The following is a 72,089-nucleotide window of genomic DNA, read 5'->3' on the forward strand; positions in this document are numbered from 1 at the left end:
TTGATTTCTCCTTTTTTGAACAAGGTTCAATGTTTCTTTTTTTTCTCTTTTACTTTTTTTAATGTTTATTTTTGAGAGACACAGAGAGAGAGAGAGCGAGAGAGAGACAGAGCCTGAACAGAGGAGTGGCATACAGAGAGGAAGACACAGAATCCAGAGCAGGCTCCAGGCTCTGAGCTGTCAGCATAGAGCCCGACGCAGGGCTCACAAGTCGTGAGATCATGACCTAAGCAGAAGTCGGACACTTAATCAATTGAGCCACCCAGGTGCCCCAAGTCTCAATGTTTCTTTCTTTTTTAAAAAATTTTTTAACATTTTTATTTATTTTTGAGAGACAGAGAGAGACAGAGCTCAAGCAGGGGAGGGGCAGAGAGAGGGAGACACAGAATCTGAAGCAGGCTCCAGGCTCTGAGCTCCCCGACACAGGCACCATGAACCACAAACCATGAGACCACTACCTGAGCTGAAGTCAGACGCTCAACTGCCTGAGCCACCCAGGTACCCCTCAATGTTTCGTAATGAATAACTTCTCTTGCTCATTCTATCTATCACTGTGCTGGAGCTGCTTGTGGTGTTTCAAGAAGGCAGTTATTTGATGTGCATTACACACGAAAGAAAGAACACTGCTTACAGAACAGAATTCAGAAACACATTTAGATACGTTCTCTATCAAAGATTCACACTGGCCTATGCTCAAGAGATTTCAGCTAGATTGACCCACATCAGGCTGTGCTACATCAGCATTTCTTAGAATGGAGTCCACATTAGGCAGGATAGATATTCAGCCCTTAGGTAAAGTAAGTGACTCAAGAAAGTTAATACATATATGAACACACCAGTGTGGCATATTTCATTTCACATAGCCTTAAAACAACTTAAAATTGCTCAAGTTCTCACTACTTTCTTTCACAACATACCCACTCAGTGGGCAAGCTGTAATAGTTGTATCCTAGAGAAACTTTAAAAATTTTTATTTACATAAAGTATGGAACAATTCATTACAAGAAAAGAAATCCACTTTTAACACAAAGTCCATTTTATGCCCATATGGTTTTCCTTTTCTTTAAGTTTGAGGATTCCACCCACCAGTAAGCGTATATATCATTTGTTACTTACTTTCTCTGACGCATGTAAAAGTTACAGGGTAAATTTAGAGAGGCGTTTTGCCCACCTGGCAATCTGTAAGCAAATGTGATTGTGAGCAATTCCATTCAAATCCTAGCATGCTCCTTGAGAAGACTGGGATTGTCTTTGGCTTCTGGACATCCTGGACACTGCTTCTATGCCATGAACAAAATTGAGGAAATAATATAGGTAATTACATTACCATGATTACCACTCTCTTTTCTAATTCTTTTTTTTTAATTATTTTTATTTATTTATTTATTTATTTTGGAGAGAGAGAGAGAGAGAGAGAGAGAGAGTGAGGGAAGGGCAGAGCGAGAAAGAGAAAGAGAATCTTAAGCAGGTTTGCACCACCAGCGCAGAGGCCAACATGGGCTCAAACTCATGAACCATGAGATCATTAGCCAAAATCAAGAGTTGGACGCTTACCTAACTGAGACAACCAGGTGCCTCTATTTTCAAATTCTTGACTATGGTTGACAAGGATAATATATTGGAGAATAAATAAATGCCAGTATTACTATTTAGAAACTTCTTTAATGATTTAAAGTCAAATATGGTCTCTAAGACAATAACAGACACAAGAGAAAAAGAAACTGTAGTCAACAAAATAAAGGAGAAGTATGCAGCAATAATTGCATTTTCAATCATACTTTGAGAAATAATACATTAGTAACTCATATGGCAAGGCAATAGAGAATAGTTTCCTGGTATGCCTGTAATGGAGGGATTTTCCAGGATATGGGACTTTAATAAAACTGGGATGTGTTAATGTGCTAGGCAAACTAGGTTTGTGAGAGAGATAATATTAGGAATTTGGCTTATCATAAGGGATGGGTGGGTAAGATGCTGTCACACTCTCTTTAGTCAAACCATGTGTCTTATAAATATAACCTATTGGACATTGCAGGGTCTCTAATAGAGATTTGTTTGCTAGAAATGAGTAAGCAAGAAGCATAATTAACGAAGACTGACATCAGACATTGCATTGACTCTAATACTATAGTTTCTTAATATACAACTAAGAGTATTAATTAATTTCCTTCAATTACCTGAAAGAATTATTCCATTTTGGAATCCTGACAGCCTAAGGCACCATCTTCAGACAGCTCCCAGTTATCTCTGCAATAGTTGCTTTGTCTTGGAGACATTTTTCTCCTTCAGGCAGTCCCTGTCATTTCTACTGACCAGATGGGTCCAATTCTTCTTTTGCAAAACATGTCCTCTTTTCCAGGTCATCCTTTGGTACCCCTGACGGTGGTAGAAAAAAAATTTCAGAAATTTGTTTCTTTCAATTCACTCATTCATTCATTCTATTTAACAAATACTTATTAAACATCCATTATGTGCCAGACTGTGTGTGAGGTGCTGAGGATACAACCATGTACTGTATAGCATAGTCTCCACTGTCATTGAATTTTCAGTCTAAAGAAGGATATAAACAATAAAAATGCTTAACTTAAATGACCCCAGTGTTAGCCTGTGTGTATGAATGTGATTGCATTAACATTAAATGATGAGATTTTCCATTGCCTCTGCAGACCCACGCTTCATCTTTGTCCATCCTGCTCTCCATCCTGGAGACTGAAAGGTTTGGAGTAACAGTTTCCATGCCTTCTGCCTCTGCTTTTCTTATGCTTACATCTTTGTAAATACTACCTTTGTAAATAAACCCTCCATGAATTCTCCCATTTGAGTATGCCATCTGTTTCTTGTTGGGACACTGATGATTCTACAACATAACCCTTTTCTATTTCTAGGGTCCATAAGAGATCATCTCACATGCCTTCAAGAACATATTCATACCCTTTGGGCTACTATTGTCCTACCAGGTTCCGTTTGGCATCTCTAGTGTCCACCATCTATTTGGAGACTCTGCTTTCTCTCATTGATATCTCAGCGCTACTTTAGCCACTACTCCATCCAGAGTATCTAAGAGCTGCAAAATATTGTAGTTCTCAAGCTAATTTTGAAAGAAAGTAAAGGATTTTTGTGGGGCTGTGAAGGAAAAAAAAATAACTTTTAGGATGAAAAAAATAATTATATAATATTAATATATTTGTCTTTATGCCAACTCACCCCAACTTATTTCTCTCTCTCTCTCTTTCTCTCTCTCTCTCTCTCTCTCTCTCTCTCTCTCTCTCTCTCTGTGTGTGTGTGTGTGTGTGTGTGTGTGTAGGAAGGGGCTCATTGAGACAAAAATAACTAGAGCCCTCAAAAGTCATCATGAGACCCTGCCTTCAGTCTTCAAGGCATGCATAAATCCTGTAGGATGCTGTAATGCCCCCCCTTAATTTCCTACTCTTATTCAAACATTTATGTACCCTCCTTTTTTCATTCTTCAGCAGAAAATCACTCATGCTCAACTCATACATAAAGATGTTTTACAGAGCTAACAATGATGTTACTTCATCCGATTTATCCAGCCAAATCAAGCCAAGACTACCTTTATTACACAGCAACTGAATACTATATGAAAAGAACTGTACTATTGAGGAAATTAATAGGTGTTCTGACATAAACTGACTCAGAGCCTGGTGATCAAAATCTGGCAGAGGTGGTGTCCAAGTAAAGACCTGAAATACGGGCAGGAAAGAGATCTAGGAAGAGAGAGAGAGGGACAGGCACATTTAAAGCCTCAATAAGTGAGAGCTAGGTCAGTTGGGAATCTGTGGTGGAAAGAGTGGAGAGATGGGGTGGAATGAATAGGGTTGACTCATTAAAGGCGTTGGAATTCGTTTGGAGGGCAGCCTGAGTACAAATTGGGGAGCCAGTTAGTTTTGCTCTTTAGAGAGGTAACTCTGGATACATTAGAGGGAACTAGAGAACCAATAAGAATAGGGCCAACCATGACCATGGGGAAAGCTGATTAGAGATGGTGGCAAAAGAAGCTTAGTTGGTTGTCTAAACTCAGTAGTGGCAAAAGAATTACTTGATGCTAAGTAGAGAAAATCAGTATAAATTGTTAATAGTTGAAAAGGAAAATTAAGTGAAAGGTGAGTTATAATTTCTTACAGACCTACAAGGTCTTAGACTGTGGGTCAGAAGCAGTTTTACAGGTTAGTGAAGTAGAGAGTGAGGAAGACGGTCACTTCATCCAGACAACAATTTTATATCCTGGGGCAAGAACTTCCTCATTTTTGAGTGCCTACTCAAATGGATATTTTTGAGTACTTACTATATACTAGGTATTGAGGATGTAGTAAGGAATTTAGGCAGATAAGACTCCTGCTCTTTGGAGCTTACAGTAGAGCAGGAGAGAGAAAACTTAATCAGATGTACAACATCCACTATTGTGAGGGCTACACAAGGTGGGTGTGTGGCTCTATGATGTAGTGTTATAGGGATATTTGCAATAGTTAAGGAGGTGAGGAATTCCGTTGGTAAGGCAATGGTTGAGCTGACCTATGAAGAACATATTTGTGTTCGTAGCATAGAGGGTGCATAAGTCTTTTCAAGCAGATGGAACATTGCATATCAAGGTCCCTGGAAAGTTAGAGCATGATGTCCTCATGAAACTGAAAGGCATCCAGTATGGCAGGCTCATAGAGTGTAGGGGAAACATAACACAGGATTAAGCTAGAGAAGAATACAGAAACAAGCATAGGCAGAATCTAGACCAGTTAGTTAGAGCATCCAAAGTCACAGTAAGGAGTTTTGTTCTTCCAAGTTTACCTTAAACACTGCCAGTGGTGGGGACATGCCAATTTGTATTTCTCAAGCTCTCTCGGACTGCTGGATAAAGAACAAACTTAAGGGCTGAGTAATTGACAGGGAATATCCATTAGTAGGCTGTTATAGGTCCAGGCAAGAGATGATAATAGCTTGAACTGTGTGGTGATAGTGGAGATGCAGGATTTTGACAAATTTGAGGGATGGCTAGGAAGTAAAATAAGCAGGACTTGGTGATGGATTGGTTCTGGGTGGTGAGAGACAGGAAAGTATCGGTGCTGATATCTAGGATTGATAGAGGTGCCAGGCATTGAGATAAGAACACTGGGAGGGCCCAGATGGACACAGGTGGTGATGGGAGGGTGGGAGACAAGGATGGGTAGGTTCTGTGGTAGGCAGATTGAGCTTGAGGTGACTTTGAGAATCCAAGTGAAGGTGTCTAGTGTGCTGCTAGTTATGTTCTTGTTATGCGGCGCTGTGGCCTGGTCCTTAATCAGCGCATCACTCCTCTGAGGGCACATTCCATGTTTTTCTCAGTCATAAGGGAGTGATCTCATAACATTTCAAACAGTTGAAACTGTAGCTGTTGGAGACAAATAGAGTGGGCTTCCCTGAAGGGAACTGTCAATAATTCTAGTCTGTAAGGATGAGTGACAAACTTTTCCTCCTCTGGGCTCTCCACTAGCATTAACTCAATTAATCTCTCATCCAGGGTCCCCTAAGAAGAAAGCTTCTTGTTACTCCAAAGGTAATGTGCCGTCTGTTCCTGGAACTTTCTTTCAACATTCATTAACCCTTTGATGGCTTCCCAATGCACGTCCAATAAAACCCAAAGTCTCTGTCATTTGGTCTTGCCTGTCCCTCAGGCCTTTCCACATTTTACTCCCCTTGCTCATTCCATTTTTAGCTGTGCTGACCTATTTACAATTTCTTTCACAAGCTTGTTCCCATTATGAGACCTTCACACATGCTTTTTCTCACTCTTTTCTTGACTACTTTCTACCCACCCTGCAGATCCCAATTTAAATGCCACACTCTCAGAGATTTTTTTACCCTCTCCCTCCCCCCATCTAAATTAGCTCTTCCAACCATTCTTTTTTTTTTATGTTCTTTTCTATCAAAGCATATATCAGAAACACTAATTGTATATTCATTTGTGTATTTGTCTAGTGTCTCTCTCCCTAAATAAATTATAATCCATGAAATCAGGAGCCATGCATGTTTAATAGTTTTGCAATACTACACCCACAACAACACCATGTATATTCGATGAATGTATGAATGAATGAATGAATGAGTGAATGAATGAAGTTCTTTCTCTGGGCCAGGCACTAATCTAGATAGAAAGACATATGAGATACAACTTCCATGCTTGGTGCCCAATAGGGAAGGATAAATGCAGTGTGGCATGTGCTATAGTAGATATCCATGCAAGGCAATATTGAATATTGCTGGAATACTGCCAATATACAGTAGCTATATTGAATATTGAATATTGCCAATATACAGTAGCTATACTCTAATTCTCCTTGTGAGTATTGGGAAAGGCTCCACAGAAAGGTAACATTTAATTTAGGTCTTTAGAGATAAGCAAAAGTTCACTGGGAAGAGAAGGAGATTATAGTTTGTGCAGAGGTCAAAAGGTATGAAAGAACATGACCCTTTTTGGGTGACAGTGAAACAAACATCTGACCTGTCTGAACATGAAATAGAAGGGAAGGCATAGAGATGAGACTGGTGAGGGTTGTTGGAACAGACCAGAAAGCCCATGCTGTTTTATTTAGACTTCATCCAACAGGGATGGCAAATTACTGGAGATTTCTAAGCCAGGGAATAATTTGGTCAGGCTTATGTCTCAGTAAGATTACTCTGGCAACAGAGTTGTGTATGTGTGTGCACAGGGCGTGGGGTGGACGGGGAGTGATGCCTGGAGTTAGGGAAGTGGGTCAGGAATCAGCAGCCCACATGGGAGATGCCTCCACAGAGAGGCAGTGGCAGTGGAGAAAGACAGTGGAGGATGGATTTTGAGGGATCTTGAAGAGAAAGAATTATTAGAACTCGGACTTAAAACTCCCTGAAGTCATTTCCAGCCTAAATTCTCAATATATTAACTTCTTTTTGGGCCTCAGAATTTAGGTGAAATATATTCCTAAAGTATGTTTTTCCAAAAATAAACTCAAGAAACGTCTATCTCTTTGATTAAAACACAACCTAATTATGCATTATACAGAAGTAAGTCTGGTAGGTCTCCTGGGGATGAGGCCAGAGATGTCATGAGAAAAATGCTCTGACTAGGTCATTTGGGGTAGGGTAGTAAAGTGGACAATTTGTGCTGGACCTCAAACCAAAACATCCTAGTAACCTTTTTCTGCTCTCCACTCATGGCACAGCCTTAGATGAATATATTGCAAGGGGAAAACATGCTCTGCACTTAATTAGGGGCAGTGGGGGAATTGATATTTCCATATCCCTCCCTTTTCATTGTTACTAACATATATTTTGACACATAAACTTATAGGAGTTTAGTAGCAATCAATAGATGAATTTAGATGTAGTAGACTTATGAATTGCCAGAGCAGGAGGTAATATAAACCAAATGGTATTTATATTAAGCCTGGATGAAACTGGGAACCACAGAAAGAAGGCAGATCTGAGGAATGTTTGCTAATCAAATTAACCAATCCTTGAGTGCAATGAGCACACTTGAATTTGTGGAGACTGCTTAGATCAGTGCTTATTGGGTCTGTGTGAAGTCCCTTCTTAATTGTCTCTAATGTGTGTTGTCAGGAAACAACAAAGATGGAAGAAATTCCTTCCCAGTCTCAAGGGACAGTCCCTTAGGGTACTGTCAAACAGCATCCAGAAGGCCAGAAAGGAGAGAGAGCAACCAGCCAAACTATAACTATTCAGTGGCTTCAAAGAAAATGTCCATATCCTTGCCAATGTGGTATTTTTCTTTTTGCAGTGAAAATTAGTGGAAAAAAATATCCAAAGCCATAACAAGAAATTTGAAAGACTTGGGGGAAGGGGATTATTCACATGCTTTAAATAGCAATTTGTTGATTTATTTCACTCTCAGGAGAAAAAACATTTCCATGAATAGTTTCCCTTATTTCCAGAAAAGCCTTTATATATACTTAAAGTGTTTCAAAGACCTTATCTTGTACTCCCAACACAAACATTGTATTAAAAATAGTTTCAAAGCTATTTAGTTAGTTAAAGTTTGTAGTACATGATCCTTGTCTACCATTTCTCATTTCTCTACAGAGATTTTAACTAAAACAGATACAGAGTAACAGATTAATCCTGTTATTGAGAGGCTGACCTCAGATTCATGGCCTTCTGAATAATTTTAACCTGTGCCATATGTCCAGTTCCCTCAGCTAATTAGTTAGCTACTCATTGCTAGTAGTGTCTACACTGGAGGCTAGTGCCAACTCCCTTGGGCTGTCATTTAATATGAACGTCTCAGTCTTCCTCGCCCATAAAACAGAATTTATGTTACAGCTCTCCATAGAATTTATGCTGTAAGAGTTAACTAAATATAAAAATGTGTTTTTCAATGTGTGTGTGTGTGTGTGTGTGTGTGTGTGTGATGACAGGGCTGCAAACTATTGTTAAGATGGCCAACTTACCCTGGCCCTAAAGCCATCTTCCTAGAGCTACACTATTACAAAAAATTTTTACGAGTTTACAAATGATCTATCACACAAGCAATTCAAAGGCTTATATTGTACTTTCAAAAAAAACCCAAAAACATGTCTTTGTAAGCATTCAGTCTAAGTTCAGATCTCTTTATACTTTTTGGAGCCAAGGATCATTGCTCCTAGTGTAGCATGATGATTAAAAACATGGGCTCCTCCGCTTACCAGTTCTGTGATATTGGGCAGGTTATAACCTCTCTATGTCTTACTTTCTCCATTTGAAAAATGGAGATAACCATATTACTTTCCTCACAGTATTGTTATGACTTATTGATTGGTGGATGTCACTGACAAAAGAAGGCAAGAATAATTTCCAGATTTTTGCCAAGAAGAACCAGAAATATGAAATGCCATCAATTGAAATAGAAACCACAGGGATAAGAGAAAGCATAAAAGGAAGATCATAGTTAATTTACTAAGTTAGAGCTACCTGTCAATTCCATTTGACATGAGGAAAGTTTAGTGTGGATTTGAAAATAAGCCCACAATTGAATAGGTTTTGGAGTCCATGTCCCTGAAATATTATACTGCATTGAATGACTCAGGGAATTTTGGCTTATTAAAGGTAGACTTTACTCTAGTACAACTTCTTAATTTGACAGTTGAGAAAATGATTCTTTAGGTCACACTACCTGTGATAAAGTATCCTATTACATTGGTGACCCTCAATTAACCACACCCCCTGACAGTCACACATTTGTGTGGTCCGTCCCTTTGAATCTATGATTCACTATAATGAACAGATTTCAGCAAAAGCGACATTGTCCTACTTTCAGTTCTAAGCCTTATGATGACTTGGCGGCTTCTGCTTTGTGCTCTTGGAATCCCTAACCTCCACTAAGAAGTCTGGCTGTTCTGTAGGAGAGACTACATAAAGATGCTACATGGAGAAAGAAATGCAATGAGACAGCATGGAGAGAGAGAGAGTCCAGCTGACCCAGTGTCCCAATTTCAGATGACTTCTCCACCCCACCTCCCAATGAATGTGGCACACAAGTACCACCTGTAAGACTGGGCTTGACTGAGCCCAGCCAACCTACAAATTTATAAGAGATATATAATTTTTTAAGTCACTAAGTTTTACCACTAAGTTTTAGGATGTTTATGTTATACAACAATAGCTTATCAAAACAATAGCAGAATCAGGACAAAAGTCTAAGTCTTCTGAGCTCTAAAACTAAGGTCTTCTAGGGCAAGGAAATCATACTGTTAGATTTTACTCCTCTTTTTTTTTTTAACTTCTTATTTTAGAGAGAGAAATAGTGTGAGCCAGAGAGACGGGCAGAGGGAAAGAGAGAGGGAGAGAGAGAGAGAGAGAGAGAGAGAGAGAGAGAGAGAGAGTCTTAAGCAGGCTCCACACTCAGCATGGAGCCTGACACAGGGCCGGATCTCACAACCCTGGGATCATGACCTGAGGCAAAATCCAGAGTCAGATGCTCAACAGACTGAGCCACCCAGGTGCCCATTAACTTTCAAAAGCTTAATAAAAAATGCAGAGTGAATAACTATACTTTTTTTTTATTCCCAGTTTGCTCAACTGTAAATTTGTATAATAGTTAACTTATTGACCAAAACATACTGTATATCCTGAGATTAATGAAAGTTATTTGTTTATTCAGTCATAAGACAAGTCTATCTATCCATCCATCCACACATCCATTTATCTATTATCTATCCATCTATGGTTGGCTACCAAAGAAGTACACCGCAATCCCACATCAAATATCCATTTTATTCTGTTTCTTTCTGGGCCACAGGAAGTATAGAGGAGGTAGAACAAAAAAAGCCAAAGTTTTGTCTTTTTTATCAGCGCAAATTTAAGTCTTTATAATTCTCACTGGGGGGATATCAATGGCAGTAGTGTTTACTTTCACTGATGAATGTCAAAATTTTTTATTGAATTTTAACTGTGTAGTGAATATAGTTGCTTGAGAAAAATCACCGGGACTTCAAGACGATATTCGCAGTCTCCTGAAAATAAAGCACTCTATGAGTAGGCAGAGTTTAGACAATGACAACATGCCAGGAGGCAACATTTATCTGGCATGGATCTTTAAGGTAAACCATCTTCTCTTATTTATTTATTTATTTATTTATTTATTTATTTATTTATGGTGTACAGTTCTATATGTTTGTAGGTCCAATATTAGATATTACTGTAGAACAGCAGGATTCTTATTCATTCTTATATTAGAATTGTATTTGTTTGGGAAATGCTCAGAAGTCTGTCTCGTGGCATCTGACAGCTTGACAAGGCTTGTTGCCATGGAAAACGTTTGTGATGTTATATAAATATATTCCTAGGTCATGAGTTGCCATGTATTTTTTGGACATTGAGGCTAAGACGGAAATGACTAAACACCTTTTTTAGAAGGGAAGAATAACATAGTAAACAAACAATAATAACAAATAATAAATATATGTGTATCCAGTAAACTGGTGTTCTATTTTCTTAAGAATTAGACTTATGTTCTAACAACCATTTTAGCTATAAAAGTTCATTTATTGCAAAGGCTTTTTCCCCCTTAAAATATTCTTATTACCAGTCATTTTGCAATATGAATGGTTCCACTATTAATAGACTGAGAGACAAGGGAGCTATTATTCTTGCTCTCTATCTGTTATTCCATTAAGTAAGACTGCCAACCTCTGACTGCTAGCAGCTCTATAATGAACCGTGTGCTCAAGCCACCGGGTATATCCTAAGTAAAAATTGTCCTCACATGTTGTTTTTGGTGCATATTATGACTAGACAGGAAAAAAGTACAACAACAAGATGCAAGGGGGAAACACTCAATTTAGGTTAGGATCTAAAATAGTCGTTTTCTTTGGAATTGATGGCAGGTGAAGAAGTGTTAGGGAAATGATGTGGAAAGTCATGGGTGAATGTCTCTGTAATTTGTCCCCTTCTTATGACTGATGCCCTTTGTGACAGCTCCAGTGGTACCTACAATCTGACATCCACAAGCCTGTTATCCATCCCTGCTTTCTCTAACACACTATCATTTATTCAGCCAGTAATGAGACCTGCCAGATTCTTATGCCTGGGCAAACACTGACCTACCACAGGAGTCACTGTTAGCCACCTTCACGATCACCACTGTGGCCTCTGCTGCTGTTCACCCCTCAAGTCAATAATGGATTTACAAATACCACCTTCGTATGCCACAACATAGAGGGTATATGACCCTCTGAACCATAAGCATGGCATCTTTCCTTAAATGAATGCAAATGTGGCTTTCTACCGGAGTCTGGATCCTGTGATGGATTGCAATCTATTGTGAGATATGCCACAAATGTTGTTACTATACACAGGTCCATACCTTTGCAAATGATTTTCTTTTGAAATGAATTTACAGGAATCCAGTTTGTTCTCTTAACAATATCACTCCTATTCACTTGAATGCCATTGTGCTTTCTTGAGTAGGAAGAAAAGAATGAAATTCAGCTATCACCCTGAGTGTTGGATCTTATACTTACATTGTGCCACACAAAGCGACATCATCTTATGTGTATAAAAAGAAAAATAAACAAAGGTTGAGGGCAGAATGGTCGAAAAAATATAATCAGACACATATTTGATGTTTACCATTTCAGATCATTTTTACAAACATCATTTCCTTTGATTTTCCCCTAAACCCGGCAAGAGTGTAGGCAAGTGATATTTTAACCATTTTACAGATGAGGATATGGAGATTTAGAGAGATTTAAGGATTCTCTCAAGTTGCACATCATGTAAGTGATAGAGGTGTGCTTCACACTAAATAGTAACACTTTGTTAGCAGTGCATGCAGGACCTAATATGCACAAAATTTGCTTTGGCATGCTTTCTCCATACTCGGCTGAGGACACGTTTTCATTAAGAAGTCCTCAACCCAGGATGGAGCCAGTAGAGGACTGACTGGGTGAAGACTAACTTCTCCCTGGCTTCTCTGGCTTCCTTCACCTCCTGCCGATGTTGCTGTCTGTGGGTGAGATGCCCTGCTGTTTTTTCTCTCTACATGCTTGGAACTTTCTTTGCACTGGAAACTGAAGGGACAGAAATAGGAGGAATCTGATGTCTTCCAAGCTAAGGAAAGCAACTCATTTTCTCTTTAAACACTGCACCTCTGACTAATTTTTGCTGTAATTTATCCAGGTAATTCTGTCTGCAGGAAAATGAAGCAAAAGTAGCATTCTCTGGAATTAACTCCATTCTCTAATTTACATCACAGATACAAACACAACTCATAAGGAGATGAAAAAGATAGGTCCACATACACAATGAAATTCGAGAAAGATTTTTCTCACTTTTTCCACTTTAGTTAACATTGATGGTTTTGGCTTTCATTAAATATTGTTTTTAATTTTGTGAATTAAAAAGTCTAACTTATTTTTAGAAACTGAACAGCTTTGTGCTTTTAGACAGTCCCAAGTATCCCCAGAGTCTTTGTGAAGAAGAACATTGTAAAATTATAATAAAATATGAATTTACCCTGTGATTAAGCATATCGAAGTATTCTACTTCAGATGGTACTATCCTTAAAATATTTGGTTTCTTCTACTTTAAACATACGTACAAACAATATATAGTCATTGATTAAACATACTGTATTTTCCAAAAAGCATTTCCTTTTCAGATAAGTAATTCACTTATTCCAGACAGCAATAAAACTATTTATAAATAATCTAGTTTTTCTCCTTTCAGGGATATCGTAGATTTGTACTCCCCACTCCTTTGAAGTTAAACACAGCCACGCGACTGGCTTTAAGTCAGAGGCTGATGTGGCATATATCATTGCCAGGCAGAAACATCTGACTGCTGGAGCAACGTTTCTTCTCGTAGCAATCGCGAAAGCATGAAAGTATGGCTTCCATCAGTATGAGGCCTCGAGTAAGAATCACTATGTTTTGATGATTATTTGGAACTACTGTAGCAGAGCCCAGCCTAGCCTGATCCATAGCATTTTACAGATGAGGACACGAAGGCTAAGAGAAATGAAGCGACTCACTTGAACTGACATAACAAAGTTGCAGACCAACTTTTCTGCTTCTTCTATTCTAGGTTTACAACTTCAATCCAAGCTCACATAGTAAGTCATCCAAATAATCTCAACATTTAGCAACACCTGATTTAATGTACATGCATTATTTGTCCACATACAACAGAACTGATTTTTTATTCAATTGGAAAATTAGATTAGTTAAAGGAATAGTGGTGTTGGATGTTAAAAGGAACAAAGACTAAATCAACTAACACAAGTCATTTTATGAATGAGCAAATATGCTAAGTTGTGATGTTCTAAATATCTAGAATAGTGAGGTCTCTGGGTTAATTAAACCTTCCAGCTGTTTTGTTCAGGCAATCAGTAGGTGATCCCAAATACATAGTTCTACCTAAATACTTATGAAAGATTGAGAAGGAAATATGAGCCAAGAAGACAGTTCCTAGAAATATCGGTGACTAGATGAGACTTCTAACATAGTTGGTAAGAAGCTTAGAAATTTCACTTGTCGTTTACATTAATACCCATGGATCCCTGTCATATGGACATGCTGCTCTATGTTCAAGTGAAAATGTGCTTTGCAAACAGGCTTTTGGTTGAAATATATTTTTGCAAGATTTTATAACTTGGCAGCCCAATTTCTTCTTTTATATTAAAGACATTTAAAAAAAATGAATTTAATATCTTGGCCACTTCAAAGTCACACAAATTTCACACTCAGTTTTCACTTTGTGTTCGCTCTTGCTGGTGATGTTTTAATATCCCTTGTTTAACTACTTTTTATGTCGTTTATTTTTTGTATTTTTGGCAGCCTGTGTCCCATTTCCTTTAAGCTTTAATTAATGCCAATTACTTTATTTCTTTACCCGATGTTTTGCTCATTTCCTCCAGAAGCTAATCTTTCAGGATTTATGGGAGATATATGATTTCTTATTCAAAATAGTCTTAGGAGCAATACTACTCAAACTTCATAGGAAGGAGGAAGCATTTTTTTATAATATTCATTTTACTTATAAGTGGCAGAGTGGTCTTTCATGAGTCACTTAAACCTTCAATTCCTTAGTTTATCCATCTACTGAATATGAATAACTTCCATCTTCCTCATTTTAAACTCAAAGAATATTTTGAGAGAAATGAAATTGTTTTTCTAAAACTCTTTCTGTCTTATAAAAAGAACTAGATATATTTAAGACATATGAATCGGATCCATATATATTTGGAACAATTGCATTTAAAACAATTACACTATAACATTTGGAATGAGCTATCATGTTCAATAGAGTTAGCATTTCCAGGTATCACAATAAATCACAGGTTGGCTTAAAAAACAACTTTATCAGACCCACATCGTTTTACACATTCTGTCTGAAAACAAAAACAAAAACAACAAGCCCAGACATTGTTTTTTTTTTTTCCAGATAATCAGAAAAAAAAAAAAAGGAACTTGATTAACTGAATTATGTATCATGTTATTCACTGTTTCTGGAAGTATTCTTGGTATTAAAAAGAGCTAATAGCTCTTACAGTGCTTACTGTATTTCAGTTCCTATATGGATGTTTATTACCTTATCTCATTTATTGCAATTTTCTCACAACAACCAAATGAACTAGGTGTTTTTTTTTTCTTATCCCCATCTAACATACTCAGAAACAGCCTTAAGAAGTTAATCAATTAGTTTGAGGTTACAGAGCTAGTAATCAGCAGAACTCAGATTTGAAGATGGAAGTCTAACTCCAGAGTCCATACTTGAGCCACTACTATGTAACCTTTTGTGATTATTGATCAAATTATTTTACAAAACTCGTGGAAAGACTCCAGATTAATAGACAAAATAGAAAGCAATATGGAAGATCCTCTACCTCAGAAATTTCATCCACCAGACTAGAAGAATGTGGAGGTGGAGGAACCTGAATTAGATCAGGAAGAAGTGAGTGATGAGACTATCAGGAAATCTCTGAACCACATCTGGTTTCATGGAGTGAAGATTCGTAGGAACATTACAATTTAGTTAGAACACTTTAAAAACTGTCATGTGACAAGGCAAAGAGGCTGACTCTGAGTTGATCCAAATATACAAATAAGGGCCCTTCAGTAAAAGTTACAGTGTGGAGACAGATTTGGGGTTAATTTGTTAATCAGTCATTATTCTATGAATGTTGTATCATGCATAGTTCTCCTGGAGTGTAGTTTATAAACAGAGCACCAGAAGATAACCTCTATTAGAAGACTCCCTGATTTGTTTCTAGTGAACAATTGTGCCTCTGTAGTGGTTGTTGGGGGAACTTTTAAAAAGCTATGAGCAACACTGGCAGTGGGAAGAAATCACAACTGAAATCTATCAGAAAGACTTCCATAGAACTTTACACGTCCAGCACCCTTGATGTGCATATGCAGATAAAACATGCAGTGAACTGTCACTCCCTCTAATTCAAATAACATTATTTGATGTGCTCTCAATTACAGATGAATGTTGATGAATTGTTTCAAATAAGAAAGCTGATGTCAGCCTTCTATCAGATTTACTGAAACAGACAAGCATAAATTATTTATATATATAAATATGTATAAGTATATATTACTTTTTTTCCCCTCCAAAATCATCTAATCATTTGGAAGTTGAAAGTTTTTAGACTGGAAATCCTATGCAGTCAGGAGGAGTTCTGTATTTATTGTTGAATTTTCAACACCTACCACGGAATCTCCCACGAAACAAGTCCACAATAAATAAATAGTTATTGAGTGAATCACAGTAAACGCAATAATCATTTCCAGGAATTGTGTTAAAGTGATTAGGAATGAGTTGTAATTATTTCAGTTTCAGGACTTCTGGAAATATAGTTAATCATTCCTGTTGCAATATGCTTTGACTCCAAAGACTTGAGATTAGAATTTAAGAAAATTGGAGGTGTTCCTGAGTGGCTCAGTTGGTTAAGCGTCCTACTCTTCCACTCAGGTCATGATCTCACCATTCATGAGACTGAGATCCACATCAGATTCTCTCTCTCTCTCTCCCTCTCTTGTCCCCCCCCCCCCCACCCCCTTCTCGAAATTAATAAACTTAAAAAATTTTAAGAAAATTGGAGATAAGTGGTCTAGACAGTTCTAGTTATAACAGTGGAGTAACTCATCTATTCTAAAGAAAAACTTCTTTTACAGTTAGACTTGAGCTTAGTTGTATTTCCAGAAAGCTCTATTTTCATAAAAAGAGGTTTGTATGCACTGAGACTGAAACAGAGCATGGCAATACCAGTGAGCAGACTTCTGGATTTAGCAGCTTTCTGAAAAATTAAGAACACAGAACCAGACAGCCTGCAGGATATACCACTGAGAAAAGTTTCATTATATTTAAACAATTGAATGTCAATGCTAATAACTGATTCCTGCTGGGTTCCATTCTTTCCAAACAAAAAGGAAAGCATTTATTCACACTATAATGTGTCCTTCATGCATTGTGTTAATGTGTTGCAGATGATGTTGTCAAGAAAGGTTTCTGACCCTGGAACAACTACTGAAGGACTTGGAGTTGGTTATCCTCCATTTATTCTATTCCTTTCCTGGAACGCTTGCTGTGTTCCTCACCACTGAATAAAGCGTGTGCATAATAGAATGAAACCTAGTGCCATAAAGGGAAGTGAAGGGCTGTGGTTGGTGGTGTAACTGCTAATGGTACGAAAAGTTCTCCTTACTCTCTCTCTTCCTTCTCACTTGTGGACACATTCTGTGTTAGAAAATGAAACATTATATGTCTCATTCATATGAAAGCAGGATAATTATAAATGAAAATATTCCTTAACTCGCATTATTTCTGCTTTAAATGTTATAAACAAAAAAAACGCTGCAAAAAATCCCAAGAGCATTAAATACTGCCTCGTACGTTGTTCGGTTGGTTGCAAACTTTTTCATAGTTTAATATATTTAACCACTGAATGGTAAAAAGCTAAAAGAAAAAATTCAAGTGAAGCAACGAGAGCAGTTTAGACCCCTATGACCTACCGCCTATATTGTGAAAGGGACAGAATATCCTCATGAAACCCCAAGACTTCCCCCTTTATTTCTTTGAGAAAATAAACAAATTAATCAGTCCACACTGAATTATTGAATTATCTACCAGCCTCATAGATGCATAGCACCACACCAAATCTGGGTAAGCCATGCCAAGATAAATACCTTCATTTGTTTTAAAATTAACCCCACTGCTCTAATAATGTAATTTTACAGAATACATAAACCCAAATCAGTGATTGATTTTCAAGCACGTGAATTTAAAAGCTTTGATTGAAAATGTCCTAAAGATTTTTAATCTCTTTTTCTTTCTGCCTATAACAGTAAAACTGAAAATAAGCACTTATACAACCTGGCCAAATATTTAGATAAAGAATGAGTTCGTAACCAGCAATATCTTAAAATGTGTTTGAGTTATTCTATATGCTACTTAAATAGTTAAACTGTCAGCCTGGGATTTTGTATATATTCCTCATTAGGTTGCCTCAAAGACCCCAGGGTAGGTATATCTGCATTTTAAAATTTTGTATTTTTCCATGGTTTATATACCCCATAAAATGCCTTGAGAACTTTATGAGGGATGTTACATTAATATGTGTTATTATAAATATGATTTAAATATCTAAAGCATTACAGAGTGATTACTGTTCAATAAGGCAGCGTGCATAAAAGGGTTATCTCCACACTGTGCTTAGGTTTCTACAATATAATATAATGAATTGTTCAATATAGTTTGCATGCTATTTGTCTCTGTTTCTTCGTAGGCTCGAGGGAAGCTGATGTGCAATCCTCTAACAAGGCGATCATAAATTGCAGAACAATAAACAGCCCTTGAGATTTTTAGATAGTATGTGGTTAGCATGCAATCCATCTTGGGAAACTTGATTTAATACCTCAAAGGAACATCTCTGACAATGCTCAACATTGTTTTAAACTGCTGCTAAATCAATTAGTACATCTGAGAATCCTAATGTCTCTGCTTCTTTCATAGCCCATCCCAAGAACTCTGGCTGGTGATTTTGTAAAGCAAAAGATTTAGGGAGCCACTGCCTGGATGCACTTGGGTTCCCTGGAAAACATTAAAGATAATCCTGCATGAAAGGAGGGATGAGCCAGCCTCCCTAAATCATCATGATCAATGAGGGTGTCACCTTCAAAATTCATTTCAATTTTTCTGAATTACCTGTAGCCAAGAAGAATAAATTTTGATAAAAGGTAACTATTATTCTAAAGTCAAGACTATGAAGTTAAATACCCCCCATATACAAAAAAAGATTTTCTTTTGCCTTAATTTACACATTTCCTTTGGTGTATGCAATGCATCTTGTAACTATATTTGTATTATATTGGAAGATCTCAGACATTCATAGATATTATCTAATCCTCACACATTTATTAACTTGTAAAGTAGAAACAAAGTTAAAAATCAACAATAAACAAAACCCTCCCAGTGGAAAGAGATAACGTTGACAATTTCTTAGTTCATGATAGACTACTCAATCTTTTTTTTTTTTCACTGCACTAAATGTAATAATCAATTACATTTACAAGTGCTTGACAAGGAGGCAGATTATGACCTGCTCTCAAATTATGTGGTACTTTCTCCTTTTCTTAAATGGTTTCTTTTTATTGTTTTACATTAATTTATTTAAGACAATTCTCAGGCGATTCCTTGTCTTTCTTTCCATCTTTTGTTATGGTGCAATAGTCTTGCCTTTTCAGTATCTCGCAGACCAGTCTGGTTCCTGTCCCCTGAAGGGTGAAATCACAGACTGTGGGCTAAGAGAGCCCTTCACCATACCCCTCAACCATGCTACTTGCTCTTTTCTTCTAAAGCAAGTTCACTCAACTTATGCCAACAAGACACAAAGTAAAATGAAACAAAGCAGGTAAGCTGTCCAACTAAAACTTCTTTCCTTTTTCCTTACACAATGCTAACTCGGTGTTTTACCTGATTTTTTTTAATCAGCAGCCTGTTGTGATGATGTATAAACACAACCAATGTTTTCTCAGCCCAAGGTTAGTTTCCTCCAACAAAGCAGAAATTTCAACATATATATATCTATCATTTCCTTCAAAGATGCACAGGGTGTGATTTTCTGGAAGTCATCTAAACTTAATATTGACTCCCCTGTATGATTGTAATTTTTCCACATCATATGCAATGGGAACCCAAGGGTGAAGGCTTTTTTCTCCCCTCTTGAAATAACTGAACTAGTATTTAAATAGCTTGATTCATAATTTACAGCCAGGATGAAGCTCATTTTCCTAACCCATAAGAGCTATGGACATTGTTACATTTCACTGTTTTAGAATGTTATTTCTAGAGAAAGTGAGAAATAATTAAATAATTTCTAAATTACTTACATCTCTTGCTTTGTTCCATTGCTCCTTTTTGGTGTGAGCATCTTTGAATAATAGATGACAATATAACTGACAATAATTGTTTGTGTGTCTTTAAAATTTATTACTCTCATATGTATATTTGTTTGGTCTCACTACAATGCTATATTGCAGTTTGGCAGATATTATCTTCATTTTATGTAAGTAAAAATGGAGGTCTAAAGTGAAAAGGCAGCCAAAGGAATGGGGAAAAGCCAATGCCAAAATCAAGCAATTTAAATATTTTAATAACTTTTGTAGTGTTTTGATTGGAAAAGAGACTTATAGTAAAAATTAAGAGACCATTTTGGTATTAGGTGTCACCAAAAAAATTATCCAAGAGTTCATTCTCACACTTTCTCTCTTTGTCCTCTTAGGTATCAATGAAACTTTACTTTATTACATATTGGCGCTTGACAAACACAGCTGTGTTTAGTTTAGTATTTAGTATAAGACGTGATTCTGATCACAGAATTGGTTTCAGTAAGCCCTACTCCCATGTTATCTTTCATGGAACCTAAATAATATGTTCCTTTCAGTCAAACTTTACACTGATTTCAACATCTAACAGATTCTCCACACAGCATGGCCTCAGTAGTTAGTACCTGTTTCGTTGATTATTACAGAAATCCCTCCTGTTCAAAACATGAATTCCCAAGATATAAGGGGGGAAATGACATGGTAGAGCTTCATTTGTCCTTCCCTTGTATAGTGATTCTATTCAACTGTCTTTTCTACAATTTTCTCCTTTCTCCTCATTCAGACATACCTCTGTACCACAGTCTGACCACATTTGTAGGTAATCAGAGGTTTATGGCTCAGTTTTAAGGTTATTCTGGTCCAGTATTATAGTTTCCCAAAGATTCAGGACACCATATGACTATTTCTTTTCTTGTTAGTGTCTTTATCATAAACTGAAAACAAAAAGGTGTTGAATTGAAATCAGACTGTGACTTCTAAAGAGCTTTCCCAAAAAGAATGGTTGAAAGATATAGTCCAAACTCTATACACCATTAACACTAGCAGTCAAGAGTTTTATGTACTCATATCTTTAAAAACGCTTGATATCTACTCATTTACAGGAGGCTATTAATAAACAAACATTTCTTGGCCATTTTGTATGTGCTAGTTGCACTTAGCAATAAAAAGTGGAGACAACACAGAATGCTCTAATACAAGGTAACATATTATATTAAGTATTATAAAAGGCATTAGTTCAAAGTAAGTAGCTATGCTAAGAAAAACAGAGAAAATTAATTCTCTGGGAGAATCTAGGGAGGCCTTATAGGATAAGCAGCTTTTGAGCTTGGTGTTGAATGATGGTATTAGATTGTAGAGAGATGTGAATACTAAGCTAAGACATTGACTTTATTCTATAAAGGAGTCATCATTCACTTTTAAAGCCAATGACAGGATCCAAAACCTTGATTCATAATTTTTAGATTATTCTTTAATTGCTCTCTGGCTCTTCCAACCATTTGATATTTACATGATGATCTTTTATTATCCCATAAAGGGAAATTTCTGATTCCTTGACTTACCTTTCAAGTAAAAACTGGAACTTGAGGGATGCCTGGGTGGCTCAGTCGGTTGAGCATCCAACTCTTGATTTTGGCTCGGGCAATGATCCCAGAGTCATGGGATTGAGACCTGTGTCAGGCTCTGCTGAGAGTAAAGACTGCTTGGGATTTTTTCTCTCTCCTTCTGTCCCTCTCACCCACTTGTGCTCTCTTTATAATATAATAAATAATATAATATAATATAATATAATATAATATAATATAATATATATAATATAAATCTCTTTATATATAATTATAACTATAACTATATATATAACTATACCATATATATAACTATATATATACATATATGTAAACTGGAACTTGAAAATCAAAGTAACCTCAGGATGCTTTAAAAAAGCAATGCCTTCAGGGGTACCTGGATGGTTCAGTCGGTTAAGCATCTTACTTTGGCTCAGGTCATGATCTCACAGTTCATGAGTTCAAGCCCCGCATCGGGCCTGTGCTGACAGCTCAGAGCCTGGAGCCTGCTTCAGATTCTGTGTCTCCCTCTCTCTCTGCTCCTCCCCTCCTCATGTTCTTGTCTCTCTCTCTTTCCTTTAAAAATAAATAAAACCGGGGCGCCTGGGTGGCGCAGTCGGTTAAGCGTCCGACTTCAGCCAGGTCACGATCTCGCGGTCCGTGAGTTCGAGCCCTGCGTCAGGCTCTGGGCTGATGGCTCGGAGCCTGGAGCCTGTTTCCGATTCTGTGTCTCCCTCTCTCTCTGCCCCTCCCCCGGTCATGCTCTGTCTCTCTCTGTCCCAAAAATAAATAAAAAGCGTTGGAAAAAAAAAATTTATAAAAAAAAAATAAATAAAACCATTAAAAAAAATTTTTTTAAAAGAAAGCAATGCCTTCAAAAGCATTTAAAATTAGTTCCATTTAAGTAAATGGTTTTTAAAAATGGGCCTCAATAAATATTTTGAAAACAATAGATATATTGATCTTAAAATTTCTCGTCATCTTCATTGACCTCCACATGGAGACCTTTCACCAGTTCATTTTCCTCAGGTACTTGACACTCCTCTCAGGATGCTGTTATATTAATTACTTTATTCTTACTCCAAACATTTTCTGAACTTTTTAGGTTCCAAGTCCTATGCCAGGTGTGGAGGATAGAATAAAGAATGTGCATGACTAGTCTTATATGATCACAGTTTTTAAGTAGGATTTTCCTAAAATGAAAATTCTTGAAGGCAAGAAACTTGTCTTATACATTTGTCTACCCCAAACAATTATGAGCTCTATGATAAGTTACCTAACTTCTCTGAATCTCATGTTGACCTTTCATAGGGTCATTTTGGGGATTAAATGAGTTAGTGTACCTAAAACTCATCATAAACACTCAAATGCTATATTTATTGCACAAAATAGATATTCTATTGAAATTTAGTGAATGAATAACTAATTTAATTGGGGCTTTTCTTTGCATTTTCCAGATTGAAAATTAACTTCTTACTTACAAAACTCACTTTATAATAAAAGACAACTCGATGATCTGATATTTCATTGATCTAAAATGCAGATATGTTGCAATCATTGCAGAAGTTGACTTGGCTTAAAAACAGTTATGTTGTCTTCATGAAATCATACTTTGTGGCTTTATCTCCATATGTCACCTCTAAGCTCCAGCAAGAAAATAATGATGGGTAACATCACAGTAAAAGTGACTGTCTCTTCTATTCCTTATCTTATTTTCAAGAATTCTACTTGTAGCAGGATTTGATGCCATATGGAGATATGCTTCCTTGCTACCAGAATATGGACCTGTGGTATTGTACAAAACTCTTTTCCTCATTAAGGACATACAAAAATCTAAAAGTAAATCTTCTGATCTTTCATCCTTCACTTTTTAGCAAACCTCTGGAGACAATTGGCCAGCCATCCAGTTCAGGTGTGGAAAGTGAAATGGAAGTTTTCAGAGGGCAAAGCAGAAAGGCAGAAAGTCATGTTTATAGGATTGGAGTCAAAGCCAGAGGGAGGCCAAGAACTTGTTAGTAAGATTTGATCTTCATCTTTTTACATTATGAGTTAGTCCTGGAGTCCTGGACCTCCACCCCTAACCTCTAAGAGTAGTGAGATAGCTGGTCACAGTCAACTGGTCTGTTGCTGTGGTATAAGAACTTGGAATAGCAGCAAAAGCAAGAGGCAGGAAGTGGTGTAGATTGGCAAGTCTTGCCCTTCCTCAAAGCCCAGCATCTATACAAATATGTGACTCCTTGGAAGAATAGTCCTTTTTATAGTTTTTATTTCATTGGCACTGAAACTCATGCTCCCAGATACGTCCTCACTTGTCTTGCCATCATGCCGAAAAACTACATGGTACTTGTATTCTTAACATAATGGACAGGTAGTCTGAGCAGAACATCAGATACAGACATTTAGAACCAGTCAAATTTTAAATCCAGTCAATTTGTCAGTTTAGTTTTGTTTTCCAGTAGAATTCTAAAAGTTTTAGACATGAAACTGACAAGTTCTGATGTGGGGCACTCTCCTTGAGGAAGATAAGAACAATATCTGGATCACTAAACTGTCCATGAAGAATACTCTAAGAGTGATCACTAAGAGGGAAGAGTGTGCACAGGAAGTGATGGGAGATGCTGAAGACAAACTTCATCACTTTACCAAATTGCCCAGAGGTTTCCTCTGCTCTTTAGCTTACTGACAGAAATGATGGTGGAACTGTATTATTTTAGCACTATGGCTTCAAGCTTTTAATGGACAGTAAATAATTCTGGGATTCTTAATTTTATGAGATGGCTCATGTCTTTGTGCTATTCAAATAAAAAGATTCAATTCCAAAATAGAAATATTAAATATCTATCTCTTAAAATGAAATCCAATTAAGATTATCATTTGATTTTTCCTAATTTTGTCCATATAACATAAGGAATATTCTAGGAAAAAAAGGCAACTCTATCTTCAACGTAAAAGCACAGATCCTTGCAATTCTCAATACTGTTATTCATTTTCTATTTTTTTTTTCTTTTTGAGTCCTTAGAAGCCTTGGTTGTTTTTTGTTTGTTTTTGTTGTTTAAAACATTTTCAGAATATTCTCTAAGTGGTGAGACTTGATTAAGGCAAACTCTGCCTCCATTCTCATTGGGTTCTGGTAGATTTGATAAAAGCAAATGTTGTTATTGCAGAGAAAATTCATAGCTTAATTTCAGAAGATACAAAACTTATCACCCTTTTGACCAAGTTTTATCAAATGAAGAATGGAGCTGTAGGCTGACTTGAGAGTAACATTTATATCTGAGCTTGGATTTTTAGAGAGCCTACAGATATTGTGAGTTAAATCAAATAATTTATCTGCAGTCTGAATATTCTATTTATAAGAGTTCCAGAACATTTTTTTTCCCCTGTACTCTTCTTTTCCCTTCAGAAATCCATATGGTCATGATCTCAAGAAATATAGATGGATAGACAGACATAAATATAGATAATTTTCCTTTGCATATATACTTTTTTTCCTCAAAATATCTTGATCTGATTTAACTGGTATTGGGAGAGGGCTGAGACACTTCCCATCCCCGGACAGCTGTGAAATAATTGTTAATGTTTTGTTAAATTTGAAATATTTCCTTGTTTTCACTCTTTCTTTCAGATTGTTTGATCTTTCAACTATATCAAATATCTTGTTAGATTTAAGGTTTTAGAAAGAGCTTTTACCTCTTCCATTTTTAAACTAACACGAATCCATTTATTCAAGGGAATTTTATAGAATACAGAAGTTGAAAGAATACTTATAAAACAGCATTATGAAATAAGAGCAGGGACATTAAACTGTTAACTTTATTGATTGACTATGTAAAGCATTCTAAGCTCACTCAGAGAGAAGCACTGAGGGGCTAAGTTCATCGCAGGGCAATTAAACAGAAATTTCATGCAATGTGAACTCAGCTTTCAACATAGAATTAAAGGGCTTCACAATCATACATAGCAGCTTGCACTAAGGGTATAAAATATAGAAATACGTGCATCTGCAAAAATAAAAAAAAAACAATATGTTTAAATTAAATCTGATATATCATTTAGAATTTTCCAACTCTGGGTCTCAGGAAGGAATTATAACATTCACAAACATAAAATACAGGTATACATAATCACCACTTTATGAACACCTACATAAAATCATATTGCAATCTCTTCTAATAATTACCAAAATGATTAGTTTCCTTATTTTAAGAAAGAAGTTGATAGCAGATTTCCAAAAACAAAAACAAACACCCCCACCCCAAACTAGACACATAGAAAAAATCAACATGATAAGTTCTTACACATTAACACATAATTATAAGCACAGAAGGATTCTAACAACATAAGATATAGAATATATAAATATAGTAAGCTTCTCTGTCTTGATAAGAAGCTGGAAGTATTGTTTCAAAGACAAGACATATCCATGAGACATTGAGATAACATGTCTAAGGGTTAAATTAAGGACTAAGCTCATAAATGGGGTAGAAACTATGCATTCCAACAATATTCTATTATAGATGATTTTTTTCCTCTTTTCTTCTTTCTATCATGACATATCCCTGTTGCATATTTTCCTGCTTTTTTTTTCTTTCTGTGTAGCCTTTCTCACTTGATATATTTGGGGGTTTACACTCTCCCTCCTCCTCTCTCCCTTTTGGTTACATGTGGTATCTGCAGATGCAGCCCACACCGTTCTCTCTATGAACATCCACTGATAGACAGGTGCAGAGATTGATCACGGCTCGGTAACAGTGCTGGAAATGGCCGCCAGTTGTGAAGAAGAATAACAACTGGCAGCCATTCTGATTGGTGCTGGCACTGAGTCTTTCTTATGAGATCCAAATGCCTTGAGAACCAAATGTTCCTGGGATTCAGGCTTTCTGCAGCCAACAAAGCTTAGGTCAAAAAGCTAATTGGCTACCTGAAACTTTACTTAGATATCTTCAAGAGAAACAAAAAGTGTTGTTTCTGCTAACTCACATATGCATATACCAAGGAGCGATGGCTAAACAGATAGATGATAAAAAGCCAATGCTTCTTTGAAAGAGCTTTTCTTTCAAGGTAGGGTGAGGAAAGGTATTTGAAATAACAATGCAAAACACATTTTCTATAGAAATCTGCACCAAACTGTTATTTCTTACATTCACCATGTAATTATGCCTTTGGTGATATAAAATCTTCTCCATTATAATTGTTTAAAGCTGAATGGGTCTAAAAAAGAAGAAAGAAAAGAAAGAAAGAAAGAAAGAAAGAAAGAAAGAAAGAAAGAAAGAAAGAAAGAAAGAAAGAAAGAAAGAAACTCTCTTTTTCAGAGGAGAGTTAGTGTGATTCAAATAGAATCACAACTCCACTCCAATAAAACACTAAGTCCTAAGCCTTCTATATCATTGACTATGTGAATACATTGGTATTCTCTCTCCTTTGCCCCTCGCTCAAATGCCAGGGCCACTGTAGGGCACAGCACAAAGAGTGAGACGGTACTGTGGCATTCTGATTACACTGTAACAAAAACATTTTCCTAAACACTCTTTTACTAGTGGACAGTTCAGTGAGAGAGGGAACTGGGAGGCAGAACCTCCTGGACACTGTCATTAATGAACATCCAGTCGACATTGACCTCTGTGTAGTGCTGCTCTGGACACCATACAGAGCAGTTCACAGAGGCACACCCTGCTGCTCTTTAAAGTTTACAATTGAAAACAGATGACAATAGACTAAGAAAACTGATAACAAGCCACTGTAAGATTATATGCTGAAATTAAATCATAAAGGGAACAGAAAGGAAAACAATTAAGCATTATAATGTACAATAGATTAAGACACAGAGTTATTCTATGCCATTCATTGGGAAGAATCTTCCTTTTTATTTAACAAGGAAAAAATGTGTTATCAGGAGCTAGAGCTTGAACAGGTCTTTATGTAAAGGAATCAGATGAATGATGTTGGCAAACAGTGCACTAGATGCCGGGATCATAAACCCACCATGTTAAGCATTGTATAAGGGGACAGTAGACAAACTGACATTGGCCAAATGGAGGGCATGGACTAAAGCCCTGGGGAGAAAAGAGACTATAGCTACATACCACTTGATGCAAAATTAAAGCTCAATCTTTGTTTGCTCCAGAGTTTTATTATACTGTAACATGAATGAGTATGTCTGTAGCATATGGTTATTTCGCACCTTGAAGCTAGGCAACTGTCTGGTGCTGATTTGCCATTCTGCCTCAGGGTGGCATATGTAAGGGTGGATACTCGGAATTGAATTGGACCACTCTCTTTAGCAGTGCTTCCGTGCTAGGCCACAGAAGTGAGAAGGAAAGAATATAAAAACCACAAGAGGAAAGAACATTGATTCCTTTGATTTCTTTTTTCTATTTTTATTCTTAGAGTTAATTGCAGTTTCATTAATGCTTTGTTTCTGTATATGAGTAACACTACCATCCCCTGAACTCATTTCTATTTATTTTCAGTGTGACTTGATTTGAGCTAATGTGAATTTTTATTCTGAAAAGGGAATCCTTTTCCCCAGGTAACCAACCATTATGAATATTATCCAGCCCATTTTAAGACAATTCAGTTTGACCAGCAACAGTACCACTCCTGAATAAACGAAACCCAAATGCATAATTGTAGGAAGCCATTTACCTAGTTAATAGTGCCTTGAACCCTATCACAGTACGAGGTCATCGTTTGTAAAAGTCTGTTTCCAAGTTCTGAGACCCCGTGAACACCGAAGCAGTCTAGACAAGAATGCTCAAAGACAGGTTAAAGGGATTCCGAAAAAAGGTTACAGAAAATATTTCACTATTTTACCTGCAAAGAGAAAATTAAAGACAAACTGCAAAGTCCAGTCTGTATCTAATTGAGAAATATGGTTGATTTGTATATGTAAGCATGTCAGTTTGCATGTAAGGGAGGACCTTACAGTAGGAATGCACTACTGAGGAGTTTGGATTTGCAACAAGGGCACTCTTTAACACTGGACTGGAGCAACTTGGTTAATGCAGAAATGCAGAAACCGGTCTGGGAAGGCAGGGGCTTGATTCAGATGGTCTCTTCCAAGCCTGTCATTAGATGGAACTTTTTGACTAACGCATGTGTAAGATGACATGAAACGATGAGGTGTTGCTGTAAATCTTTATTAGTGAATGCACATTTATTATAAAGAACCAAGTGGGTGAATAAGTCACCCCCTTCTGACTCAAGTCTGGTATTATCTCTTCTACCACAAATTCAGATTCACTTTCCTTTCATCAGAATTTTCTCGGGAAAATTCAAGGATAATAAAGAACTGTGTATTTGGTTCACTACTCATATCTTTTCTCATTATTGTGCTTCTTTCACTTGGTTAGTAGAATCTTTTTTTTATCAATATAAACAGGACTTTTTTTTTTTAAGATTTCCATTTTCATAGTGTCATTACTGACAGTGACAGCTGCCTAACAGTCATGTGAAATATATAATTGCCTAAGGAAGAACATTCCACAACCAATGCTTTCCCTTTTTATATTAAAAAGAAGTTAGGCTTGCTAAGCCTCCGGCTTCTGAACTTTATGTCAGTTCAGGAATTCTTTTTATTTTCCAGATATTGTATTCATATATTTTTCTACATATATCAAATGATTTTCTCTGGAATAAGTTTAGCAATATATTTTTCTGCTTTGTCCCAGAAATCTCCTTTGGCACTTGTTCTAGATCTTTCTCTATAGCACCACTCACAGGTCCAAAAGACAGAAATAATTTACACCTTACTTAATGTGTCTCTGTTAATAGTATAACCTTCTTCTCAAATTTTAAATATTATCTAATCTGCTTTCCAAATTTTGAGTTTCAATTTAATAGAGGGTTTTAAATTAAAAAAAAGATGAATTACAGCACCTATACTTTTTTTTTCTGTTGATGTTTTATTTTCTCACTGTTTGCTAAAAAGAACCATCCTTCAAGGCACACTCCCAACTACATTAACATTCCTTCACTGCCCCTCTCTGTACCCCTTTTATCTTATCAAAAAACTCTCATTCGGGACTAAAAAAAAATAGCTGAACTTTTTATGAAGGCATCCTTACTTTTCTTTTCTCAAGGACACATCACTCTGATTCCTTTAACATTTTCTAATTGCTCATTTTAACAGCCCTGATCATTTTTGTTACGATCTTTTGGACCCTCTCCAAGTAATCTGTAAGTATGACATTACTTTTTCTTTGCAAACTGGAAGGGAAAAGATATTATATCATGGCAGAGGGCGATTCCCTAAGGAATAAAATCTTGAGGAGGGTTAGAGAATCGAGGGCTGAGAAATTAATATAGGATGTGCAATTTATGTCAAACTTCATCTCAATTATAGACTTCAGGCTACTGTCACTTTAAGTTATTTTCTTTATGTCTTTGTACATTTTTCCATACTATGGCTGACTGTGAGTAAAAATGGGATAGACGGGAATATTTCCCTTGCTCTTTCTTACCACTCTGTAAATACCACACGTCTCCAAGGCCCTGCTCTGCACCCTCCTTCATTTATTTCTTGGGGTCCTGGGAAGTCGTGTCACATATACATATGAACAAATTCATGTGGCTACTCTTCATTTTCTCCACTAAGTACCAATATGCAAACATGAATATTGTCACTCCCACTGTTGCTGATTCCTGTTACCAAGAGAAAGGAGGCTACTTCAGAGCAGTGAAGCTACCGCCCTATCTAGTTTCATGGACACTGTGCTGAGATCCCCTGACATGGCAATGCCAATGCTACCATCCGTGGCTGGTGACACTGGTTTACTGGAGCATCTGATGGCTCCAGAGTTTCTATGTAGGAGGTATCTGGACACAGGAGCTAGGGAGGAGAGGGAGCTTGGCAGAATTTGTTCTGAGGCTTTATATTTTTTATCTAAGTTTCGTGTTTCCTTGCATACTTTTAGAGAGGGCCTTGATAGGCACGAGCTAACTCAGCAGCCCTCATCCAAGCCTGTTTGGGCTGTGTGCAGCTGCAGGAATATTTCAGGGCTGCTGTTAACTCCAGGACACCGTATTTAGGGTTTGAGATTAGCCCCCAACAGTAAGCCATTTATCAGAACTCTTTCGCAAACATATATGCCTCAAAATTCACTACGTTCCTAGAAAAAAAGTGTGGAAAAAAAGATGGGGACATAGGAGTCAGCACTTCATTTGCAGTGGCAAATCCTTCTTGGCAATGACACGTGGTTGTCTCCCAAGGGGTACCTTAGTAAAGACTTGCTTTTTCTGCTCCATCCTCTACTTTCATCTAAAATCTGAAGGTTGGTGGGAGCCAGAAGAGATAAAGCAGAGGGAGCAGGCTGGGGTGCTCCATTTGAGCAGAGACTTTTGTTTTTTCAGGAACGTCTGTGCAAACTGGAGAGTCACTGTGACAAATCCCCTTGTGCACCTGAGCCTAACAAGATCCCTGGAAAGAAGAGAAGTTACGTGTAATGATAGCAAAAGAATACAATAGTCTTCTCTACACCAAACATTACCAAGCAAAGAAAGACATTACGACCCAGGAGATGGAGAACAAAGGAGGAAGTACCTAAAGGGGCTTTGTGTGCTGAAAACCAACCTCTGCTTTTTAAAATGCTTTGCCGGGTGCCTGGGTGGCTCAGTTGCTTAAGGGTGGGACTCTTGACTTCAGTTCATTCAGGTCATGGTCTCGCGGTTTGTGACTCTGAACCCCACATCGGGCTCTGCGAGAAGGGTGCAAAGTCTACTTGAGATTCTCTGTCTCCTCTCTCTGCCCCTCCTACACTTTCTCTCTATCTCTCTCTCAAAAATAAATAAGCATTAAAAATAAATAAAGTGCTTTGCTACTCTATTTTTTGTTTGCAATCTTGTAGTTTGTGCTTTTGTGGGTTTTTTTTTTATTATGAATTTTATTATCTATTAAAAATTATGGTTAATGTGTATCCTTTTAAACTATTTTCCAATATTTTATACTAAAGTAAAAAGTAGATTTTTCTCTGGAATAAAATTATGTTTTTACAATTTTGCTATTTTAGTTTGTTTTGTTACTCAAGCTTTAAAAATTTTTACTACATCTTCTATTATTTTACTTTTATAATAAGTTACACTTATTTTCTTTTCTGGTGTCAATTTTATTTTAATCATCTTTATTTTTTTACCTAGTTTATTTCTTTTTCATTTAGATACTTCCCTTTTAAAATTATTTTTACATCTCCCTTATAGAAATCAGGGAGGAGACATGGTCCTGGAGGCAAAGAAAAAGTCACTAAAAACAGGGACACTTGAGCACTTCTGTACTCCCTTAATAGTTCCAAATCCCTTTTAATGTTGAATCTGCTAAAACTTTAACTTGAATGACTCAAGAGACCACCAAGTTTCAAATTTCCTCCCAGGATAATGCTAATATTACCTGCACTAACAGCACATTCAAACTGCTTGAATGGTGTTGTTTTCCCAGTCCCCTTATGAAGGAAAACATTATTTAAAATCCATGGCCTCTGCCATATATGACTGTAGACATTGGGCAAAGCTCCAGGTCAGAGCTGGGCAAAGTTACACAAAACAGAGGGAGGTAAGTAAGAGATTCCTTTCAGGCAAAGGACATTAACATATTCCTAGTTTGACTTTAACAAGGATTTACACTGCCTTTATATTTTCACAAAGACACTCCAGAAGGTAGAGGCTTCTTGACAGGTACATCACAGGAAGTTATCAAGGGTGAACAAAAGCTTACATGCATTTTGGTTTTTTGGCTGCTATAGACTTTTAAGGAAAAATAAAGCACCTTCTCGTCCAGAAGAAGAAACTTACATTGGTTGTAAAGGTTTGAATGTGAAAAACAAAAACAAAAAACAAACAAAAATCCAAACTAATTGGGGCGCCTGGGTGGCGCAGTCGGTTAAGCGTCCGACTTCAGCCAGGTCACGATCTCGCTGTCCGTGAGTTCGAGCCCCGCGTCAGGCTCTGGGCTGATGGCTCAGAGCCTGGAGCCTGTTTCCGATTCTGTGTCTCCCTCTCTCTCTGCCCCTCCCCCGTTCATGCTCTGTCTCTCTCTGTCCCAAAAATAAATAAAATCCAAACTAATTAAGCTTACAAAAAAAAGAAAAATCACCCTCAAGGAGGGGGTTTTGGAAAAAGTGGAAATGCCTTCAGAAGGAGGAGAGGATTCACACTCAGCCCTGGGGAACGGTAAGAGTTGAAGAGGTCTCCAAAGGTGGTGAGATCCATGCCCTGTGCCCTGACTCTTTGATGAAGTATGAAATGTTTGGGGAAAATAGCCCTAAACGCTGATGCCTTGAAAACAGCAGCTACTGGTCACTCAAGCCTGTGTTCAAAATCCAAGAGAGAACAGGATGCCATTTTGGTAGGCAGGAATACCATGAATTTGTAGAACTCGCTGTGTTGTATTTAAAAGATCATCTTGATTTGTGTTCATGGCTTAACTCATCATACTGTCTTCCTAAATTTAATGGTGCTCATCTATACTTAATTCTCTTATTTCTTTTTGTCTGAGAGAGAAAAATATCCCGTTAGTGGTACTGGAGGCATTCCTCACTAAATTTAATCCTGCTTTCCCATACTGTCCTGAATATTTTCCCTACTGAGGACCTACATTTCCAGGCTCTCCCATTTCAATATCTAACTCCATTTTATCCAGAAAAACAACAACTGCGACAACAACAACAACAACAACAACAACAAACATTGTATCTGAAATTATTAAAGCATTAACTTTAACAATAAAAAACTTAAAACAAGCTGAAGACTAATGCCAGGAGGATGATTATATAAATTATGGAACATTGGTATTATGGGATATTACATGACCAAATTATGATTATGATTATGTCAAATGTTCATGTGTTTTTGAAGAAAACTCATTAATTAACCCCTAAGACTCCCAGTTTAGAAACTAAAAAGCACATCTATAAATAACTTCTGATTGAAAAGAAAGCTTAAATTGAAATGATAAATGTTTACAACTGAAGACCACAAAAACACCATATATCAAACTTTTAAATAAATTAGAAAGGTGAAAAATAAATTCGGTGTATTCAAATCAAGACACTGTCAGAAGGAAAATAAATCCAAACAAAGTGGAAGGAAGCAAATATAAAACAGAAATAATGAAACAAAATACTAAAACCAATGGTGATAACTAACAAACCCAAAAGACCGTTCTTTAAAAGGGCTAACAGAGTACACCAACCCCTGGAAAATTAATCAAGAACAGAAAGTAAAAATAATATTAGGAATAGGAAAGAGAAAATAACTACAGAGAGAATAGAGATTTAAAATCCATAAGAAACTATTGGACATAAATTTACTCAAAAAATTTGGGGAGTCTGATAAATGGAAAATAATTAGGAAGATATAAATTAATAAAAAAATGTTTTGTACAGTAGTGGCACAGAGATAGACACCTAGATCAGTAGAACAGAGAGCCCAGAAATAAACCCATGCTCATATGGCCAATTAATCTATGACAAAGGAGGTAAGAATATGCAATGGGGGAAAAGATAGTCTTTTTAATAACTGTCACTGGGAAAACTGCACAGCTACATGAAAAATAATGAAACTGGACCATTTTCTCACACCATACACAAAAAAATAAACTCAAAATGTATTAAGGACCTAAACACGAAACATGAAATCACAAAACTGCTAGAAGAAAGCATAGGTATTAATTTCTTTGACATCAGCCTTAGCAACATTTTTCTAAATATGTCTCCTCAGGCAAGAAAGACAAAAGCAGAAATAAACTATTGGGACTACATTAAAATAAAAAGCTTCTACACAGTAAAGGAAACCATCAACAAAACAGAGAGGGAACCTACTAAAGGAGAAGATATTTGCAAATGATATATCCAATAAGAGGTTTTATTCAAAATATATATAAAAAATTATACAACTCAACACTAAAAAAACAAACAATCCAATTCAAAAATGGGTAGAGGCCCTGAATAGACATCCGACAAGAAGACATAGAGATGACCAACAGACACATGAAAAGGTACACATCACTAATCAGAGAAATGTAAATCAAAAGCACAATGAGATATCACCTGACACCTGTCAGAATGGTTAGAATAAAAAAGAAATAAAAAGTGTCTGGGAGAATGTGGAGAAATAGGAACCCTCATGCACTGTTGGGAGGAATGCAAGCTGGTGCAGCCATTGTGGAAAATAGTACTGAGGTTCCTCAAAAAAATTAAAAAATAGAATTACCATATGATACAGTAATTCCACTCCTGGGCATTTACCCAAAGAAAACAAAAACACTAAAAAGAAAGAAAGAAAGAAAGAAAGAAAGAAAGAAAGAAAGAAAGAAAGAAAGAAAGAAAGAAAGAAAGAAAGACAAAAATACTAATTTGAAAAGACATATCCACCCTTATGTTTATTGGAGCATTATTTACAATACCCACGATGTGGAAGCAACCAAAGTGTCCATCAATAGATGAATGGATAAAGAAGAGGTGTATATATTTATAAATGGAATATTACTAAGCCACCAAAAAGAATGAGATCTTGCCATTTGTGACAACATGGGTGGACCTAGAGGATATTATGCTAAGTGAAATAGTCAAACAGAGAAAGTCAAATACTATATGATTTCACTCATATGTGGAATCTAAGACACAAAACAAAGAAGCCCACCAATAAACATACTCTTAAATGTAGAGAACATACTGATGGTTTCCAGAGGGAAGGTGGGCATGGGGATTGGTGAATTAGATAAAGGAGATTAAGAGGTACAAACTTGAAGGAGAAGAAGAAGGAGGAGGAAGAGGAGGAGGAGGAGGTGGAGGAGGAGGAAGGGAAGAAGGAGAAGGAGAAGGAGAAGGAGGAGAAGGAAAAGGAAAAGGAGAAGAAGGAGAAGAAGAAGAAGAAGAAGAAGAAGAAGAAGAAGAAGAAGAAGAAGAAGAAGAAGAAGAAGAAGGAGGAGGAGGAGGAGGAGGAGGAGGAGAAGGAGAAGGGGAAGAAGAAGAAGAAGAAAATGTTTTGAATGGACCAATTACAGTAGGAGAAAGTAAAATGGTAGTAAAGATACCCTCCGGCAAATGATATCAGACACAGGTAGTTTTACAGGAGAAATCTACTAAACCATCAAGGAACTGATCATCCTTATTTTGTATAATTTTTTCACAATATGTGGTAAATTATGCAACTAACTTTCTGAGGGTAGTAATTTTTTGCAACAAAACCAGGCAAAAAGTCACAGAAAAGACCAAATGGTAGAAAATTTCATTATGGAGATATATATATTTGTCCTGAAATAAATGAAAAATTTCCATAATTATACTGGAACAAAAACTGAGATGAACATTGTTTTCTGGGGCCAAAAGAGAGTACCTCCTGCACTTTTTGTGTGGAGAAAACTGGACATCCTGATGGTGGGTAGGAGGTGTCTCCTGTTGGGGGAAGATCTACCAGTGGTAATGCAAGGGCTCAAAATTTTGCTTTGAACATGGGAGTCCTGAGAAGAGACAGTTTAAAGTGGGTAGAAGCTATTTGGTGTATTATATGTCTTCTTTCTTCAAGCTTTCAGCAAGTCTTGTATACTTTCTCCCTTTTGTCTGAGTTATATTATGGAAAATTGAAAGATCAGTCAGAGTTCCCTCTCAAGGCCAGACTGCTGCTATCACCAGTAGCAGAGAGTGTGGTCCTTCAGAGCACCCATCCCATGAGGGTCAGTGGCAGTGGCCACAGTGTGACATTGAGACAAAAAGTAGTGGAGTAGTGTAAACTGAGGGGTTTACACTAGGGCTGGAGTAGTGTAAACTGAGGGGTATAGTTTGGGGGTAAGGAGTCTAACAAATATATCAGTGGGGATTATAACCATTAATTTATGTATTTAATGGTGATCAGGGGTGCCTGGGTGGCTCAGTCATTTGGGCATCTGGCTCTTGATTTCAGCTCAGGTTGTGATCTTGTGTTTCATGGGATCAAGCCCCACCTTGAATAACAACGAGAGAGAGAGAGAGAGAGAGAGAGAGAGCATGAACAAGGGAGAGGCAAAGAGAGGGGGAGGGACAGAATCCCAAGCAGGCTCTGCACTGTCAGTGCAGAGCCCAATGCAGGGCCTGATCTCACAAACTGTGAGACCATGACCTGAGTCGGAACCAAGAGTTGCATGCTTAACCAACTGACCCACCCAGGCACCTCAAGAAGGAAGAGTTTTAATAGAGAAATTAGGAATTTACAAAATTATTGGAAGAGAAGGAAGGGGGCAGTCTTAAGGCCAGTCTTCCAGAGTAAAACCAGAGTAAAGTAGACCTGCGCTTTAAGGGGGACTACCAATTCTGAAGCTACTTATGGAAATTAGGAGTTGAAATCATTCACTCCATAGCTGCTGATAAGTGGCCAGAAAATCATAACCAAAAAGTCCCTTCTACTGGTGCATCTACTGCAAATACTTTTCACAACCCCTCCAGCTAGAAAATGGTTACTATAAGCCTGTTGCAGGCAACATCACATTTATTTCCACCCTGTGTGCCTGCAAAAACAGCTGAACGGGACAGAAAAAAATGGCTTCCTCTTCTCTCTGCCTTGTGAAACTCCCTGAGTATACCAAATAGACAGGGCCTAATTTCCATCTGGAATTCTCAGTGCTAGAGAATCTAGAAATATATTTTTACTTTCTTCACTTCCAAATAGGAAGGGAAGGATGGAAGTGGAGTTAGGGAATCTACATTCTCCACTGCACCTGATGAACACCGTAGGTCCTTCCAAATGCTTGCAGGGCCCATGAATTTTTTCTCTTGTGAGCTGAATGTTCATATCGATTGCCAAGTTTTCTTTTCAACTGATTGCCTTTGCCTTATGATTTACAGACATTGACTTATTAATTTATTCTGAGCATAAATCATTGTTGGTTGTTTGCACTGCAGGTATCTTCTTTAAGTCTGTTTTTTTTTTTTTTTTGGTCATAAAGAAACTTTTATTGTAATGTCATCAAATTTATCAGTGGAGTTTATGAACTGTGTTTTTGTGCCTTTTTGAAAAGTTATTCTTTATCATGAGGTCATATGCTAAGTATGTACATTTTTTCCTAAATGTTTTAAAAGTTTTACTCTTCACATTTAAGTATTCATCCATCTGGAATGTATTTTTGAGAATTGTAAGAGAGAGAAATGTAATTTTAATCTTCCATAATGAGAGACAAATAACCACACAATTTCACCATTATTAACTCATCCTTTCTCTCACTGATATGGAATGCCCTTCCTATCATGAGCCTATTCCCTTTTATACTTTCAGCTCTTTCACAGCTCTTTAACTTGGTCCATTTATCTTTTTGTCTGTTTTTATTGCAATACCACACAGTTTTAATTACCATAATTTCATAATATATTTTTATGACTCTTAGAGTTAATGCTAAGTCCTTTTTATTTTAAATCACTGGTTTGTCTTGACCCTCTACCATCCCATAAGAATTTGATATCTATAAGTTTCCATTAAAAAAAAGTTGGGGTTGTATTACATTTACAGATGAATTTGGAGATATGTGCACTGTTAAAACACTCACTATTTACATCATCACACATACACTTGTGTGGATCTTCTTTAATGTCTTTCAATAAATTTTTCAAATTTCTCCATAAAGACCTTATACATATTTTACTAAACTTATTCCTAAGTGTGTTACTGCTTTTGAATAGAAACATCTTATAGTATTAGTTTTTATCTTTGTTTGTTGCTGGTTTATAGGAATACCATTAATCCTAAAACCTTGCTAAACTTTGGAATTGTTCTTATAGATTCACTTGAATTTTTTTTTTTTGTTTAGCTAATCATAGCGTCTGAGAATACTGACAATTTTGTTTTTCCCTTTCCAATCCTTACACCTCCTATTTCTTGTCTCATGTGCTAAGAAGTCCAGCACAATGTTGAATAGCAAATACACTCTGAATGAGGGACAAGCTGGATTAAGGGCCAGCTGGTTCTCACCAGGGGTGCTAATCTGTAAGGGGCGCTAAAACTTCAGTGGAATAAATCAAATATATGGTGCCAAAAAACTCAGGTTTCCACAAGCAATTCCTTATATCATTGGCAAAATGAATATTGGTTCTGCTCCCACCAAAGTGGTGATGCCCTGAACGGAAATTTATTAAAAAAAAAAAAAATGCTCCTTGCCAGCCAACTCTAAAGCTAGCTAGTAGACAGTCACCTGAACTTGGCAGTCACCAGCTGCTAAGGTTCAGAAACAAAGTACTGATAGCATACTGCTATGTACTGGAAACAAGCGATTTTCCTTATTATCTACATTTTAATCACTCTACTGAGCTACTTCTCAAACACACCTGGTTCAGGAAAGTAAATTGAAGGTAGGATGTAAACTTCAAGAATTAGAAAACATGTTGTCTTTTTTACTTTCGTCGCTGGAAGCAAATTAATAAGCAACTTTATATGTGAAAAGTAGAAAATTGGTGTCTCTCCATCTTCACTAACTCAATTTCAATGAAAATTGCTCAAGGATTATTTTGAAAGGGCACCAAATTATTAGCTTGCTTGACGTAGGTCCTGAGTTAAGGCCTAACGATTGCCCCATGAAAAGGAAGTTTAATACATCTCTGAGAACATTTGAATACTTAAATTCACTATTTTCCTGATAGTAGAAATTGTCAGAAAGTTAAGCATAATTGTGTGCACACATATACACACACAGACAAACTTAAATATATAAACTCAGAGCAAAGGTTATAGACATTTGTCCATCTGTCTTTTGGGTAGAGACGGCGCTATTGATATACATTTGACATATCCTTGATTTTTCCTTCCTCCTTTAATTCACAGCCAAACATTTATATTATTTCGGTCTTTGTGTTTTGGACAGTTTTTTGGATCTATGCCAACATCTTGTACTTCAGCCCTGCCACTCACTCATTTCATTTTTGCTTGAAGTTGTTCTTTTTCCTTTTTTCTATCTCCATGTCATACTTTCTTTTGGTCTTTGTTAGTTTTTTTATTTTCCTGTCACTCACTCTGTAGCAGCTCAGAAGCTCTGCAACAGAGTGAAGAGATACTAACCAAGACTTGTTTGTGTGTGTGCGTGTGTGTGTGTGTGTGTGTGTGTGTGTTTGTGTAAAGAGAGAGAGAGAGAGATCCGAAGAACAAAAAAGAGACTTTCCTGATGATAAACAAATCTTGTGCAGATCAGTTACCGTGTGGGTCTGAAGTATGTATAACAGGTAACAAATTTCAAACAGGCTACTGTGCAGGTTGCTAAGTATTAAGTATACTTGTTCAATTTTAAATGCAAGAAAGGTTTAAAAACACACACAGTGTGTTTATTAAAGATGAAAGTAAAGTAAGTAATAACAATTAGAATAAGTATGAATATGAAGAGGAGTAAACAAATAGGAGAGGAAATCTCTAGTTGAGCATAATATATACATAGAAGCATTTTATTCCTAAGAGAGCAAATATTTATCATCTGACTCCACTTAAATGTTTATTTGAATACCTGACACAGACCCCCTACCTCCCGTGATGTTTAAAGATACGTATTTGTTCAAAGGACCTCTTTGGACCACTCCCAGCTGTTGTTGAATATTCACGCCCAAAGTGATCACTTCCAAACTGTCCTGCATTTCTCCCTTGAAATCATCTCAAGGATGGAAACAGAAGCAGAAACAGAAGTGCTACCAACTGTGCTGCTTTTCCACAGGAGCTTGTTTTCTAGTGGAGAGATGCAGACATAAAAACAAGCCGGTGCAGTGCAGTGTTGGTAGAAGACTGGAGAGAACACAGGGGTAGGGAGGAGGTCTGGGAGTTCTGTGCGATTTCAAAATCCCATAAGACATTAGGGTGATTCTGCAATCAGAGCTGTGGGGCTGGCGGGCTGCATGATAGGAAATGGATATGGACAGGTAGGAAGGGCTCACTTAGGGTACTTATGACTTGATAAAGAATTTGGAATTTTGCCTGTATGAAATGGGAAGCCCTTGGAGGCTGATGAAGGAGGGATTCAGGAGAACTAGATTCTGGATGTCTGGAAATAAATTACCTAACTTTATGGATTTCAGTTTCTCACCTATGAGAAGAAAGGGAGCAGAGAGCCAATGAAGTTCTTGCCAATTTCATCCATCCTATTGATAACAGCTATCATTTATGAGTGCTTATGATGTACCATATACCTTATTTGCTTTGTCTCATTTAATCCTTGCAATAACCCTAAGATAGATCTGACTACCCCCATTTATTACTAAGACATTGAGTAATATTAATATATCCAATAACTTAAGAACTGAGATTTGAACCCATATATGTTTTCTGAAAGGCGATGATATTCTAATGAGATTTTTTGTGTGTACTTCCTAAATTCTAATTTTTGTTTTATAAACTGTGAGGTGCCATACAGATATTATTTGAAAACTCGTGGCCAATTAAGAAATTTCTGTCTTCTGTGAGGAAAGAATAAATAGAAATAAGCTGTAAATGCAGTCTATAAACAGTGATTGCACTTAAGTATAAGGAGAAATTTTAGATAGTGGAGGCTGTTAGCCGTAGTTGAGGTTATAGGCATATTTCTCTAGAGTCTTTCATTAATCAGAGTCTCACCTAGTTCAGTCACTTAAAGCGTTGCTCTAACCAAATGTAAGCAGTTGATAGGACAGGTATTCCCCGGTTCTTTTTAATTCGTGGTCTGATCTGGAAACATCTCCTAATAACCAGACATATTTTCCCATATATTTGTCAAACATATTCTTAAATGATCATAAAATGATAGCGTATACTATAGGAAATGTCTTATGAAAAATAGAAAGATGAGTTGTTTAAAATTAATTTTAAGCATCCTTTCTCAAATTATTACTGTGATAAAAATATGTCTATGTATACATGTATATCTTATGCATAAATATGCTTGAAAGAAAACAAAAATTCAAGCTTACAATATTCACAAATAAAGAGGCAAGTTATTTAAATCAGTGTTTCTGAACTTTTGAAAACATTTGTTCCTTTAGATAAAACTGAGAATTCCATACACACACCACCCAGTATTCTAATCTAAAGGTATTTTCTTGGCGAAAGCTCCTAATATCGCCTAAGTGTGGTCCCTAGTCAGTAAGGCATTGCTAAACTTTATTCTATATAGTTTCTCTTACAAGAAAAGTATTTTTTCTTTTTTAATATAAAATTATAACATATTATGTATTTTAAAATTATAACTCATCTGTCTAAGTCTTCTAAAAATTCTGATTTGCCATTATAGTCTAACCTTTTTCTGAAACTCAAATTTAAATATATCCTCAAGTGCTTTCACATAATCTCTGCCCACTATCCAGGGGAGCTGGGTGAGGACACGAAAGAAAGACAGAAAGCTGAAATGTGAGAAAAAATTCCTAAATAACTAGGCACGAAGATTTCTTTGAAATTGTGATCTGCTCCACAACAATGCAGTTAGCATTAACGTTTTAGCTCCCAGTCTTGTCGGTGTTGCCTTTTTGATTATTAGCTGCTCTTTCGAACACATACCAAACAACTTTGCTAGACTTCATTTGAATAATACTTGTACTCTTCAGGCAAGTTAATTAAAGCATGGTTGAAACTCTATTAATAAGGTCTTCAGAATTTCTACTTAGAGGGAAGCATTCCTATGAGGACCTTCTACCGTGTTACTCAACTGACATTTCAGATGCACCTACTGCTCTTGAAAACTGTCCTTGAGGAAACAGTATACCACAAACAAATGCAAAATCCTAGCTTCCCCATTATCATAAAAAACAAATTACTTTGTGTTTAATTACTTTCTTAGATACAGTTGTGCATTGGTAAACAGTCATAAATAAAAAGGAAGAACGATTATGCTTGAAATTTGGTCACTGAAGTTACTGATAATTTGGTTTATTCCATTTTCTCTATATCCCAGCATCATTTGTCAAATATCTCACTCATTGGGTTATTATCAAAGCATAGAAAACCCTAAGAATATTAGAAGAATTGTTAAGTTATTACTATTGCTATTACTCCTTCTCTTCTACTCTCTTCTGCTCTTTCCCCTCCCCAGATAGGCATATTGTCTGCAAATGTAAGTGGTAAAAGTAAAAGTAAGTAAGCTGTAGTAAGTCAAGCATCTTGCCCAGCTTTAGGCTACCATTAAGACACTTTCAAAGCCAACTGAAATAGCAAAGCCTACAGAAAAGTGAACTATTAACAATGAACATGTAACAATTGCAACTATGATAAATGCAATAAAAAATACTCAGAAATATTGAGTAAGACATCCAAGGTTTGAAAAAAAATTTACTTTGATAACTTAGCAAAGGGAAGAAAGTTAACCAAGTCTTTGTTTTCATGTTCTTGCCACTCTTTGATAGCTCTTATCTATTCTCTTGTGGTACAAATGCCTATCAAATTAATATTTACAGCTACAAACTTAGCATCTTCATTTGGATATTCAAGGAACTTCTACTTCAATATTTTTAACAGCTTTACTGAAATATAATTCACATATTATACAATTCATCCACTTGAAGAGTGTAGCTCATTGTTTTTAGTAAGTTAACTGGGTTGTGCAACCATTATCATAATCTAATTTTACATTTCTCTTTCTCCTCCAAAAACTCTATACCCATAAGCAATCACCTCCCACCCTACCCCTTAGCTCTAAGCAACCATTAATCCATTTTGTCTCTATATAGATTTGCTTATTCTGGACATCTTATGTAAGTGGATCGTATAATATATGGTCTTTTATGACTGGCTTCTTTCACTTTAGGATAATGTTTTTAAAGGCCCATCCATGTTATAGCATTTTGTTTCTTTAGATGGCTGAATACTATTCCTTTTTATGGCTGTATCATGCTGTTTTCCTGTTTAACAATTGATATAGACATTTGAGTTATTTCCATCTTTTGGATATTATGAATAATGCTTCTATTAACATTCACATACAAATTGTAATGTGAACATATGTTTTCATTTATTTTGGGTATATCTCTATAGTTGATAGATAGATAGATAGATAGATAGATAGATAGATAATTTTTAGGAATTGTCAGACTGTTTTCTATAGTGGCCATACCATTTTATATTCCCACCAACTATGTTTAAGAATTCCAATTTATTCACATCCTAGGAACACTTGTTATTATGTGCTTTTGGTTATGAACATCCTAGTGGATATGAGATAGTATCTCAATATGGTTTTGATTTGTATTTGTCTAATGACTGATAATGTTGGACAACCTTTCATGTGTTTATTGAACATTTTTATATCTTCTGGGAGATATATCAATTCAAATTATTTGTCTTAAAATATATTTCATTAATAAAATTTTGAGGAATAGTAAGGCTCTCAGATCAGGAGATAATTGTCAAAAAAAAAGAAAAAAGAAAAAGAAAGAAAGAAAGAAAGAAAGAAAGAAAGAAAGAAAGAAAGAAAGAAAAAACAGTTTATTATTTACAGTCTCCAAGAAAAGGCTGGGAGGGGCCACATGGGGAAACACCAAGGTTAGTCATGAAATAGAGAAAAGCATTTATTGCAGTTTCCACCAGAAGGAACAGATGAGGTAGGGCAAGCAAGTTTAGGATTGGCTAGTTTGAATAATTTCAGCAGGCTCTGGGGCATAGGGGCTGTCTCTAGTTGTCTAGGGCTAGGGTGATTAGGGTAGGGGGATAATGGTTGAGAGTCTGAGAATATGATAAAGGAAGTAGTTGAAGGTGTGGACTCTAGATTGACTGGTATGTATTTGAAAGTGCATTCCTGAGAGAAAAAGCCCTCTGGGGACAGGGTTGGGGAGTGAGGGTGGGGGTGGGGCGGGAGGGTGGTGATGAAGAGAGGCAAGTGACTCAGGCACACATTATCAAGTTGTTTAGAATAAGGCATGCCCAGCATATGCATTTAGGAAAGATATTAAAGTATCAACTTTAGAGAAGCTAGAAACATGTTTAATAAATTTGTAATTGGGTTATTTGCCTTTTTATTGTGGAATTATGTGTTCTTTATATACTCTATATAAGTCTCTTATCAGACATATAATTTGCAAATATTTTCTCCTATTTTGTGGATTCTTTTCTTTTTCTTTCTTTTTTTTTTTTTTGATGGTATAGTTGGCAACAGAAGGGTTTAATTTTGAAGTAGTCCAACATTTTTCTTTTCTTTTCTTTTCTTTTCTTTTTTCTTTTTTTGTCACTTGTGATTTTGGTGTCATACCTGAGGGATCATTGCTTAACCCAAGGTCACAAATATTATTCCTCTACTTTCTTACATTCTTATATGTAAGTTTTAGATTTTTTAAAATCTAAGTTTATTTATTTATTTTGAGGGAGGAGGGGCATAGAGGGAGAGAGAGAATCCCTGGCAGGCTCCATGTCACCTGCAGATGCTCAACTGACTGAGCCACCCAGGCGCCCCAAGTGTTAGCACTTATGCTTACACCTGTGATCCATTTTGGTTTCACGAGGGTATATGGTATAAGGTAGAAGTTGAAACTCATTCTTTGGCATGTGGATATCCAGTTTTCCCTGCACCATTTGTTGAAAAGACTTTCCTTTACTCATTAAATACCTCATTTAGTACCCTTGTTAAAAAGCAACTGGCTATATATGCAAAGGTTTATTTTGGGGATCTCTATTCTATCCCATTGGTTAATATGTCCTCATGCCAGTACCATACTGTTTTGATTACTATAGATTTGTAGTAAGTTCTGAATTTGGGAAGTGTGAGTCCTTTAACTTTGTGCTTCTTTTTATTTTTAAAATTGTCTTAACGTTTATTTATTTTTTTTTTTTGAAAGAGAGAGAGTGAGTAAGCAGGGAAGGGGTAGAGGGAGAGGGAGAGAGAATCCCAATTAGTCTCCATGTTGTCAGTGCAGAGACTGACACAGGGCTTGATCTCACCAACCATGAGATCATAACCTGAGCCAAAACCAAGAGCTGACGCTTACCTAACTGAGCCACCCAGGTGCTCCTAACTTTAAAGTGCTTCTTTAAGGTGCTTCCTTTTAAAGATTGCTTTGGCAATTATGGAATTGCCATAAGAATTTTAGAATCATACCGTCTATTTCTGCAAAAAAAGTTAGCTGGGATTCTGACAGGCATTGAATCTGTAGATGGATTTGAGGATATTTTTCCATTTGTTTAGATTTTCTTTACTTTCTTTACATAATGTTTTGTAGTTTATTTTTTTAATGTTTATTTATTTTGTGAGACAGTGAACACATGAGCAGGGGAGGGCCAGAGGGAGAGGGAGAGAGAGAAACAGAGAGAGAGAGAGAGAGAAAGGGAGGGAGAGAGAGAGAGAGAGAGAGAGAGAGAGAGAGAGAATCGTAAGCAGGTTCCTCACTGTCAGTGCAGAGCCCAACACAGGGTTTGATTTCACGAAGGGTGAGATCATGACCTGAGCCAAAATCAAGAGTAGGACACCTAAATGACTGAACCACCCAGGTGCCCCAATGTTTTGTAATTTAAAATGCACAGGCCCTACATTTCTTTTTTTTAAATTTATACTTAAGAAACAGTCTTTTAACCATAGAGAACTATGATTGTTACCCTAGAGGAGGTAGGTGGAGGGAGGGGTGAAATAGGTGATGGGGAGTAAGGAGTGCACTTGTCCTGATGAGCACTGGTGATGTATGGAATTGTGAAATCACTATATTGTACACATGAAACTAATATAACACTGCATGTTCACCACACAAGAATTAAAATAAAAACTTGACTGTTTTAATTGTGAAAGCGTCTTGAGTATTGTCAAATGCTTTTCCTGCATCCATTGAGATAATTAGGTGGTATTGTACATTATTATATTGCTATAGTATGTTACCTTGATTTTTGTATGTTGTACCAATCTTGTACTCCAGAATGAATCTCATAGTATATAATTATTTTTACATGTTGCTGGATTCTAAATAAAGTTGCTTCCCTTAGGTGGAGATTTAGAATACTGGTCTTACAACCTGCCTTTCCCACTGGGCATAATCCTTCTAGCACTGCATCAGAGCTACAAGGAGGAATGCTTTTTCTGGAGTGATACTTCTGCTCTCTGAATGGGACCTACAGTGGTAGCTTGCCCTTGGCTTTCTTGGCTTGTCCCTCCTGGCATTGAACTGGAACAAGCTGAGGTAGAAACAAATGTGGCCTAGTATTTTCAGCCTGCCACGCCCAGAGAAGTACTTTCATCTAGAGTGGGGACCGAATGGGGAAAGGGAGATCCAATCCTCTACAAAACTTTCCTAGAAAAGACTTTCTGCAACACAAGGCTGGGGGTGCGAGTAGGGGATGAAAATTGCTGTTGGCCTGACCCTCCTAGGGTAAAACTGTAGCTCCATACTTGGGGATGGCAGGACCAGGAGTCCCATCTTCTTGGTTGCACCTGCCTGGACTAGAATGCCTAGAGTAGCACTTCCCTAGTATAGAACTGGGGAGACTTCTAAAGGGAGTGTCAAAAGCCACAGACTCACAGACTCTTGATTTTCTCACTATGAGCTAGTAGATTGTGTGTGTGTGTTTTTTTAAGTTTATTTATTAATTTTGAGGTGGGGGAGAGGCAAAGAGTGATATATAGAGAGAGAGGTTCTGGAACTCACAAACAGTGAGATCATGACCTGAGCAGAAATCAAGAGTCGGACACAACTGACTGAGCCACCAGGCACTCCATTAGTAGATTGTTTTAGATGATTGTTTCTCTATTTATTGTATGCCTTTATAACAATTTCCAGAGGCTCTTAATGATTTTCTTTTTTTGAAAAAAAAATTCTCCATTTAAATTGTTGTCTTTCTGGTAAGAGGCTCTGAAGTGGTTTTTTGCTGCATTCTGGAAGTCCTGCCTCCTCCTCCTCCTTCAATATTTCTTATCTCATTAAATGGCTTCACTATCCATGCCCTCAGTGGATTTAAAGGGAGACTCAAATCTCCACCACCACCCTTACTGAGTGCAAATGATTATCAGCTCCTTCCTTAAATGTTGCAATAACTTCTTTATTAGTAATAGTAGAAGAAATTCTCAAATGCGTTGCATCAAAGGATGTAATTCTGCTACCTTTTTCTCTTATTCTTTCTTTCTGTTGAATCTACTTCTGGGCTCAATAAGGGAAATTTTCACCTCTGTTGTATTTTCTTTTATAACATTTTAATTTGATTTTTTAACTGTTTCTATCTCTAAGCTGAAATGGCATCTCATTTAATTTGTTTTCCACCTTTTCCATGAAAGCATTTAAAATATTAACTAGAGTTATTTTAAAGTCCCTGTCTTGATATCTATTGTGTCTGAATCTGGCTCAAATCAAAGAGATTTCTTTGTCTTTTGCCATTGTGTTGTTTCTCCTTGATTTTTTGTACACCTCACAGTTTTTTTGTTGAAATCTAAACATCATATTTGGTTATTATGTGTCCCACTAACTTCACATTCCTCTATCAATACTTTGTGTTTAGGACAGAAGCTGGTTTACCAGAGAAATTTTCTCACTATCCGTTCCAATCTTAGTTGTAAGTCTCTCTTCTGTTCTATCACTCAGAGACAATCTCTCTTAATGTTCTTGTCTCTCTTACAACAGTACACTATTGTTACTTGTTACTCTATGCCTGTTAGCCTGGGAATATGGGGGAGTATGAAGTTGTTCTCTATTTTCCTGATTAAGTTTCAGTTTTAGGAAGCACTCTGACCCTGGACTTGGGTTATGTGGCCTTCTTGGTGTTCCAGCTCTTTCTTCTCAGCTTTACTTCTTTGTACAGCATGTATCCCTGCCACCCCTCTCTCTGCAAAAGTAAAGGGCCTTTTCCTATGGCCCTCCCCCAGCTGCAATGTATTGTTTTTTTTTTTAAGATTATGAATAGTCAGATTTATTTTTAGAGCATTCTATCCACAATTCAGGGATAGTTCATTTTAACTAGAAGCCCATTATAATCACATATCTGGTCTCTCACATTCCCAAGAATAAAAACACAACTCACTGTTGGAATGAATTTTTAACAGTGCCCTATAGGGGTTATTGTTTGTTGCCCTTGTCACAGCAGTTTTAAGACCTTTGTTCAATAAAGAATATGGGAAATAAAATTGGGGTGGTGATGTTCATGTCTTTCTCTCAGTGCTTGTTGTTTGTCTCTCCCCACAATACTGCAGGTGATGCTTCCTCTGGACTCTTCTCATGTCCCTAGAAGTTCTATCCTTTCATTAGCCCACACTCAGCTTTTACCGATTTCTTAAAAATTTTAGCTCAATCATTCCTAACACTGTTCTGTGGCATCTGCCTCAAGTAACAGTGTTAACATCACATCTCTCTTTGCAGGCACCTGTCTTCCTTGAATTTCAGGTTAGTTGCTTGTCCAATGACATTTGCCCTATAAGTAGCTCAAGAAAACATGTGAATATGCATATTGTCCAATGTTTTATTTTTTTTTTGTAAGGGTGGTAAGCAGAAGCAGGAAATCTACAATGCAGTGAATAATTTTAATGTTTCAGTAAAATAAGGCATTGTTAGAAAAATGGATGAAAGAAAACCAGGGAGCGGTCTTTAGTAGTTCAGAGGTGAGCTGATGATTGCTGAAAACTAAGGTGGGGATGAGGGAGGTGGAGACAAATGGAGATAAATCAAGAGATAGGTAAGAAGTAAAATTAACATGTTTGATTATAGATTGAATATAGTAGAGAAAGAAGATAGAGATAATTGTCCAAATGACTCATAATTTTCTGGTTTATAGGACAAGATAATGGAAAGACAGTGAATATTAGAAGAGGATGATTTTCAAGGGAGGATGATGAGTCTGATTTTGTATATATGGCATTTGAGGTATCTTTGACGCAATCAAGTGAGGACCTTGAGTAGACTGTGGTAGTTAGCAATGCAGAGTTTAGAGATGTCTGATCTACAGAAATAAAATTGTAAAGCATTTTCTTGTAGGTCATAATAAAAGCCATGGTCCCTCAAAGCTATAGAAACAATAGAAAATGAGAAGATGAGAGGGCTTGGGACAGGGATTTAAGGAACTTCTTTAAGGCAAATCCCCCTTGTTCTCAATGCTCCAGTCATATTAGCCCTCTATTAGTTCATGTACTGCAGTATACTCTTCGCCACCCCCCAGGTCTTTGCACATGTTTTCTCTACTGGGGTTGTTGTTCCTTATCTATCAACCCCCCTCTCCCATCCCCAAACATTTTCACTAAATTCTATAAGGCTCTAGTAAGTAGCTTAAAGTTTTCTTCTACCAGGATGACCTTCTTCGCTTTCTCTGATCAGTTTGTCCCACTCCAGAGTACTTTAGGTCCCTACTACTTGCTCCCATCCTGTATTTCTGTCTGACATTTTTCACCTTAATTTCTTGGCCACATCTATCTCTTCCCAGATTATATGCTTCATGATTGCATGGATTTATATCTATCCCTCTCACCAATAAATGTGTTGTGCTGGACCAGTGCCTGGCCCATAATGGGCATTCAGTAAATATTTGAATAAGTATATGACCACGTTTTGTCCTGTTTAGTTGCATGGTAGGATTCATCTGAAATTCACATAATGCTGAATAACTCCTGAACTACTGTAATGGAGGTTGAGATGACATCTTTTAACCACTTCTTTTGTTCACTGAAATGTGGAAGAGAGAAACACTGAAATTTGAGGTATGCACAGGATGATCATGGATGGTATACATTATTTTTATGATCTTCTGCTTGGGGAAAAACCAGAATTTTGATAGAAAGTGAGTTATATACAAAATGAGAAATGAAGTCCTTCCCCTAACTCATCTCTCTCTCCTTTTCTTTCTTCTCTCCCTCTGTGTTTGTCTGTCTCTCCTTTCTCCTTAACACTTCTCGACTCTTTTCTATTAAAAGTCTCTATATCTCAGTGAAGAAGAAGAAAGAAATCTACAGGGACTTGAATATATTACTTATATTTTTCTTTCTCATTAGCTTAACATAATTATGTTAATCATAATCAGTGCTTCTGTTTGGAGCCAGGAATTATTAATGGCTCATTCCTGTCAATACTTGCTTTTACTCTGGAGTTACATCCCATTCTCTTTTCTAATAAGGTAACAGAGAAGAGTGTACAATTCTAAAGTAATAAGGTATAACAAGGTGTGTAATTATTATACAATAACTTTCTCTCAGTGAGTTAAAAAAGATATGGAACAAAGGGCAAGATCCTTGGAAATCCTTGCTGTGCAGTTATTATAACCTAGCTGTGCAGCAGTTATATCACTTTTGCGAAGAATTTTAGAAATTCTAACATAAATCATTTTAAAAAAAGAAAGAAAATCATTGGGAAAAATTATAAAGAAAATGCCAGTTTATGAAATAAGTTTTACTATTTTGAACTTCATTCTAGTTAATACTGCAGTAGATGATAATTTCCTTGCTTGTTGGAGATTAGTTTTTAAAATGTCTTCCAAAATTAGGTGAAATGTTATAATGGAACTTACTTTTCTTTTTTTTTTTTATTTATTTTTATTTTTTTTATTTTTTTTATTTTTTTTATTTTTTTTATGGAACTTACTTTTCTTGAGCAGAGAGTTGAAATGACGGTTTATGCAAAGTCCTTACTAAACAAAATAGAAATACAAAGTTAAAAATTTCAAGTCTTTGGAGACACCAGCATTCAAACTTTTCAGAGTGGAAGCTGAACAGCTCATAAGGCTGTCAGTAAGAAACATAAAGAACCCCAAATTAAACTAAATATGACTCTAGAGTTTCAGATTTATATTTGACTGTGTGTGGGTGGTTCAGTGGTGGAGACACTGGAGTATCTATAGGCTGATATTGTCATTTTGCTACCCTAAAGAATGTTATTCCACCTATGGATCTTTTATCATTTCCTTCAGACTCAAACATTTTAGAGGTATTAGGAAACCCTTTACTGAATGAATGATGAAACTTTCTGTAATTGCTAAAGTTCTAAGGACTGGACTTTGTCTCATGCATCTTTCTATTTTTTTTTTTTTTTTTTTTTAGTCCTAAGGCAGCACCGTATAAATTGTGAGAGCTCAAAAAATACTTGTTGAATTAACTAAACATACTGAGATAAAATTATTTGGAGAAATTAGTTTTTAATTTATTATGGCATGACAAAAGAGCAAGTTTGGAAAGGCACTTAGATAAAATTAAAATAAGGCAGACAAAATGAGATGAGATTTTGAAAGTTACTGAGAATTTAAGGCTATTGGCATCTTCTATAAAATATGTAGACCATTGTTAACTGTTGAATAGCTATTTTCATCACAAATTAACTGTAAAAATAATGACTGACCTACAAAGGGCAGATTCTTGAATGCAATAAAATTAAGATGTATAGGGAAAGAATTATGGGAAATTACATGGAGGTAACATAATTTTTTGAGAAACATGTCATCCTTGATATTCTATAAGGCCAGGAATATCTTGGAGATGGCATCTATGGTAAAATGACTAAACCTGATGATTATCAGGTCTTATTTGATTTGAAGCCACATTATGTTGTTTACCATGATAATGGAGAAAGCAAAAAGTCCACTGACAATATTATCAACATATATGACAAGAAAGGAGAGTACAACCAAAGTCTCAAATAAGTATCTAATCTAATGAGCACACGTCACTTCATCTTCTATGATGAAAGAAATTCAACATCATTAACCTGTCATCTGGCAGCTAACTGGTCTTTGCAATACAGTCCCATAATGAATTCATATTGGTCCCTGCTATTGGGGAAAATAGGCAATCAGTATTGGCAGTGGCCAGGTTAGTCTTGGTTAATGCTATGAGCTGAATGTTTGTGGCCCTCAAATTTATATACTGAGGCTTTAATCCACAATGTAGTGGTGTTTGGAGGTGGGACCTTTAAAAGATAATTTGATTTAATTGAGGTCATGGGTTTGGAACTCCTGGAATGGGACTGGGCTCATATAAGGGGAATGAAGAGATCAGAAAACTCAGCAATGTGAAGATACAGTGAGAAGAAGGTTGTCTACAAACCAGGAATACTGGAACCCTGACCTCAGACTTCCAGCTTCCAGAACTGTGAGAAATAAATGTTGTTTAAGTCTGATATTTTTCTACAGCAGCCTGAGAAAACTAAAACAGTTAAAGGGGTGCAGGTTGTTTGTTCAATAATATCTCTATCCCTCTCACCATGGTTCCCTTGTTCATTAACCCATTGATTAAACACTGAGCTAACTGGAAAAGTACTTCCACAAAAGTAGTACATTTACAGAGTAGATTATCTGTCTGCCCGATGTTAAGGTTCTCTTCCACAATACAGGTCTTTTGTTGAGCAATTATACGAGATAGGATGTCTGTCATGCTCTGGTTCTATTTTTAGAATATCTTCCACATATGGACTAAAAACTCAGCCAGACTATTAGTCATTAACCAGGAATCACTGTAGAACCTGACCTTGGATTATCCTTCCTTCCTTTCAAAGTGAAGAAATCTTCCCCACTGGGAAGACTTCAGGGTCATGCTGAATGGGGCTGTATACCACAGCAGTCCACTTCAACTTGTGTTAACATATTAAGAAAAGCTAATAAACTAGGCTTGAATTTTCTTTACACCCAGCCAACTGATCATAGGAAACTCTCCAGAAAGCCATACTAATTAAAAAAGAAGAAGCAAGGTAGCACTAGAAAAGCTGAGGGTGTAATTGGCTCATGTAACTAACTTTTACCTCCTGCATCAGCTTATTACTTTTCCATAGATACTATTTTCATTTGACTGCTGTTGTACATATTCAACTTCATAGACAGAATGAGTGGTAATACCCAGCTCATGATGGTAGCTTGTCAGTAACTTTGAAGGATCCAAGTTTTACCCTGCTTGTGGTTGAGGAGTTAGTCTCTGAGCTTCATACAGATGCTGGCAGAAGACACAAGAACTTTTGGGCCAGGACTTTACTACTTATGGCACAGTAAGTAGTCTGTTTGTATCAGTTTGATGTTTGCATCAATCCCAAGAGAACAATATGGGGTAGTCCCAAATGTGGGCTGCGCGTATAGATTTTTGTGTTTTAAGGAGGTAAGCAAATGAATCTCTGCCTTCTAAAAAAAAAAGCACAATCCTGAGGTACACGTGGTACTCCTAGAAGGAAAATATTTATAAATGATGGGGATTGAGTGAGACGTATCAGTTGGTGACACTGGTGGGCAGTATCTCCTATGGGGCCTCTTGTCTAGCTATCAGGGTCTTATGATTAATAGTTCAGTTTGAATAACTGGGCCCAGTACTTGTTGGAGGAACTGCTTAAGGGAAGCCAGTCCAATATGTCCTGTTTGTCTATGACAGCAGCTAGGTGGCATTACTCTGAACCTTTAAATGACTGAGAATGAGGGTAGGGAGCAGATGGAGGTGTTGATAAGTGTTTTGTATGGGAGGCACAAGAGTTCAGGTCACCCCCTGCTGCTTCTGATAGACTTCAAAGTAAGGTTAAAGGGATCATTGATAAATTCATGGTCAAAGCTACGCAGAAAGGGATGACAGACCCAGCAGTCAGTTCATTTTTTAAGGCACTTGCAACAGTTCTGGAGAGTTGCACCAGGGTGTTAATCTTCTGGAGGAAGACACCAAGATAGTCAATGTCCCTCTCTCTCCCATACTCCACAGGGTATAAAGTGTCCCTTCCCCAGGTCCAGGTTCTTGTTCTCCCTCCCTTGCTGATCAGTGTGTCCCATTTCAGAGTGGTAACTTCATTTGTTCCCAGCCATGCTTTATTTGTACCCAGTCTTTTCATCTAGAAGGGTCAAGTGCAAGACATCAAGGGCACTTTTATAAAACAACTAGAATTAAGCTTGATTCCTATAGTCTGGCTTCTGGGCAGGCTTCCACTCTGACGATGTGCCACCTAGTTTAGCCTGGGATTACTATTAGAGAAAAGAAAGGCACATCATCCCCAATAATGTTCAAGATGGAATACTGAAGTTTTACAATAAATCTATTTGACCCCCAGTCACTTTTATCCAGAAAAACACCCAGAAGCAGGTGAAAGAGAATTATCCCTTTCTGGGAATCCTAGAGGCTACATTCAATGACTAAATTGTATAGTAAAAGTGTTTGAACTAGGTGGAGAGGAGCTAAGGGAGGTAGTTTTTGTCATAAATGGTACATCATTGTCAAATGGCAAATGGTCTAAAAAGCCAAAGACATGACACAGATTAGTTTCAAGGGCTAATATGGTGTGTCTTGAGTTACCTGATCAGTAGCCTTAAAAAGTGTCAATGTTGATGAACCAAGCCCAGGCATTTAGGAGAAACTTTAAGAATCATGGTCCCCAGGCCACCCTTTATCCAGGAGGCCCAGCTTCCCTGTGGTAGCCACCTAAGGTGGGCTGGAGCCACTGCCCAACCCTATCCACTTCTACCCTAGGCCTCAGTTTCCCCTTTCCTCACACAGGGCATTAATAACAAGGAGCTAGCCTTGCCCACTCCCACCCTTCTGCTCCTTCCCACCCCCTAAGGTTCTGGTTCCATCTTTCCTCTGTTCACAAACTACCTCTGGATAGTTGTGTTGTTTTTGTTCAATGTTTCCATTCTTAGACATCCGTCATTGCTGCCGTGACCAGTGCCAAATGTTCATCCTCATTGCCTCCTCCTGTTCTGCCCACATCCCCCTCCTCCAAGATGCTCTTAGGGGAAGGGGCCTGGGGCAGAGCAGGCTGGGTTACCGACCACCCCAGTCCCAGGGAAGGTAGGGGCCCTGCCCCTAGGATGCTGCAGCAGAGTGAGGAGTGGCGGGGGGGGGGGGGGCTGTATTGACCGACAAGCGTGTAGGGGCCACCTTTTCCCCCTGTTCTGCCGAGGAGGAGGTAGCCATTATTTGTCCCAGCCTGCCCCCCCCCACACACACAATCTGGTTTCCTATTTGCAGTTACTTGAATAAAAAAAATATCCTTTTCTGGGGAAAAAAAAAGAATCATGGTCCCCATTGAGCCAATGACTTAGTTTCATGTGGAGAAGGTGGGGATAAAATTTCCCCCAAGAGGATAATTGCATTTTTCATGTAAAACTGAGATACCACTGGGGCCAGGAAGGATCTGTTCTTTCATATGACATTCTCTTTTGACAAAGCTTTCTGAGCCTTTCCCACTTTGTTAGTCATTGAGTCTGAATTAACCCACACAAAAATGGGATGTCAATTCACAGAGTCATAAGACCTCCATGGGCAAGATATTAAATTTTGACAACTCAGCAGAAAGCTAATAGCTGCTTTTCCAAAGGCGTACATTTAGTAGACATGTCAGGGAGGCCACAGTTTAAAACCCCAAGGACTATCTCCACATGGAGGCTACCTCTCTTTACAAGTGGCAGTGAGATTTGTCCTACTACTACTTCTCTCCTGAGCTCTTCCCAAATTGGGATAACTTCCTTTGGCTCTTATATGACAACGAAGTGCCAGCATATAACATCAATCTACACAAGCAAAAAACAATACTTTGAATTGGCCAAAGGACCCCAGTTGACAGATCTTGTTAGCTTATCTCCTCCATTGTGACTGCTGCACAAAATCCATCAGTGGGATCCTGGCACCCTTTCTTTCCTGCGTCTATATGGGTGGGAGACTGAGGTCTCATTTGTCACAGAGTCTTAGCCGTAGAAGATGGAGTCCTTCTTCTCTCTGATGTTCCCCATCATACTCAGGAAATAGCTGAGGCTGGAGTCTAGTGAAAGTGACTGAATGAGGGAACAGGGCTGGAGATAGATGGAAAGAGAGAGAGAAAGAAAGAGGGGGAGAGAGAGAGAGAGAGAGAGAGAGAGAGAGAGAGAGAGAGTCCATGCCAGTAAGCAGGGCACATTTATTCTCAGTGCCGGTAAGCAAGGTACTTCTGGTTTTGAGTGACTATATCATGGCTCAACCAAATGAATTTCTTTTTCTTTTTTATTTGAGAGAGAGAGAGAGAGAACAAGTTGGGGAGAGGAGCAGAGGGAGAGAGAGAAAACAATCTTAAGCAGGTTCCACACTCAGTGTGGATCCTGAATAGGGGCTGGATCCTGTGACTCTGGGATCATGACCTGAGCTAAAATCAAGAGTCAGAGGCTCAACCTACTGAGCCACACAGGCGCCCCTCAACCAAGTGAATTTCTAACACTTTTGTTCCACCCATAGCTCTAAATTAGAGACTTCTTCACTCTTCCTCCTCCTGCCTGGAGGAGTGCGAACAAAAACAAGTGCATGATTGAGACAACTTGTTTCTTTCCTACATACTGGTGCTCAGGCTCCGGGAAAGGTAAGACAGTAGTGGACCCTTACTCTCTCATCTCGCCCACACTTGGGTGAGAGCATTTGCTTCTAGACCCTGGGGAGGCTTTTCAGATCCCCTAACTCAGTCCACAAACAACACTTTCCTCTTCCAGAAAGCCATGTCTCTGTCAGCATTCTATTTTTGTCACCAAAACTGTCACAAACCTTGAAGGGTCTGAGATTTTACTCCTCTGACAAGTTAACAAGTTAGCCTGCTACAGTTCCACAGATGCTGGCAGAAAACACACAATTCCTGAGGTACAGACAAAGGACTTCATTACTCATGACACAGTAGACAGACAAAGCTTCATGTCTACATTGGCTCCTTTGTCCCCAAAGTCCCAGAGGGCCCAGGTGGATGCTGCACACACAGTGGATTTGTGTCACAGCCGAGAAGTCCTGCATTTAGGAAACCTCAGTCCTTTACAGGGGTTATTAGCAAATCGGCCCAACCTTTGCACAGAAAAGACACATAATCTCTAATTTCCCAGGCTGTTTTCTATGCAAATGTCCCTAAAAAGATAGTTCGGGACATAGACTTGAAAACTGGATGTGCGGAAACATGATACTCCCATGGAAAACTGTCTTCCAACATATTTTTACCTGATGTTACATGTTTAAGAAGTCAGTCTCCACCACAGTCCAGTAGTTAATCAGTCCATTAGCTATTTCCCAGAAGGCCAAAAAACATTTGACAAAGATGAAATGGCTTTGTTCCAAAACCCTAAAGAATTCTGCTGTGATTCCTTCTGTATGTGCTTTTTGAGAGCCCCATCTAATCTGCCTTAGATGCTGACATAGGCAGAGTAATCCCCAAAAAGATGCTCACATCCTAATCCCTAGAACCTGTGAATATTAATCTTTATGGCAAATGGGAATTAAGGTTGCAGAGGGAATCAAGATTGCTTATCAGCTGACCTCTGTACCCATGTTTCCTGCTTCTTTAGTGTCTGATCTTTGCAGGGCATTGTGGCATAAAAGAAAAAATAGAGGCTTTGGATCAGACAAAATAGGGTTTAGAATTCTGATCCTATAGCTTGGACAGGTTATTAAGCCAAAATCTCAACTTACTTGTGAGTATAATAAGGATGAGAAGAACTACATTATGGAAATGTGATATTTAAATGAGATAATATCACCAGAGAAGATACTCAAGAGATGTTAATTTCCAATGCCTTACTGTTTTTTTTCCCCCAATGTCTTATGTTTAGCGAGTACTAGGTAATCAAGGTACCTTAACTCAGATAACATACTACATGTATTAGTTCGGTAGGTCCAATGTAACAGGGTACCACAAACTAAGTGGCTATATCAAGAGAAATGTATTGTCTCACAGTTTGAGAGGCTAAAAGTCCAAAATCACAGCATCAGCAGAGTTGGTTCCTTCTGAAGACTGTGTGGAGGATCTGTTCCATGCCTCTTGCCCATCTTCTAGTGATTTTCTGGCAATCTGTGTCATTCCTTGGCTTATAAAAGCATCATCCCAACCTCTGCCTTCATCTACAACTGTTATTCTCATGTGTATGTCTGTATACAATGTTCCCTTTTTGATAACAGCATCAGTCACATTGGAGTAGGGCCTACCCTACTCCACTATGACTTCATCTTAATAATTACATCTATAATAATCCTAATTCCAAAAAAGGTCACATTTGGAGATACTGGGAGGTTAGAACTCCAAATGTATGAATTGTGAGAGGACACTTTTCAATCCACAATGGTATTCTAAGCCATCTCCACTACCAACAGCTTTTTGTAAAACTAGGAATTTAATGTTAATAATTGTCAATCCTGATATCATTTTCTTCTACTAAAGAGTGCAGGTTTGTCAGATTGTCAGGTAATAATGTCTACTATAATAATCTACACAAAACATTTAATGAAAGCAATTACTGAAACATTTCTTTGGTTAAACATCATATAATTGTCTTCCCACAACATGGCACTATAACCAGAGAAGGTCAAATTATTGTCAATGAAAGAACCTCTGTAATTCAGGAAGCTTTACTATTTATTATTATCAGACTAAGTCAAACTACATTGTTTGATTTTCATATTATCATACCATATTTTTCATGGGCTCTGATTAACAGTGATAAATAGCACACACATTATGTATTGATTACCACTTTTAAAGCCACTTTGTACGCAGCCTCCCTTTAAGATTAGTATTGGAGTGGCACCTGGGTGGCTCAGTGAGTTAAGCGTTGGACTTAGGCTCAGGTCATGATCTTGCAGTCCACGGGTTTGATCACCACGTGGGGGTATGTGCTGACAGCTGGGAGCCTGGAGCCTGCTTTGGATTCTGTGTCTCCCTCTCTCTCTGCCCCTCCCACTCATATTCTCTCTCTCTCTCAAAAACAAATAAACTTTAAAAAATTAAAAAAAAAAACGTTAGTATTGGAGAGAGCACAGCCTTGGGTTTGAAGAGAACTCTGGCAAGAATGGTGTTCTAAGGATCCCTACAGCCAGTGTAGGATCCATATGATTCTGTCTCTCACTTCTTTTTTGCTTAGTCATTTGTTTAAAAAATGCATTAGGAAACTACTATGTGTAAAACACAATGCTGTACTAAGTGCTAGAAAGCCTTACTACTAAGGACCTCACAGTTAAGTAAGGGGAAACACAGTCATAAATCAATAATCAAAATATAATGTGGTACTTCCATCTCTGATCAAAATAAAGTAACAGGAATTTAGCCTCCTGCTGAAATAACTCTAAAAGGCACAAATCTATAAATCAATGATTATTAAGACATTAGACATCAAGTGACAAAAGACAGTGATCTCTGAGACATGAGCAATAAACTAGGTAAGCCGTAAGATTGCCCAGCTTGGGGCACCTTGGTTGCTCAGTCAGTTAAGCTTCCAGCTTTTGATCTCAGCTCAGGTCTTGATCTCAGGGTCCTGTGCTAAAATACTAGTATTGTGTTTTCTGCTGGGTTCCTCACTGGGTATGGAATCTACTTCCAGAAAAAAAACAAAAACAAACAAAAAACAACAAAAAGAAAGATTGCCCAGCTTACTGCCTGGAGAGAGTTTCCAGGCCATGGTGCAGAGAAGAGGAACCCAGCTGGAGCTCAGTGGATCCTTTGAAGTGAGGAGGGGGAGCTGAGAGTTCTCATGGTAGACTATAGGAAAGAAGAATCCTATACAGAGAGGGCGCTGGAGACCCAAAACAGTCCCCCCTCTAATCTTTAGCTGAGGACTGATCATCACTGTTAAATGAGGGAACTATCGAAGGTCAAGGAAAGAACAACCTGAAAAGATGAGAAGGAATAACACTTGAAGCTCACATAGGTCTGAGAATAATATGTTTTCCCAGCAGCCAGAGTGGAAAACCTCATAATTCACACAGCATCAGGCTAACTACTCGTAGTGGACCAAAATTAGCCCTAGACTAAAGATTGCTCTGATCTAGCTTAACAAAGCTTAAAACTAAGTCCCAAAAGGGTCAAAATCTTTCCAAGTAATTTAATTGTATCTCAGAACAAAGCTCAAGAATATTTATAGCAATACAAAAATATCCATACCTAACAAGATTAAATTCACAATGTCTGGCTTCCAGTCAAATATTATCAGGCATGCAAAGAAGCCAGAAAGTATGACCCATAGGAGATAAATAATATGAATTGGGTTGAGATATCAGGGATATTCATAAGAAATTATGGGAGTACAGAAGAAAGGACAACGGACTCTGCTTGGTTAATACGGGTGAGGTAGGCTTCCCGGTGGAGGAGAGAGCAAATGTGAAAATTAAAGAATGAGCAGGTGTTATCCCACTGAAGACAAAAAGCATTTGTGACAGAGGCCACTGATGTGCCACAGCCTAGAGGCATGAAATTACAGATTTTCTATGACCAAACAACATATAAGTGGGTCAGTGTGGCTAAAGGCAGGGAGAGGCAAGAGAAGATTCAGGAGAGCTGTGTGCAAATCTGGACTTAGGGTGCATTCTGTTTGGCAAACTTTTTCTGTCAAGGTCCAGACAGTAAATATTTTAGGCTTTACAGATCACACAGAGTCTTACTGCACACTCTTTTTTTGTGACCCCTGGGCCATACATTGTAGGTCCCTGCAGTAGATGACGGGGCAGGATTGAATGTTTTTCAAAAGAGAAAGAGTTATTAGGTTTGTATTTCAGAGAGATCATTTTGCCAGAAGTGTGGGAAATGCATGTGAGGGGGTAAGGTAGGGATGCTGTTGACAGAACTATTGTGTTAGCTCAGTGGAGAGATAATAGGGAGGGTAGGGGCCCCGGCTTTATGAGCCCGAAACACTGAAGTGAAGTCTGGGTCGCATTATAGATTTGGAAGTTACCAGCGTATATCTCAGTTTAAATCGCAAGGATGAATAAGATCATGCCAGAAGAGCAGGCTGAGGGAGGAGAAATTTTATTGAAAGACTAATATGTGCTAGACACATTTACTTGTTAATTCATTCATCCTTAATATTACCCCATATAGATTTTACTACTCCCATTTTACAGATGATGAACCTGAAGCTCTGAGGTGTTAGGCAGCTTACTCAGAGCTACTAGGTAGGAAGAAAGACAGAATATAAAACCAGTCCATTTGGTTCTAAAGCTCTTATTCTGTTCTCCATTGCACACTGCACTTGGCTCTTCTTAGGACATCATGCTGGAGGCCTTCAGCTGCCACTGTGGTCTCTGGTCACACTGCTCCTTCCTCACTACATACGTGTCACAGCACTTTCTCTTCAAACTATTCGCCAGTGGTCCAGGTACCCAAGAGCTGGCCACAGTGTTCACAAAGGAAAGGGACCCTGTGTGGCTGCGGCCAAGCGCCTATGGCGTGGCACTTTCCAAGAGAACACACCTTCTCTCTCCGCAACTAACTGTGGGTCCAAGCCCTTAAATTTAAACCAACCCCACTGCCCTAACCACTAATCCCTTAAAACTTAAAAATTCAGATAGTTCATACGCACAAAATTCACATGATCCCTGAGACACTCTCCTGTAGTGAGGAATTTCTAAAAGTCAGTGCTAGCACTGCAACTGTTCACAAAGAGAAACTGGCCAATATTCATAATTCTTCAAACATATGGTAAGGCAGAGCATATTTTAAATATCAAGAACATTTACTCGAGACCTTCCCAAATGGTTTCAAAATTTTATTTGGGGTTTGGACATGGATCAAAACATGTATTTACCTGACAGAGCATGGCCGGCCCGAGCCTTCCGGGGTGCATATGTTTTTCATGCCATGATATTAAATGTACGTATTAATTAAATTTTCCCTCCAGTCTTGCACCAGGACTGGGAACGGCTTTGAGAGCTAGGCAGTACTTCGCTAAAGTAACTCTAACATACTTCTCTTCACACGAGTTTCCCCTTTTTATTTGTTCAGCATTAAAAACAAACAGTGAGCATATGGAAGGATAACAGGGAGTGCTGAAAACTTTGAAAAATATTTTGTGCAGGTTTAATTTTGGTTACACAGGACTTAATGTTTTGAAGGATTTAGCGCAAATTTCTCATTCCCAGGGAATTTGCCGATATGAAAAACAGAATCGCGTTTGCCCTTGAACGCACGGGAGCTTTGGGAAGAAGGAGGCAGAGCACTGTGGACTGTAGCACAGATCCATTTCACTCACCGGAGGCTGAGAACCTCAGACGAGGGCGTGCGTCACGGCCTCATACCAATACTCTAAGAAAACTCGAAAAGACCCCACGTCTTTCATTTTTCCAACATTTTACTCTCATTCGAGCAGATCCGTTCTTTTAAAACTAGAAGTTGCATAAAAATACCGCAGAGAAATGCTTTTTTAATTTATTGGATTGAATCTTTATGCCCAAAATCTTCAGGACCACGAATCATGAAACAATGACTTTATATAAATGTGATGGGACTAGGACATCAGCTTAACCACAGAGTATTTGCAATGCCTCGGTTGCTTTAAAAGGACTCAGGTCTAATTTTCTGAATTCCTGGCTTCTCCCCATCCCTGTTTCCCCCATATGTCCTCCACAGTTTCTTTCACATCATCTCTTTGTTTCCACTGAGCTATCTTTCTCTGCCCAAAGCATCTAAAATTCCACTTTTCATGAGAATTCTACTTTGATTACAGGGCAGGAGGGGGTAGACAGAGATGGAAAAATGAAAATGTTCTCTCCTTTTTCTAGCAGAGTCACAAACATCTGACCATTCTTTGGCTTTAATTTCAAATAAAATGAAATGTAAATCATCCTTAGACAAACACCTTATTATGCCTTGTTACACCTCTTCATACTTTTCTAGGAATGTGGCTTATTGATAAATATTTCTGTAATATTAAATCCATGGACGAATTCATTCCTTTTCATTAAAGGATCCCAAAGAGAGCGAGGTTTTCTTCTATATGAAGTAAAATTATATTTGTTACATGTGGATACATATATTCGTATATAAATGTGTGTGTATATATATAAACATATTTATTATTTTCTTGGTTTTAAATGCAACACTTAAAAAATCCCTTTTTTAACAGCAAAAATAATAACATATTTTGTCTTTAGAACTGTATTGTTTCTGTGAAACATGAGATCTCTTGTGGATTTGTAAGCTTTGAGAAATATGAATATAATAAAAGAGGCCAATGTCACTGACATATCGTGAACACCCACCACTTGTTTTTTAAATAGTAAATGCAAAACACATTCTAATTAGTAGCTCTAATCCTGTTACTTGAAAGATTTATCATGTTGACTCTATTGCAAGTGTACCACCTTATAGATCAGAAATTTCTAGTGAAGTGAAGATTTGCTTTACAAATAAAAGAAGATATGGCTGCATATAAATCTGGGTGTGTGCATAATTGAAAGAGCTATAGACACAAAAATGGGGAGGGAACGAGCAATTCCTGGAATTGATGCCCATTGAATCCCTGCCCATTTCTAAAAAAGAACCTTGAAAAAAAACATATCCTGGCAAAATATTGGTTTCCATTACTTTTCATTTTCTCTTGCCAGGATCAGAACCAGATGTTCTGTAATATAGCAAAGTCTGTTCTATTGGCATTTTTGGTTGTATTAACTTCAGGAACTACTGGAAATTTTATGTGAGAAGATTCACAGGTGATTAGCATCCAAATTTCCTGAGACTTCAGAGGTTTTGATGGGGTTGGAGAAGAGATGGCATACAGTGAAAGTGTCCAAATATCCTGTGTTCTCTTCTTGATATGCTCATATTCATAATGAAATACATATGCTCATGTAACTTATCTTACAACATATGGTACAATATAATTGAAGAAACTCTATGCAATTATTTCACCCCTCCAAAAAAAGAAAACAGCTCTACATTACTAATAAAAACTAGTCAAGGCTTGGAGTGTCTGCTAGAGATACAGATTTTAAATATAGCCTACCCAAATATCCCACAAGTTTAAGTGAAAATAAGAATGGAACATTGTACAACTAGGTTGCAATTTGGGGTACTGTCATTTACTCTTTTTCCCCTCTCTCACTTCTAACCTACTATAAACTGACCTAAGTGATTTCAAAACTGACAGCTCAACCATGTAGAGCTTGAAGTTATGTGGCAAATCGTACTTAAAATAAGATCTATGACTTTCATCCTCTGCAAATTTTGTTAAATCAGTTAATGGGCGGGGGCGGGGGGTATCTCTTAAAATACAATGCCATATTTAAAAGCATTCCTCCCACTCTCCCCACATACACTACATTTGAAGAGCTGGTCAAAGTGTTTGCATTTAAGAGCGTTTCTAGTACTAAATTCTGGCCATAGTACCATAGTTTGTCTGTCATGAGAAGCTTGCCACCCCTGGAGGTTCTAGGTTCTATCATTATGGCCAACCTAGTTGACATAGCATTGACCATGTGAGTGAGTTTCAGTTGGGTATGCTCCTGTTTTTAATTTTACAATGGCTATTAGGTGAGGCAGTGAAAAGCAAGCGCATTGGTAAGGTAAAACAGCATAATATAGATGATAATATTTTGCTTTGGTGAAATATTCTTTCTGAAGAAGCTCCCAATTCTTCATTTGATTTACTGCCTCAGTGGTGGTGTGGAAACAAATGTGATGAGACTGAGCAGGCCTCTATAAGAGTGGGAGGGAACGTGGTCATGGAAGTGTCAAACTTTCTATCTCCACCCCATCCCACACACATGCACACACAAAAAAGGCTTTATGATAGAATTTCAAGCATAATATTTCATATCCTGTGGGAAGAACGAGGATCAGAAAGGTTATCAATAAAACCAGCCAGGCTATGACCAGATGTTCACAGAATCCCTAATCACAAGGCTACCGGGCTGAGCTGGAATCCTGACATTTCCAAAGGTCCCTTTAGCAGTGTTTCTGTGGATGAGTTGACTAAAAATATTAGGCCACACTTTCCCCAAACATATTACAACCATGATCTATCAAAAGACTAAGGAATGCAAATTCTCCTTATATAGATTTTTTCCATGATATATTCCAGTGAACAATACCTTAGCTACTAGTTGAAGCTTTAGCAGGAATTACTTGATAACCCACTGAAAGAAAAAGGGAAACACACACGTGAGACTCTGGGGGCTGGAGCAATGGAATTTAGGACACAGGATCATAGGATGGAAAAAGAGCCGATGAGGTACAGGGTAAGGTGTCAATGATAGGTCTCAGTCTTTTTCACAATTTTCCCTCAAATTGGCTTTGACAATGAGAGTCAAAATTACATCAGATACTGTTCTAGCTTGACAGTGTTGTGGACATTACTTTCTTTTTCTCCATCCACACTGCCCAGAGATAGATTTAACTGTGTATTATCATTCTAATTCCTAAAATGGTAAATCACTTTGGAAAGAAGTTGGCTCCCTTCCAAAAGGTGGGTTTTGGAATCTCTGGAAGCATCAAAAGACATTTTTCTTAGAAGTTTGGCGAAGTGCCCCATTGCCTGGAGAAAGGGTTTGTTATCATATTTGCCAGAGTATAAAATATAATTACCCCCTTTGAACTAATATGCTTCAAGCTGATCCCAGATAGCTAATCAGAGTTGATCTCAGTTACTATCCCCCACTTCCCAAATAAAAGTAACTATCAGGCCTTGATACCAAGGGACTTATGGGTAGCTTTCTGGACTATGTGACATGCCTCTGGGCCAATGAAAGCATGTATAAAAAGACCTGGCCTACAGAAAAGCAGGAGGGCAATACTTTATGAAAATTTAAACTGAAATATTTCAAATGCTGGTGTGTCTTATAGTCAACAGAAAAGATGATCAGACCATTTGTGTTCTGAAGGCCTAAAAGAAAATTAGTCCATCCTCTGTAGGTGTGAGCCCTACAAAGGGAAGGTAGTGGTGGTTCTGGTTCAGAAAAACTGTAAACACTGTAACAAATCATGTCCTCATGCTAACTGGCCACCCTGGCAGACAGTTGGGCTTAGGATATAAAGAGTTGAGCACTAACTATTGAAACCTATGAGCTGCCCAAGATGAGTCAAGTGATTATAATTATCCTCCCTCCCTGTGGAACTACTGCAGAGGGCCTAACTGTGTGGATTAGGGGAGCATCATCACTGGGCAGACTGGTATCAGCTGTCAAAGGTGATGCCACATGATAACACAAAGCAAGAGCAGCAGCGGTCCAGTGAGACTACATTCCCCCCTCCCCACTGCTTTGTACTGCATCTGCCCTGAGGTTAACAGATCTACTGGAAGAGAGAAACAGATACTTTCCGCCTGATATGATGCATTAAGTATGAGAGTAAATAATTGGAAAAATAAATATTATAAATAATTGGAAATTTATATTGACTATATTCATCAGAAACCCTCTCAGCACTCAGATTATAAAAGAGAAAATTTAGGTTTAGAGGAACAATGATCAGGGCTAGAGGTGTTGGTCTAAATGTTATGCAGCAATTTAGTCCCATGCAAGAAAGGAGAAGCCTTTTCTGATGTCTATTCCAGGGCTCTATTCATTACCCCAGGCAACATTTGCTGAAGCCCCACAGCCTTGCTACTACCCTTTGATGATTGCCTACTTAATTCACTTATCGTACATTCATCCACTTATTCAATCAACAAATATTTACTGAACAACTGTTATGTGCCAAACACTCTCCTAAATGCCAGGAAAGCAGAAGGGAAAAATACAAATTCCCTATCCTTGTAGAGCTTTTTTTAAAGTTTATTTATTTTAAGAGAAAGAGAAAGCACGAGTAGGGGAGGCGCAGAGAGAGAAAGAGAGAGAGAATCTCAAGCAGGCTTTACACTATCAGTGCAGTCTGACATGGGGCTCAATCTTATGAACCATGAGATCGTGACCGGAGTCCAAATCAAGAGTCAGATGCTTAACAACCTGAGCCACCCAGGTGCCACTGTAGAGCTCTATTTTAATGAATTTTTTTTAAATTTATTTTCACATTCAGAGAAATAAAAACTATGTTGAAACCTGTGACAAATAGAAGATCTCAAAACCTCAAAATCATCCTAAACAACTGCACATAGTCAATGAATTCCAACTCCTGGACATTGTTTGATTAAATACTCCACCCCTATGTATCAATAGACTCATCATGACTTACAGTGGATTAGAGATCATTTATGGACTAACAGTCAGGTAAAGGTTAACTAAGCAAAATTAATGTGGGCAAATCTTGTTTTTAGTACTCATCATTTGTCTTCTCTATGCTCTGATTTTTTTCTCCAACAGTGGCATCATCTTTTTACCCTGGTGATATAGCCTCGCTCCCCAATCTTTCCCTTTCTACTTTTTCTCATACCTACATTCCCTTAAGACCAAGATGTAAATACATGGTGATGGCTTTAGGTGCTTTAACCCAGGTGCTTTAGCAGAAATCAGAATTAGGATGAACAAATCCCTAGAAGAATTTAAATCCAACTAGTACTAAAGCTAGAAGGTCAAGCATTGATTGGCAGGGGGTAGAGCATAGGAAACCATTTCAACAGTATTTGATTTTTGTAGGCATCTCTGAGTCTCTAAGTTTGGGATCACAATCACTGATGCCATTTTGGCTATTATTATAATGATTTTTATTATGTTAAGTTATGAAATATAAACTTACATTAATAAGTTGGACATATTTTAAGATATTAATTCTTATAATATTTGCTATTGCTTATTAACAAATCATTAGTTGATACTTGCTCGTAGATTTAGAAATTATCAACAACATAGTCATGTAATTTTGCTATTCATGTAATTTTGCACAGCTCAAATACAGGACTCATAGGCATTACATTCTTCTAAAAAATCAAAACATGGACATAATTATATTGATCTTGGATTTGATCCTACATGTAGATCTTCACAAATTCCAACTTAAAAAAACCTAGAGACAATAAAAAAAAGGAATGCTCATAAACATTAATACTAAAGAAAAGAAAATAAACATATGCGAGAAGAAAGGAATCCCAAGTGTCAGGCAGATGAAGTTTGATTTAGAAAATGCTTCTCCAGGCTTTGTCTTTGAGCGGACTACGTGAAAACAATTAATAAGATATATTGTATTTCCCATTACCTCAGAGCCCACAGCCTATGCCAACTTGTGAGCGCCTGCTCACAAGGTGCTACTTTTAAGAGAAAGACTGTCCCTTTCCTGTTTCTTCAATCTCAGAAATTTACATGCATTCAGATTTAGAAAATTACAAAAGCCAAGAGAGTGATAAATTGACAATAAGCATGGTTTGCAGCTTAAGAGGTATAGTTTCTATGACCAAAGTACATTAGGTCAAACAGAGATAAAAAGGAGCCCCAGGGCAGTGCCAGCTTAGTAGTGTAGCATTTCAAATGCTCCATTGGTTAGGAAATAATATATTAACGTCTGCTAAAAGTAAAGAATTAGGTAGGTGCTGTTCAACTTGAATCCCAGCTAAGAAAAATAATAAGATAATATCAGTCATCTCTCAGCCTCAGGTAACCCTCACTCATGTCATTAGTAAATATTAAGTCTGGAAACACATTGCCTCATTTGAGTAAAATCAAAGTAAAACAATACACACACACACACACACACACATATATATATATATTATATATAACATATATAATATCTTTTTAAATATATAATATATAAAATATAATTTTATATAATACCTATTACATATACCTATATATATTTTTAAAAGGTATTTAAATAATGGACTAATAAACAATGGACTAAGAAACTGAAATCTCAAAAAATAGATTTATATTGAAAATTAGAGGAGTGTCTGAGTGGCTCAGTCAGTTAAGCATCTGACTTCGGTTCAGGTCATGGTCTCATGTTTTGTGTGTTCAAGCCCCTCTTCTGGCTCTGTGCTGACAGCTCAGAGCCTGGAGCATACTTCAGATTCTGTGCCTCCCTCTCTCTTTGCCACTGCCCTGCTTGCCCTCTGTCTCTCTCTATCTCTCTCAAAAATAAATAAGCATTACAAATTTTTTCAAAAAAAAACAAAAATTAGAAAAAAAATTTCAAAAATAATTGGCACACTCAACAAAATTTAAGAAGATATAGCCACTATAATTCTATTAAAAGGTTGAGACAAAATCCAAAATAAAAAGTCAATAGGATGGACTACAAATAGATGTAAATAGAAAACAATTCCAGGAAACAAATATGCAATAACTGGAGGTATTAAAATATAGAAATGATAAATAAGAAAGTGTAATTTGTCATTTGACATCCATATTTGTAAATTACATATCAGAGAAGAAAGAAAGAAAGAAAGAAAGAAAGAAAGAAAGAAAGAAAGAAAGAAAGAAAAAAAAAAGTCTTACATCTCAGAACAAGAAGGTAAAAATGTTAAAAGCAAGTACTGAGAAAGTGAAAGACTTGAAAAACAGAGAAAAAGAATGTAAGTATAAGTACTCCACTTGAAGAAGAAGCAACAACCTTTGGTCACAATCAAAGACATAACTAGAGAAAATATTCTGAACTAAAAAAGACCCATGTTAGCAATTGTGTAGGTTGCCCACACTTAATGTTAAATGACTGGGAGAAACGAATGTCATTAAACATTTCCAGAAGAAATACAAAGATTGTGAAAATTTCTTCAAGCATTATGAATATATCACAATGGCATGTAGTTTTCCTTCATGATATTAATAAGGATAATGTAACTATAAGCAGAGAAACTTTTGTAGATTAAGATGATAAAAATTTCATTTTCATATTTGAAGAAAATATATTCTCAGGTATGCAAGAACATGGAAGATACAATGCCTTCTATGTAATTTGTAATTAAAGACTTTTGAAAAAACAGAGATAAGGTAAAATAAAAAATGAAAAACTTAAAAACATGCAATAAGTAATGAGAAAGCTAAACATAGATTCATTTTTAATAATTATTTTATACATGACTTTAAAATTAAATGTCACAATGTCAAAATTGTTCAGAAAGCAGTGAGTATAATGTGTAAATTTTAATGAATAACAATCTTATTCTAATACTGGTATATGCACACAAAGAGAAGTGCATGACTCTAAATTCAGATAAAAGCAAAATTGTGTTTCACTATGTATCTTAAAAAGAAATTAAAATACCTTAAGAGACATTAAAAGTTATCATTTTTTATGTTAGATTGAATGGAAAATTACAGTTAATATTTTTATTAATATTAATAAACCGCTAACAGACACATAATTTATGCCTCTTAAAATAATAGAATTTTAAATAAATGCAGAAAAAACAATCTATTTACAAAGATAAACATAAATTAATCAGCAAAATTTAAAAATATTGTGTATACGATGACAAAGTATGGTAAATGTCAATAATAATGATAAATATAGACCAATTGTATTTTGTATGAAAGAATAAAGATCTTTAGATGAGTTTGATAAATCAGAGGTAATGCATCTTAATGCTATGTGTTTAAAAGATTCACCTATTCTTAGTGAAATAAAAAGATTAAAAGTTAAAAAATCAGCAAGACATTATACAAATACATATATAAAATAAAAGGAGGTCATAAAGAATAATTGAAAGAAAATACTAAAACAAAGATTATTTCATTAAACTGCAAAGTGAAGACAGAACTGCTAAATATGTGAATTAGCTCAACAAGAAATATACAGGTATAGGAATAACAGTATAAAACTATATGCCATGAAAGACACACTATTAGAAATTTCTACCATATCCCGGAAGAAAGGCTCAATAATGTATTTTCATTATCAAACTCTCATATCAAACTCTCAAAATTAATTTTTGTATTTAATAAATGTATCAGTTAAAATTCCCAATTCTTGAAACTTAAAATTACTCCATCATTCATCAATAAGCAGAACAATATGTGTTTTTTAGGAAAGGTAACTAATGAAGCAAGACTTAACTAAATATTAAAAGATACTAAAAACAACTATATTGAAAATAGAATAAAAATAAAACAGGACAGATTAGTTAAAAAGAAGATAAATTTTGTAAAAAATCCCATCAAAGGTCCATATTATATACTAAATATATATAAAATGGTATTTTAAGTTAGCAGATAATAAATGGATTTTTTAACAAATGAATCTAAGATAATTGGTTAAGTATTTTAAGTAAATCCATATTAATTATAGTTGAGTAACAAAATAGGTAAAATGGACTTCCAGGGAAGTTGGAAGAGCAGGAAGATGCTAAACTCACCCTATCCCATGAATACACCTAGATAACACCTATGTCCAACCCAGAAAATGACCCTAAGAATGGCAGAACAGACTCTCCACAGCTAAATGCAGAGAAAAAGCCATATTGAGGAGGGTAGAAAGGGTGGAGACGTGGTCCTGAGCTTAATGGGCTCTTGGACTGTCCCTGGGAGGGAGGAAGGTCTTGGGGGGTAGAGAAGGTGCTTGCCAAGCACCCCAGGAACAGGGACCCCACACAGGGAAAATGAATCCTCGTAACATTCAGCTTTGAAAACCAAAGGGGCCTAATTTTGTATGTTCTTAGAATCAGCAGGGCTTAACACCTAGAACTTTAATAATCAGCAGGTTCAGGGTGCCTGGCAGCCTCAGTCAGAAGAGCATGTGACTCTTGACCTCAGGGATGTGAGGTCAAGCCCCACATTGGGTGTAGAGATAACAAAAAAATTAAATTAAAAAAAAATCAGCAGGCTCAGCTCTGAGACAGCCAGGATGGCAAGAGGAAAATGAGTGCCTGCCCTTAAAGGGACAGCATGACAAACAGTGATGCAGAGATACAACATAGAAGCAGCAGTTTGAAAATTGCTCGGGGTATATGGAAAAAAGACTTATTTAGTAATCCATAGCATATGCTAAAAGGAGAGGGATCGTTAGATTTCTCAGGAAACAAAGGATCTGGAGGGTGCCATTTACTCTCCATCCCCCAACTTAGACACAGAGACACCTGTGGGAATCAACACAATACCAGCACTCTCCAACTAACTTGCTGACAATACCCCCCATTCTCCTGTGAACACACGCCCTCTAGCCCTGTGACAGCAGTGTTCTAAAGTGGCTCCAGGTCCCCTCCTACAACAGACCTGTGAAAACCTTGATAATACCACATGCCCCAATCCCATATTCACCTGTGGACCTCCCCTTCCAATCCGCCCTGGGCAGAAGTCCATCCAAAGTGGTGCTCGAAGCATAGCAGTGTGCAA

This window comes from Neofelis nebulosa, chromosome 8, assembly GCF_028018385.1.
Source record: "Neofelis nebulosa isolate mNeoNeb1 chromosome 8, mNeoNeb1.pri, whole genome shotgun sequence".
In the NCBI taxonomy this organism is placed as follows: domain Eukaryota; kingdom Metazoa; phylum Chordata; class Mammalia; order Carnivora; family Felidae; genus Neofelis; species Neofelis nebulosa.